Below are 72,089 nucleotides of genomic sequence, written 5' to 3' on the forward strand. Positions count from 1 at the left end.
TACTGAATGTCTGCAGGATTTGTAACATTCAGATATATGCATATATATTTAGATATAAACTATAGTACAACTGTGCCCGTACTGCCAGGGAGGGACTTGTGCGTGGTCCCCCTGTCCCCATACCTGGGAGAGGAGCCCGAGTACGGGAGAGCCATGGGGTGCTCCTGCCAGAGCAGGTAACTGGGGACCAGTACCTCAGGTCACAGACCACAAGGCATTTGTTAGCAGGGTATAGCAGCCAGAAACCTCAGGGGCTGTAAGGCTTGGGATAACAATCCAGTGACTCCTTGGAGAGGCTGGACCCTATTCTGTTCTTTAGGTAAAAAGCTCTATATATCACTAATCAAACCATAATTCACTTAATGTGACCTCACAGTGACATATATGTTTCTTTGAGGCCCTGCAATATTCTATTCACACAAGAGTAATGCAAATCTGGTCAGATCTGAACTATGTAAGTTGTTAAAGCAGAATCTTCTCGCAGCTCTCACAGAAGCTTTCCTGTGTTTGCCTGGTTTTGTCTCATGTTGTGTCTTGGTAAGACCATCACCCTGCTTTCACACAGTGCCTTTCATCTAAAGACTTTAGAAGCATTCACAGAACTATTTTTATCTTCATTACCCCCATGGAAAAATCATGAGGCAGGCAGATGATGAGTGCATGATGATTGGCAGCTGACAGTCAGCTAATGAGTAGCTGACCTGGGTGTGGAGCACAGACCTATGGCTCTTTGCACTGAACAGTCACTTGTGCTTCTGTACACAGAAGGGTGATAACAGCTGATGTCTCCTTCTTCTTCTGGAGGAACAAGGGCTGTACCTAGTATTTCAGAGAAGGAGGAGACCTCAGTTGGCAGCTACCTTGTCATGTGCAGAAGGTGGTAAATCAGGATAGTTGCTTTTTCTCAGGCTTAAGAGAAGAATCTTTGAGCACAGGGTTCCCCATTGCTGCCTCTAAAAACTGCTCAGGCTTCTTCCTTCCTTGACTATGACCATAGCTGCACTGAATAGCTCCCAGTTTGCTGAACTGTGATTGAAGAGTGGTTTCAGCCATGCAAACATCACGTGTGGGGAGTACAGGAGTGTGCTCCTGTTGGATCTGTGATAGATATCCTTCCATGGTGGTTAATGATTATGTTCCTGACTGAATTGGTCATCTGCAAGCAGCTTCTTGCAGGAACTAAGGGCTCCAAACTGTAACTTAAAGTAAATGTTTGGTACTGAACCAGTGAAAAAACAAATCTCATGAAACCATAGAAAAAAGGCAAGTGATTTCTTTTTCCTAACATGGTCCCTTAGCTGAAAACTCAATTATTAGCACAACTGTCTGAATGAATACAACTGGCTAACAATGACCAGCTAACAAGTTTTTCAAGTTGTATGTGATTTAATTGCAAATGGACCTGTTAAAAACTAAGAGATAAATGTCTCTCTGTAAATTACTACTTTTCTAACAGTACCTAATTTCTAGCTTGTTTTCCTACACTATTCTCTACAGTCTAGTCCATATTCCTGGGCTTCTAGTATTCTGCTTACCAGCTGTCAGAAATGAATCAGCTCTTAGTTCCTGGAAACCAAAGCAGGACACAGCAGACACCATGCTGTTCCAGCACTTGATTTAATAGAGTTCTTGGTTGTCTTTATGGTCTCTCAGTGTCCCCGACTGAAGGGCCTTCCCCATTCCTCCTTCTTGGAGTTTGATATCACATCTCAACCTGAAAAACCTGTTGTTGATATCCTTTGTAGACTAATGAAAATACACTCAGCTAGGAAACCTGCTGGTTAACCCTCTTGTGAGATGTTTTTGTTCAGTGCTTTTACGCTCTCAAGTTCATAGAAAATGCTCACTTGGTGATTGGTAATACAAGTTTGTAGCACCGTGAATTCAGGAAAGCACTTAAGCAAATGGTTATATTGATGGCAGGGTGATTGCAGACATGTTTAAATGAAACACATGGCCATATGCTTTGCTGGACCGAGTACTTTCCTGGAACAGTTAAATGAAGATACAAACCTTGGAAAACAGATATACATCAAACAAAACTCCCAGGCCTCCCAAACCATTGAAATCTTCATAATCCATGTGAAACCATTAGTTCTCAATATGCACTCATAAAGCAGCATATTTAGCAATATTGAGAGGGATGTTAGAATTACATTTCCAGAGCTTACTCGCACACATGAGGACATGCGTGATGTTACAATGAAATGGAGAGGGTGGGATAGCTAAATAATAGGCTGCATTTCAAAAACAAAGTCATTGAGAGTGGTGGCATTGATTTGTATAAAGATGGATGGTTACAGGAGAGCCCCAGTGCTCTATATGTGTGATTGATTTTCTTTCTTTTAAGTGCTGACTAAGGAAAAGAGGACCATTCCCTTTGTGCTCAGAGAGGACACATCTCATTCCTGCACTTCACAGTCGGAGGTGAGATATTGAGGAAATTGAATAAATTTGTGAACAGTTCAAAAAATACAAGTGGCAATTCTCAGCTATTTCTACATTACTGAAAAATAACTTGTAAATACTTTAATAGTATGAATTGAAAGCTTTCCTTTGGAAAATAAAGATTTAATGTCAAGATTCTATCTGTCAGTTTGAGAAATAGACAAAACCCAGTTATGTATGAAGGTTTCATATTAAGATTATGATTGAAGCCTCTTCCCTATAAACTCTTGTCCATGTTAATCTTTCATCTTTTTCTTCTGCTTTTGACATTTATTGTTAGTATCCCATGAAATCTGTTTATATTAATATTAAAATTAATATTTTATAATTAATTCCTAAAAAAATTTTAATGGTCATAAATTGGATTCTCTCCTGCAACTATTTTAATAGCTCTTTTCCTCATTTGGGAGCATTTAATGACTTCTTGTGGTGCTTAAAGCAGAAATGATACACAGAGAATGTGAAGGTTCCATAAAGGTTCTAGTAACAAAGATATGGAAAAAGAAGAGAATAAAAACTCATGTTTAGTCATGCAACATGGATAAGCTTATTGGCATTTTATGGCTGCTTTTCTCTCAGCTGCAGAATGTGATGCATCATATTGAACCAAAATGTTATTAATTAACCAGCCATTCCTTGGCTGCAATAATCACAGTAACTATGTTTAGTTCAAAGAGTTTCCGCAATCTGCCTGTAATTATGTATGTACCTGCCATTGGTAGATTGGTTAGCAAATGATGCAGTGACCTGATAACAGCAAAGGATAAAGCCTCGGGGCTGAGCTTTACAATCAAGAGCAGCAGATGAACGAAGCAGAGGGGCTTTAAGGTATGTCATTCCTTCTATTGCCTCCAACTTTGTGGAGACCTTTACTTCACTTCTGAGTACACATCACACAAAAGAACTTACATTCATTCCTGTGGCTGTGGGACTTCCATGAACAGGCGTGCAGGTAGTGTGGTGGGTTATACTTGGAAGAAATAGGAGACAAGAATATACAATAGCCTTAAACTGTTATTTCACAGAAAAAGAAAGAGCTCCTTCTAAAGTATTTTTCGTTCCTTTGGGTCATCACTAAAACATGTAAAAGTGTTTTGCTATATGTCAGAGCAATGCACATGTATTCCCACACTTCCTTGCTTTAAGTAAAAAGAACCAATTTCTCTGTATTTAAGGCTGTTTTATAAGGTTAAATGTTTTTAACCAAATGTTAAATGCAGTAGCAGCTGCCAATGTATATTGATCTGGATGCTGGAGATTAGTTTTAATTAGTTTTATTGCTGGTGTGCAGTTCAATGTTAATGGTACTGTGTTGTTCTTCGCATGGGGCTGAGCAGGTGGCTCTGCAGCCAGCACAGCCCCCTTGGCGCAGTACGCCTTGCTCCACTGTGCCTCACAAAAAAGACAATAATGGGAAAAAGACGACTTTTACATAGCAGTTGAAGGCACTGACTCCATCAACATACGCTGCCTCATTTCAGTTGTGATTTCAGCAGCAACCAGTGTACCATGGGCTTATACACATGACATATTCTTCCACTTTACAAACAAGTAATTTACCCTGTTAACTATGTCTTGCCTTTTCCAAGTGTCACGAGCACGCTGTCAGAGCTCATTAGAGGTTTTGTCAAGTACGCTTTTAACAAATCAACATCCTCCTTTATGAAACAGGATACAGTTTGTGTTTGTTCTAAAGAAGGAAAGAAAACTTGAAAAAAAAAAAAGGAAAAGAAAATGGGAAAAGGGTTTTGTTTGTTTTCTGTTTCAGGAATTTCAGTAAGAAACTCCATAGTTAATCTCAGGAGAAAGTTGTTCTTTGTGTGTGAAGTGGTCTGCAGGGAAGAAAATACATTTCTCCGTGATAGCCCACTAGTGTAATAACGCAGTAACCTGCGCTGTGCGAGTTATCCTGCGTAGGAGATTCATTGCACATAGTCCTTAAGAAGTGTGTTATTTAAACCTTGGGATTAGGGGTGACATGGATTAAAATCTGAATAATTTATAAATTTTGCTAATTTATTAAATTAGTAATGTAATTTATAGAGTTTTCAAAGCTGTTACTTGTGTTTTCCTTTTACCAATGGTGTTTCTCTGGGTCTAGATGGGCAAGAGGAAGTTCAGTGGGCTGGAAATCACCCTGATCGTCCTCTTCTCCCTGGTGGCAATCATAGCCTGTGTCCTCATTGGGCTTTTAGCATCAGGACAATCCGGAGTCAAAACTACAGGCAAGTACTTCCCGTTGCTGCTGTAGGACCAGAGCAAAAACCCTGAGTGGGAACTGCTCAGCTTTGCTTGCTGAGACTGTTGTAAATGCCACAGAGCTTCAGGAACTAATCGTTGGCATCACTTCTGTCACTGTTTGATTCAGGCTTTTCAAGAACATGGGTGTTCAAGTGAGGAAAAAAAAAAATCACTGTAAGCGCTGTAAAAAACCCAATACCACTGTAAAGTACTGACTCTCAGTGTTACTGTTATGTTCTTATCATCACCCAAAGGTGAATCATGGGAAATCCTTCCTACAGATAATATGAGTAAAGTTACCAGTGATGAACATAATAAATAGTGTGACTCAGAATTTATTTTCATGAAAAAAAACTTGTCTCTTCCTCCCAAGACTGGAATTGTTTTATAAACATAGCACTGGTATGATTTCAAAATTTTTAAATATAAAGAAGACAACACTGAAAAAAAGAAAATGGGATCAGGGAGACAATGTGGCAACAGCCAAATTGTGTGGAACATAGACTGTAACCATAAAAACCTATAGTGTTTCCTGTATTGGTACATTAGAAACCACTTGTCTTACAGAGGTGTGATACAGAGCACCCTGTTTTACATACAGTTCCGTTTTGTGTGCGTAATTCTGTTTACACATGGGGATTGAAGCAAAAACTTGGAGGTGAGAATGGCAGTAAAATAAAAATAATTGCTTATCCAAAACAAACACTTTGGTGTTTTGGTAAAACTGCCCATACAGACTAATATCTGCATATTTGCTGCCTGTTTCAGTCTCAAAATGAGTAGGAGTCTGCCTGAGCAAAAAGTACAAGTGCGTATATTGCAGATAATGCAAACAGGCGAGTCTGTGTATTTGTGTGCATCTCAGCCTGAGACAAGACTTCTACACTTCATAGTTCTCATTCCAAACATATGCAGCGTTCCAAAATATATGTAAAGTAGCTTTCAGTGTTGGGAGAAACTGAAAACAACCATCGGGCATCCTTTTGTCAGCTAAAGTTGCCAAGAGGTCACCTTAAATTTGGTCTGACAAACCTGAAATCTAATGGAGCATCTTAATGGAGCTTTAAGGTGCTTTTACCTGATGCTCTAATTCCAGGTCCTGTGGAAGAACAGTATTTCAGGGGAAGGAGCACCTGTGAGAGCAGCAGCACAGTACAATTAAGAAAAAGAAAAGTCCTTCCAGTTCTAATTTGGCACGTATTTTCACAATATTTTCACAATATGCATATTGAGCTACAGGACTTACTGAAAACTGGATTAATGTATACCTTAAGAAATAAAATTATCAATGTCACCCATATGTTCAAAAACTTTAAAGTGAAGTTGTCCTACCTTTATCTGAAATAGTGGTGTGCAACTTTTCAAAGGTAAAAATAAATCACAGTAGCGATAGTTTACACTCATTTGAATCTGTATTAATGGTTAGAGTTTCAAGATGGTGAGAAACAGCCAGCAGAAGCATTTACTGAGTTAAGAAGTAATCAAGTTATTCCTACATTTTGGAAATCCTGGTAATAACCCATTAATTTATTTCCTTAACAGAATTTTCACCAGAATGTCCGAACATATTAATAGCAGAGAGAATTGACTGCATCCCGGATCAAGTAGCAACAAAGGTCTGAAAACATTCTAGAAAAAATTAGAAAATAATCTTTATCCCATAAAGCCTCGGGCTTAATTATAAAAATTTAATTTGTCTCTACTATATCAGTTGTTTTCTTAACCTTTTAAAATCTGTGATTGCCTGAACACTTTGCAGCAAAGTTTAACTCCTTTATAACCCATTTCAGCCCATTGACGGAAGGTCTGATTTTTCTAGCCACTGTAGCATTTTGCTGTCAAAAGTTGAAGACCACTGCCAAAGTACTCCCCAACAGTTTGGTTTTGGGATAGGTGGAAACAAAATGAGTCAGACATCAAGCAGTTAAAAAAAGGCACTCTCTACTTTTAACAACTTTGCCTGAACAGTTTCTTTTTGTCTGATGGTCAAGTACTAGCATTTATAATGGCAGAAATAGCAGGTGAAGATACACTTTAGCCAGGTGCACAAGACTTTTATAATATAAGAGACACGGTCACAATTTCCTTTCAGAACGCATTTGAATCTCAGTGTCTTCCTTTCTTGGTTGTGGTGTCTTTCCTGGGAGAGCGCAGAGTTTAGAAATGACCTTTTGTCTTAAGATTCTGTGAGTTAAGATTCCCAGTGAAAAGTATCATCTTAATTTTTCAGTGCTCTCATATTCAGAACATTTTTGTAGTGGTTGGTCTTGAAAGGCTATTATTGTTATTTTTATCACTATTATTTTTCATCTTTGCAATGGATGTTTACATTTTCTGATGGAAGCTGGTAGATGCCTGGCATCTTTCTTTGGTTCGGGGGCAGCTTAGGAGAAAAAATAGTGAATATATTATGAAGCATGAAGTTTATGTCATTCACAGAGGTATAAAAAATTATTAACCAGCTGTCTTAATCTCTGAGGAAATTCCCAGTCTAATTCCAGAAATGACAGTTGTTAAAGCTTCTGTCATGCCATGGGTTTTGCTATGATATATAGTTCAATAAAGTCCTGTGGGTGAACAGGTTAGTAAAGGCTCAAATCACAACCTATTCCTCTACTCTTTCGGTTCACTCACCCTCCCAGGAGCTAGCACACCACGGTAAGAGCAGTCATGCAGATCACTTCAATCTTTAATTACTACCTTCGAACCAGTCACCCCACATTAAGTGCTGCACTCATCATCCGGTGAGGGAAGTTGTTTTGCTCTGGTTGCAACTGGAAGCCTTATTGTAAGTCTGTCCTTGCTTTTTACCATCACTGATTAGAAAGAATTAAAAATAATCAAATTATAGATACCAGCAGAAAAGTAGGGCAAGATGCAGTTTTGAATGTTGGGGTACCTGCTCTGGAATTAGAGGTAAAATAATGATTCCTGAATCTGTTCTTTCCTTAGTGAAGACCAGGCAGCAGATTTCACAGGATTAGACATAAATATCACCTTTAACCTGTGCCCTGATGAAAGCTGTTAGGTGCCAGAGTCCCACCCCAGTGTGCCCATTCATTCCTGTATAAATTTTCTCCTGGAAGCATTTTGGTTGTCCCTCTTTAGGCTATTCTAATACAGCAGACAGCAGAGCTGTAAAACTACAGGTACCTGCTTAGGATTACATAACTCTTCTGTAATGGTTTCCATTAGTAGTTTTCAGAAAAAACAGCAGCTGGGAAAATTATGATTTGCCTAAGCTCATATAGCAGGTTAGTGTCTGTCTTGATTTCTTTATTCACTGAAGTGTCCTAGATGAAGCCAGAAAATGAGTAGGATTGCAGAGGATAGAAGTATGGAAAGCAAATAGATATTTATTAACCGATCACAGGGTTGACAAAGATAGACATGCTGAAAGACAGTAGATACTTCTTAACTATTCACTGCTGTGGAAAATTGCCATGAAGTTTGATTAGGCAAGAAGAACGCACCAGTAAAAAATGAACTACCACGAGCAGAGCTAGTGTAATCCATTATTGGACTGATACCTCTGAAAGCTTGGGGGAAGGGTGTATTGTTGGGTTTTGTTTTGATTTGTGTGGGTTTTTTCCCAAAATATCCTGCTGGCAGAGGTTTGTTTGGGTGCACATAAGAGAAACATTTTAGTTCAGCACATAGACAAGCTATTCTTTTAATCCTTGGTGTTCAGTTCAATGTTCAGAAGCCATCTCCTAGTGTACCCCAACATAAACTGTTTCCTCGTATCAACGATTATTTCTCTTTGGCTTTATTGGGTATTGGTATCTATTATACTAGTTTTATAGCTCAGATGCTGTGATCGGCTCACATCTTTATTTACACTAAACGAAAGCTTTTATAACAGCCTCTCCAGTGTCTTTGGATGAACTCTGCCCCTTTCCCTGTGTCAGGCATAACCGATCTTGCACTTCTCTATTTACTTCCTTATGCAGCAAGTTCAGTGTACCTCAAAAATACAGAGCTATAGCTTACAAATCCACTAGAATAAGATTTAGCTAGAAGAACATCACTGAACTGTAAAGTAACTGCTGCTGAAAATAGTCAACAAGTATTCATGAGAAGTAGCTGGGGAAAAAGAAAAGCATGCTTACGAAGTTGGGCACGCAGATGCTTGAACTACCAGGCTTTAGGAAAATCTGTTGTTCAAGCTATTCTGCATTGCATGGGATAGTCACTGGTCGAGGAAGGGATAAGAGGATGGAGGTAGCAACTCTTTTCTTAAGTATTTAGGATATTGCCCTGTGTATGAAGGAAATGAAGTAAATTAAGAAAGGGAGCAAAGCTGTGATCTCTGCAGTCTTGGAGGGGATTGGTGCTTCTTCTCATTTAGTCTGAAATAGTTTATACAACGGGAAATAGGGAGCTCTCATGGTGGGCATTGGGAAGGTGGAAAGTGAGCATGGGTTTTTCACAGCCTTAGAAAGTGCATTGATTTGTGGATCGATGTGGAGGAAAATGAGTCACTGTATCTCTCCTCCAACTGTGGTTTTTTGCTTGGAACCTAATGAAATGACAGCAGACATGTTTTCTGATGTGATGAGTCCATGACAGAGAGACAAGCACTTATCTATTTGGTGAATCTGGGTTTTATCTTGGGTGGTTTTGCAGAGATTTCTGGGCTCTGTGCAATCGCTACCGAATAAACGCACTAAGACTTCCCAAGCCGGTGGCTCTGTGAGCTCCTTCTGTGCTTTCCTTCACCACGTGCATGATTTCTGGGCTGGAGCTGGCTTATCTTTGCTCTGTTCAGAGGCTGAGAAAAGCATTTGACCTGCATCAACCAGGCTGGGCTCTATAACCCAGAAACAATTGTCGCCAAGGACAGCAGCAATAGAGATTTTGGACCGTCTCCACCTGTTTCAAGCTGCAGAATGTTTTAAATAAGCATGGCACAAACACCAAAAACATTTGAGCATAATCAGATGAAGGCAGAAAGAGCTTCTGTTAGTAGGCAGGTAGAGGGAAAGGTCTTGAAGATCTGCATGTTGGATTTGGATACCTGAGATCACTTATGGACACTGCCCTTAGCCTTCAGTGAAGCTTGTTGTGTTACTACTGCCCTTTGCCCTAAGTAATAATTTGGGGTTTTGATGTGAGAAAATGTGTGGAAACTTAGTGATGTATTACCCAAATCTTATCTTCAAACATAAAACTCACGCAAACAGTACATGAATAAGTTAATCTCTAACAGCAAAGCAAAGGTACTGTAGTTTATTAGAGTACTGAAAGGTAGTGTAAAGGTTGGTGCTACTACACTGAGATATATGCTTTAAACAATAGGTTTAATTGCTTGGGGTTTTTTGAAAAAAAAGTTGATTTATCTCAATCTGATGTTCTGCAGAAGCAATCTGAATATTTCTGATATTGGAAAATTACGTTAAAATGTAGGTATTATACATGATGATCAATTATGCATATGTAGATTTTTAACCAGATGTTTACCAGATGTTAAGCCAAGTGTAACTTTCACCCTCTCTCCAGTGTGTGATTTTTGGCCAGACTATACTGCATCTGTCACAGCTCAAATATTTCAATAATTCTTTTTAGATGTTCATTTTGCCTGTGGATCTTGTGGTTTTAAGAAAGAATGAATGTCTATTAAGCAAGTTTCTACTCTGATTCCACAAAAAAAATCCTTTCTATTTAGTGTATTCTGTGCCATTGAATTCACTCAATAGAGTTTCAGAGAAGGAGTTGATCTGATTGCAGATATTATTAAGGTTTCCGGTGTTTGGGGTAAAATACACACCATGTGCATTTTAACTGTTTTAGTATAGAGGATTTATTTGTGTGAAATCAGCTCATCTGTGCCTCTCATGTCCTTGAATCAGAGCACCTGCATCCTGCGTGGCTGCTGCTGGAGTCCTGAGAGTGATACCAGTGTGCCCTGGTGTTTTTTCGCTTCAAACCATGGGTACAAAGTGGATGGGTCAACAAGATCAACTCAGGCAGGTAAGCTGCAGGCTGAGCTCCCCAATTTATGTGCGTGCCGGTGTCCGATTCAACACGATAACATTGCAACATGTGTTTTCTTCCCAAGGATTTGAGACTACATTAACAAGGCTGCCATCACCTTCCCTGTTTGGAAATGATATCAACACTGTCCTCCTCACAGGAGAGTATCAGACACCAAATCGCTTCCGGTTCAAGGTTAATCTTGCTGCTGTGCTGCTTTAAGGTTCATGTTCTGTGCAAGATTTTAGGCTGGCTGTTCCTGTGCAGTGAGTTAGGAGGGGTGGATTAATCCCTCATGACTCCCACTGAACTACTTGGCTCCTCCTTTCTTTGTCCTCCCTGCAGTTGCAATGCATCAGGTTAACAAGCATTTAGCACAGTGGGATTTCTGCATGAAAAATTACTGAGACCTTTGAGAAGCTCAGCTTTTATATTACCTACCTTTTTTACTCACCATAGGAAAATTATGGGGATAAATGTATTTACTTACTTTTAATTTATGGCCTGGCCATATCTCTCAATCATTTTGACAGACAACATTAGTTTTTTGAATGATTACTGTTTTCTATGGAAAACTCAACAGTACACACTGTGAATGTAGGGTACTGATGAGTTCTGGGATGGAGCAGGGCTTCTTTTGTGGGAGACCTTCCTCTTCTGGTGGGTTCCTACTAAGCCAGGGAAACACAGGGTCAAGTATTATGAGGGAAATGGCTGAAAATGAGTGATGAAAGTTGGAAATGAAGGCAGAAGAGGAGACTGGAATGGGGGTGGGAATATCCTAAGTCAGAACTGTATGTTTAATGCAGGAAAATGTTTGAATTAGGCATTAGTTTTTAAAAGCCCAACACTTCTGTTGTTAAATATGTGCAGATCACTGATCCTGAAACACCAAGATTTGAAGTCCCTCATGAGCATGTGCGATCTTTCGCTGGATCCGCAGCCTCCAAATTAAACTACAAAGTGGATGTCAAGCAGAACCCCTTTGGCATTGTGGTGACCAGAGTGAGCAACGGTAGAGTGCTGTAAGTAACGTTGGTACTTTTTCTGAATGACACAGATCTCACTGGTTTTCTCTGAAAGCCCATGTTGCCACGCAAGCAATGTATGTCCAAGGTGCCATGTGTGAGGTGCCCCCTTGGACATGTAATCTACTTCTCTTCTTTTGACTGATGGATGTTCTGCAAGGCCTTCTGCGAGGCCTTTGGAAACAGATTCTGGGATATGGAGCGCTCTGTCTAAAAGGTTTTAGGTCTGGCTCTCTGTTCACTTTCCCCCAACACTAGGGAAATCTTTACAGTTACTTTGTTCCATCAATTCGGGGAATTTTTATTATCCGGAGAACTCCTTGCCAGTGCTTCAAATCAAATGGGAATGCTCTTCATTGCATCTTTTATCTCATTTGTCGCAATCGTGGTGAAGCTCTGAATCACCAAAACCAGGTTGCCCTTTAGACCTATGGTATCCAAGAATAGCTGGTGCAAACCACTGATAAGCTGGTCATGTAGTGCTGTGAGTAAAATATTTGACGGACTTGTACATTGAATGCTTTCATCCCATTTAGGTTCTAAAAATAAATAAATAAAACAAACCTATGAACCTAACAGTGTGGCTTTGAGGCCTGTTAGAAGGGGGAAGTGTCAGGATGAACATGCTTATTAAATCAGTCCAAGAATGATTACCTGTCAGAGTGCTAGGTCAGTTGGATTATCAACGCTTCAAGTTTAATTAATTAGCGATTACTTTTGTGCTCTTATTAGTATTGTTTTCTTGCTTAGAATCCTCTATAATGATTGATTTGCAATTATAGAGAGCACAAAAGATGGACTTGGTATTCAGTAGTGCATGACTGATTAAACAGGTATGTGGAGGGGGAATAAGAAACCTAGTCCAATAGAACCATGTTGAAACAGTGCTCTGGAAGATTGTCTGTATTTTCCTTCGTCTTCTGTTTAATTTGATAAAAGCGGTTGCATTTTCTGTCTGTAAAGAAAAAAACCACAATGATGCTTGACTGAGTTTGAGTATCTTCAAGCAAGCTGTTGTTAGCATGAGGTAAGGGCAGCCCCTCACAGATAAATGCTTGATAAATTTGTTTACACAAGATGAGGGCTTTCCGCCAACTCCTAAACAACCACACAAAAGGGAGACCTCTTTGGAGAAGGAAGAGAGGGGACCAATGTGCTATCACAGTTCATGACAAAAATCCTAATTACCCAGATAGTTATAAAACCTATGACCTTCCATCATCATTTGTTACACTTGAGCCCCCCAAAAGAGTTAGAGTTCTGACTGACCTGTTACCATCATCATTTGCAAGACAACCTGAAAGATTGCCATAGTTTCATTGGAAATACAAACTTCTTCCCCCCCCCCCCCCCCCCCAAAAAAGGTAGTTTCAATGCAGTCTTTGAGCAGATGGGCAAGATAGTCCTTGGCATCATTAAAACTGGACAGAAACACATCAGAAGAGGATTTGACCTATGAAGCCTCTGTCAAGTGCCAGTATTTTTAACTTTAAAAAAAAGAAAAAGTAATATGAGCAGATTAAAGTTGTAGTAAGCCCAAACTGCCCTGGTTTTGTCGCTTGTTTGTGCAGTGTTTGTAGTTGCTAATGCACCGTGTATTTATTTAATAGTTTAAGGACCTCTATGCATAAAAGAATTTACTGGTAATTACGTACTCATAGTGATAAATGTAGTTATAGTGTACTAACAAATCTGAAGTGATAAAGTCCCTTAAAATTAACATGGCTGTGTTTACATAAAGTCAAGAGAAAGTTACATTACTCTCCACTATATGAATACCATGACTGTTAAATATCACAAATATCACACAAAAATACAGTTGTAAAATGAGTTTCTAATTAAAACTGCATAAAGTGAGTAGATAAAAGCATATGCCTTTGAAATGTGTGTGATGTTAATGCACGTCATGGTAGATTTTGGTCATTTTCTCTGCTTTTATGAAAATAAGTCATTTTCTCTGCTTTTGGGGAAAGACTGCATTTCTGCAGATCCCTGTAAGCTCTTGGTTTCATGAAGCTGAAGACAACCTTCAAACTCGAGGAACAGCTTCATTGCAATTGCTCTCTGCTTCAAATATGGTTTAACTCACAATTATGTTCTATTTATGGTTGTTTCATTTAAAAAGTGATGACTGATGGAAACTCAAACTGCTTCTGGGTACGGGTCGATTTTGACACATTTACCAATTGGAAATGTTCAAAATCTTAGAGGAATGAAAGAGGAAAATGAACATGATTAAGGTCAAAAGGAATGAAATGTAATGTTTTGATTGATTCCATGAGTTGTGGGAGATCCTTACCCAGGATGATGTTTGGTGTTGCTAAGGAAATGCAAAGCGGTCCAACCATTCCTGTGTGCTTGGCTTCTTAGGGAGATATTTAATCCTATTGCTAAAATAAATGGGACCAAAATCCCAGCATTCTTGTCATGATAGAAAAAGATCCTATTTGGGTGGTGGTGTGGGCACACACCTGCCTGTAGAAGCAGAGCCCTGTGCACAGTTCCCTCCATCCATCAGGAAGGAGGATGCCTAAGATGCTCAGCGAAGCCTTTTTGGCAGCATCGGGGACCGGAGGCGGGGGTCACAACCTGAAATGTTGCTGGTCAAGGGAGTCTAGAGTCTGGTTCACCATTACAGCTGCAGTAGCTCAGCAGAGCTAAAGGAAGGAGAGCGAATCAATGAGTCCATTGCCTTGCAGTGAGCTACTCCTTGGTGCACCCCATGGCAGGAGTCGGGCTGCTTCCCACTGCTCGCTGTCTCAGCACTGCTCAGATTTCCCCAGCATTTCCCGAGTCCTCCCCGTAGAAAGGAGGAGTGAAATTAGGTTTTGCCCAGGTATTTGAAGATCTTGTAACCCTTGTTTGGAACAGGACTTTTTTGTCTGTAATGAAAGGAATGGTAAAATGTGCAAAACTAAAATAACAGAAGAAGCTTTATTGATGGAATTGACTTTTACTGTGTGTTTTGCTAATAGATGTAAAGGAGGAATATTGATCTCCGCCTTGTTCCGTTTGTACAGATATATACAATAGTCTCTGTATCTATGTTCAACACCACCAACTTCACGTTCCTTAAAAAGCTTAGCAGTGGCTTTATGCAGAACTTGCCACAGGAGATGTGATAGCCATCAAATGGGATTTGAGCCATGCTAAGGATCACATTATCACTTCAATCTGTGCTCGTCCACTCTTGGGTTATTCGAGAGCTAGCACAGAGCGGTAGTCTGCCTTTCCCTGTAGTGACTGGCCTAGCAGGACTCAAGAGCGGGTCTTGTTCCTTTTTCCCGGCAAGAAAAAGCTGCAATTGATCTGCAAATTCTGATGGAGTGGATTATTTTTGTGTTTCTGTCCACCCACAGAAATTTTCCATCATCTGCCCCGTTACTGAGAGTGGCCACAGAGAGAGGATTCAGGATTCAGCGCAACAGATGCAGGGTGGGAAGCTTTGGTGGAAGAGGGGAGCGCAAATGTACCCCTGAAAATAGATGGGCCACTTGTATGAGAGGTTTCCATAGGATCAATAGGCACCGCTCATCTCCTCATCTGTGCAAGGGTCGCTCTGCTCCAGCCCTGCACCATCCCACCTCCCTCTCCTTCAGGTGTCTGGATGGAGACCTGAACCTGCTATCCAAGTCTAACTAAAAGGAGTAGAAACAATTATTGCAACAACTCTTGGTAAAATACTTCTTTTCTTTTTTTTTTTTTTTTAAATGGTTTCATCAGGTTTGATACTACCATAGGACCACTGCAGTATGCTGACCAGTTTTTACAGCTATCAATCAAACTACCTAGCAGCAACATCTATGGCGTGGGAGAGCACGTGCATAAGCAGTACCGGCATGATGTTAACTGGAAAACCTGGCCCATGTTCAGCAGGGATATTGGCCCCTCTGGAGTAAGGACTGGTTTTATTCCACCTCATTCTTTGCAGATGACTTCTGTAATCCAAACCCATTATGCAGTAGACACATTAGTAATATTCATTGAGTTTTTCCCCAAGACTTGTCAGGCACTGCGTGTTATTACTAAAAGCTAGATGGTACAGATAAACATTCCCTGATTTCTGATTTTTGTTGATGTGCGGTTGAAAACCAGTTGATAGACATTTATGTATGAGAGTCTTCAGCTTCTACTGATAAAGAAAATAAATAAGAGTATGTCCTAATGCATTGCTGCATGCAGCATTCAGTACAGATGACACATGCTCCTTCAGTTAACATCCTTGTAGCTCAGCAAATGATGGAAAAGTTCTCTTTAACAGCTGTCTCCTTAGGAGATAAAGTATGTCTGTTACCTGTTATTTTTTTCTATAGTTTGTATCGCTGTCTCTCTATGAAATGATTTCCAGGGCACCCATTTTTTGATAATTGTGAGACTATTTATTTGTCGCTATTTACTTCAGTGTCATAAAGCAACAACCCACATGCTTTACTTTGAGAGAGCACTTCAGCGTTTTGCTGAAATAGGAGATATACTAACAGAAACTAGAGGGTGAGACCACTATATGTAATTAATTAATAATTTGGAATTTGTACTGTTCCCTTGAGACACCTCACTATCCTCTCTGGTTTGAAGATAGTTCTTACCTGAATGGCTGTATTGAGTGTAGACTCATTAAACTAAACTAACAGTGAACAGAATCAAGTTACACTAACTTCAAATTGCTCAAGTTCTGTTTCTCGTTAATTTGTTCTGAGTTTTCTTTTGCAGGGGAAGAAGCACAACTATTACAACAATTGTTAAAATTTCTAAGGTTTTTGTTGCAAATAACAATGGAAAAAAACATTAGAAAGGAAATAAAAAAGAAGCAAGGCACTCTCTTATTTCCATAGATTAGACATAAAAATGATTACCTTGCAGGATTAATAGAAATATAGATTAGATGTAAAATCTAATCTATGGTGAAAGGTGATGAAAGCACCCTTCAAGTTCTATTGTTCACTTGATGTGCATATATATTACCCAGAAATAGTACTGCAATATATGCAGACTTGCCTGAAGATCCATCACATCTGCTTGCTTATGTTATCTATATATTTGGGGAAGATTCTTCTTTTAATGGGAAATGTTCTCATAAAGGAGAAGAATGCCAGGAAAGAGAAAACAGAAGTGTAGGAAAGTGTCGGGATTTTTATTTCTGTTGTTTGCTGTACTTTGATAAGTTTCAAGTTCTACCTGTGATATATTTTGAAATATCCCAGAACAGATACTGTTATTAGATTTTAACAGCTTACTTTTTCTTTTTATCCTTTAAGGCAATGCATAACTTATACGGAGTTCAAACTTTCTTCCTGTGTTTGGAAGACAGCACTGGAGCCTCCTTTGGTGTTTTCCTAATGAATAGCAATGCCATGGGTAAGAAAGCTTTCTCTGCAGCTCTGAGCATTGCAGTTAAATATCTTTTTAAATGATCTCTTGGATTGGGATCCTAACTGTAGTGTTTAGCGTATGCGACATAAGCAGTAAGTAGCGCACAGTTATCATGAAGATTGCGCTGGAAACCTGAGGGACAGAAACCTATCATCTAAAGCATGTGTAGCTTTGTGCAGATGTGCAGGACACTGGAATCAGAGACTAAATTTGGAGTTAGCAATACTTGAACTTAAATGCCTTTTATTCTCTTTAGGTAAGCATGCATATATGTATGCTTTACAGAGCTCTTCACACCTCTTGAGGCTGGAAAGTTGTACTAAAAATTTAAAGATAAAAGTTTGAGGCATTGGATTTCTTCTGATTCTCTTCTCTGTAGAATGTAAAGGAATGGAAATATGGACATTGAAAAGAGTCATCTGAATACATATCCTCATCATTGCAAGTTCAATTAATGGGATTGTGTTCCTTAGGTGTATTTGTTTTTTTTTTCCTTAAGTAAATTTTCTTATCATCAATTAGAAAATTACAAAGGTGTTTTAGAATTAGCTGGTATTCAAAATTGGTTTTGTGCGCTCTTGTCCGGCAGAGTTTGTGGTGCAGCCTGCTCCAGCTGTGACCTACAGAACCATTGGTGGGATCCTTGATTTCTATATCTTCTTGGGGAACACTCCAGAGCAAGTAGTCCAGGAGTACCTGGAGGTACCTTTAGCTCCTCCAGGGAGGAGGAGAGATTATGCATTCAACATATTTTTAATAGTGTTTGGGATTTTTTGGTGGGGTTTTTTTTCCGCCTCTTTATTTGACAGTATGTCTTCACTATGTTATCTATTAACTGAAAATATGACTCAGTATATATTTAACTAAGAATAACTGTTAGTATGTCCCTAATGTGACTGCTGTCATTAGCAATAGCTAGCTGGTGTTAAGCTGGGGTGTAGATATTTTTAGTTGGCCTGTTAAGGACAGCTGAAATGTGAGCACTACTCTTGCTGGAGATGCTGGAACAGAGACCATGCAGCAGCTCAAGGCCCATCATCAGTCTGTATGGCCCAACTGATTTACACAGTGGTCATTGGAGCTAGAAATGGTCTACATGGAAAAACTTATGCTTCCTTGCTGGGGCTTACTCTTGTTATAAGGACAAATTCCTGTTCATATGGCAGTATTATAGGGTAGATAATGTGCTTACATGTATGTCATGATTTTATGGTCATAAGATATCACTGGTATCTTCTATGCTTCTTGAGATCTGCTTAGGTTTCATTCTTTAAAGAATGGGGATTGTTCCAAAATATTTGTGTTTCTTAAAATAAAGAAAGAATCATAGAAAAGTATTGCATTTGGGAGTGGGCTGCTCATTTCACACACTCAAGCTTAGTGTATATTATTCAAATAGATTTGGAGAGTATGGATCTAGGGAAACAGGCACCGAGGTGACGCACGCAGACTCCACTGACGATGAGTGGGATTTTTGCTCTCAACTTGCAGCTCGTGGGACTGCCAGAGTTGCCTTCCTACTGGAGCCTGGGCTTCCAGCTCAGCCGCTGGAATTACGGGTCTCTGGATGAGGTGAAGAGAGTTGTGGAGAGGAACAGGGCGATTGGACTCCCTTATGTAAGTATGGGGTTTGAGGAGGGCAGCAACCGCACAAAGGCAGAGCTCTGCAGGAGAAATGACCCAGAGATCCTGACCTTCATGTTCTGCAACTGGTTCATTTCACAACAGTTTAAATTAGTAAATTTCTAACATATAGGCTTCTGGTGTCAAAGGGTTTTGTGCATTATAATGGTAGACCCATTATCAGAATGTGGGACATGGTAGGGCTTAATTACAATACGTTTTATTTGAACACATTATTGTACTGCTTTTTCAGTTATACTTTCCAACTATATCCACTTACCTTCTCATGATACCTAATCCATGTATTATTTTTTTTAATTGTCCTGTGGACAGTTATGGAACTATATATTATTCTTAATCGACAGCCAAAGGTAAAGTACAATTAATTTTTAAAATTAGATTTCAGATTACATTAGCCTGATGGCTTAAATAGAATGAAAATACTCTAACGTTAAGCTAAGAGTTGAGGAAGAACTGTTCAGATTTAAAGGGATAGCTCTTGAAGTCAGGCAACTGCAATGAAATAACCACACGTCCAGGGGCTATTTGAAAGGGTGCCAATATACACTTTAATTTAAATTCTGTTAATGTTGAATGCAGCTCTTCTTAGGCACAAAAGATGTGTCAGTACCATTAATTAAGGCTGTAAGTATGAGATGAGAGGCACATTGCAAGTGGTCCTGACAGCATACTTTCTGCCAGGCTGCAGTAAAGTCCCAACAGTAAATTCACTATAGGACAAACAGGAATTGTCAGAATAAATTGTCTTGGACTAATATACAAAATCTTTACATATCACTTCTCATGTTAGAGCTGAACTCCCTTCCCTTTCAGGATGCTCAGATCACTGATATTGACTATATGGAGGAAAAGAAAGATTTTACTTATGACAAAGTGAAGTTTCGAGATCTCCCTAATTTTGCAGCTTATATGCATGACTATGGACAAAAATATATTATCATATTGGTAAGCATTTAACTATTTCTTTTTCCCATGTAAATACTATCATTAGAACTATTTATTATTATACTTTGCTTATTCTATGCAGTTATTACATTTATTGCCTAACATTCTAGTAGTCTGTAATAATTGATGGAGTGTATCCTGGTTTCTTCCTATTTTTTTGTTTTCTAATTTTTTTTTTTTTAGGATCCTGCTATTAGCATACAAAATCTAGTTGATGGGAGTCCATATGGAAGCTATGTCAGGGGAGAGAGCAAAAAAGTCTGGATTAATGAATCGGATGGAGTAACAGCATTACTTGGGGAGGTAATTGCATTTTCATGCATTTGAACTTGGTCTGTTGTCACTGTTATGGTTTAATTTAGGTCAGGGGGCTGCTTTTAAACTCTCATTTTTCTAAGTTGCTTCTTTCAGTAAAATTACCTGCCAGTGAGAACTAAGTTTATAAGGTCTCACTTAGGATATGATACTTTTCAACCTTTCTTGATTTTTTTTTCATTTTTTTTATGTTAAACAAAAAGGAAAACTAAAGTAGTTTAAGGCTCAGGGACAATTCATCAGCCAGCTCCTCTTTATTTTCAGTAGTGACTGAAGAGCCAGCTCCCACATTACCCCTTTCATTTATAATTTTAACTTCTATTGAGAAATTTTTCTGTTGTGTATTGTTCCTTGTATGACTTAAAAGCAATTGAAAACTCCAAACTTTAGAAACTCATACTCTTTCTGCCTTCCTTCAGCATGCAAGCTATTGTCACTCTAGCAGTTTGTCGTTCAAAATCGTCATCAGATCATTATATTATCACTGCCCTTGATGGCAAACTGGGGGGGTCCTGGTGGACAACAGGCTGAACATGAGTCAGCAGTTTGCCACTGCAGCAATGAAGGCAAATCAGATCCTGGGCTTGACTGAAGGAGTTAGGTCTTTTCTCCCTAGAGAAGAGAAGGCTCACAGGAGACTTCATCACAATATTCCAGTATTTAGAGGGCAGCTACAAAGAGGACAGAGGCTCTCTATTCACAAGGAGCCACATGGAGAATATGAGGGGCAACAGATACAATTTGCACCATAAATTTTTTACAATGATGTGTCATGGTTTAACTCCAGTGGGCAACTAAGCACCACGCAGCCGCTCACTCACTCCCCCCCACCCAGTTGGATCAGGGGGGAGAATCAAAAAAAAGTTAAACTCATGGGTTGAGATAAAGACAGTTTAATAGGACAGAAAAGAAGAAAATAATAATAATAATGATGATGATGATGATGATGATGATGATAATAATAATAATACAATACTAATAATAAAAGGATTGGAATACACAAAACAAGTGATGCACAATGCAATTGATCACCACTCGCTGACTGATGCCCAGTTAGTTCCTGAGCTGCAATCTGCCCCCCAGGCCAACTCCCCCCAGTTTATATACTGGGCATGATGTCATGTTGTATGGAGTATATCCCTTTGGCCAGTTTGGGTCAGCTGCACTGGCTGTGTCCCCTCCCAACTTCTTGTGCCCCTCCAGCCTTCTTGCTGGCTGGGCATGAGAAGCTGAAAAATCCTTGACTTTGTAAAAACACTACTTAGCAACAACTGAAAACATCAGTGTGTTATCAACATTCTTCTCATACTGAACTCAAGACACAACACTATACCATTAAAACATAACACTATACCAGCTACTAGAAAGAAAATTAACTCTATCCCAGCTAAAACCAGGACACAGTGAGAACAATCATTCATTGGAACACCCTCCCCAGGGACACAATAGTCCCCAGCAGTGGAGGTTTTCAGGCTGTGATTGGACAGGGTGCTAGATGATCTCATCTGGGTTCCCTTTCCCATGAAAGATGGGACCAGATGATCTTTCATGGTCCCTTCCAACCTGGGTTGTTCTATGATTCTAGGAACTCTTTTTAATATCATTAAAAGTTTAATTAATTACTTCCCTTCTCATATTGCAGGTGTGGCCAGGGGAATCTGTGTTCCCAGACTTCACCAACCCAGACTGCACTAGCTGGTGGGTGGAAGAATGCAAACTGTTTTATAATGTAGTGCCGTATGATGGGATCTGGATTGTAAGTAATTCAGAACTCTCTTTTTTATTTTTATTTTTAAAAATAGGCAAAGATAGATGTTTATCACAATCAATTTGCATTGAATTTGAAAGGGATGTTTACTATAACTAACCTGAAATCAGTGCAGGATGTGTAAGTCTTCTGGTGCTGAATTTGCAATTCAAATTTGAATTTTTAAATTTTAATTTGAATCATTTATCATGGCATTTAAATGATCAGTGTGCTGGTTTTTGGATGTTCAGTGACACTTTAAAATGCTTCAATTGATGAACTGTTGCTAAAGGCAAATGCCAGCACATTTCTATATTCAGAATGGCAATATTTGGAGACCTGCATACCTGCTTAGTGAATGTGTGCTAAACAGGTCCTGAATACAGGGTATAATATGAATAATCTATGTATCTATGCTCCAAGTAGCTCATGGAATTTCCGGTTAATGAATCTGCAATTGCTACTCCATTTAAGGATTTGGAAAAATCAGGCTCCTTAGACAGGTTCTCCCACAAAAGGACTAAAATACAGTCTGGTGCAGTGGATTTTAGGTACAGGTTTTGGAAATCAGATGAAATTAAGAACCGTTTTGACTGACCAGATTAGTTTTTTAGAGGAATATCCTGTAATAAAGCTTCTAAAAGTGGGTGCCTGAAGGAAATCTGTACTTAAACTTCTCAATCCCTCTCTCAGAGCATTCTTCCTTTTATTCTTTTTGTGTTTTTCCTACTTCCTTTTACTTAAAAATAAAGAAATATTTCAAAAGAAAACAAGAACCTACTGAATATTTTGCCATGCGTTTTAAAAAGCTGTAACAATTTTAAATTAATCTGTATGGCAAAATACAGTCCTTCAGCTGCTATGTGTGTGGTGGGTTGACCCTGGCTGGAGGCCAGGTGCCCACCAAAGCTGCTCTATCACTCCCCTCCTCAGCTGGACAGGGGAGAGAAAATATAACGAAAGGCTCGTGGGTCGAGATAAGGACAGGGAGAGATCACTTGCCAATTACCAGCACTGGCAAAACAGACTCGACTTGGGCAAAAAATCAACCTAATTTATTACCAATCAAACCAGAGTAGGGTAATGAGAAATAAAACCAAATCTTAAAAACACCTTCACCCCACCCCTCCCTCCTTACCGGGCACAGCTTCACTCCCAATTTTCTCTCCCTCCTCCCTCCCAGCAGCGCAGGGGGACAGGGAATGGGGGTTGGGGTCAGTTCATCACACCTTGTCTCTGCCGCTCCTTCCTCCTCAGGGGGAGGACTCCTCACTCTTCCCCTTCTCCAATGTGGGTCCTTCCCACAGGCTGCAGTTCTTCACAAACTGCTCCAGCGTGGGTCCCTCCCCCGGGCTGCAGTCCTTCAGGCACAGCCTGCTCCAGCGTGGGTTCCCTGCGGGGCCACAAGTCCTGCCAGCAAACCTGCTCCAGCGCGGGCTTCCCACGGGGTCCCAGCCTCCTTTGGGCATCCCCCTGCTCCGGCGTGGGCTCCTCCCCGGGCTGCAGGTGGAGATTTGCTCCCCCGTGGACCTCCGCTCCCCCGTGGACCTCCCTGGGCTGCAGGGGGACAGCCTGCCTCACCGGGGTCTTCCCCACGGGCTGCAGGGGAATCTCTGCTCTGGCGCCTGGAGAATCTCCTCCCCTCCTTCTGCACTGACCTGGGGCTCTGCAGGGCTGGGGCTCTCATGTTCTCACTCCTCTCTCCAGCTGCAGTTTCTGTGTCCCAGCAACTTTTTTTTCTTTTTAAATATGTTATCCCAGGGGCACTACTGCTGTCGCTGATGGGCTTGGACTTGGCCGGTGGCGGGTCTATCTCGGAGTCGGCTGGCATTGGCTCTGTCGGACATGGGGGAAGCTTCCAGCAGCTTCTCACAAAAGCCACCCCTGTAGCCCCCTGGTACCAACACCTTGCCATGCAAACCCAATACAATGTGATACAATGAGTTTCTTTCTTATTTTTGCTGACTCTGTGGTTCCATCAAGTGAAGCTATGAAGTGTAAGACTGCACAGCTCTCTTACAGAGAACAAATAGTTTGAGTGAAGGAATTTGACTCCAGTGCCTCCATGATGAATTTGCTCTCTTCTTCCATGCATGCTTGTTCTGCAGCACGTTCAGGGATGCACATAGAAATGCACTTACAGCACTACCAAATAAAATATTCATGGAAGGAGACAGCACAATTTGAAAGTATAATGGTTTGGAAAGTATTATAAAGGAGATGTTTAAGAATATCTAGTCACCTTGTGTATTTTGACAGTAACAATGTACATTTTCTGGTTCTGCATTTCTCTCCAAACACACGCTCCATACCAAAGCCATTTCCTTGAGAGATGTGTGGAGTTGGTCATAGGTAGGGACAATGTATACATGACCACCTCTTGCAGTTTCTTTCTGTGGAGGGATAAGATGTAGCTCTTGCGACATGATGCTCACCTGCATATAGAAGTCTATATTAATACAGGAATGAACCAGACCAGTATCTGAGTTATATCATTCTTGCCTAATTGTATGGTACAAGTTCCAAGTAATTATTCCTTAAAGGATAAGAGAATAGAATGTAAGACTTTGTTGGAAAAATATACTTGAGGAAACTTTATTACATTCTGCATCTTACCGTTTCAGGATATGAATGAAGTATCCAACTTCGTTAAAGGCTCAAAAAAAGGTTGTGCGCAGAATGACTTAAACTATCCTCCTTTCACTCCCAGTAAGTCCATCTACTTTACCCAGAAAGCAAAATAGCAAAAAGTTTATGAATTACTGCACAGTTGGCTACAAGGATGCAAAGTGATTTTAGGGTAGTTCTTATGGGTGGGGTTTGAACATTACTATTGACAGAAAATACCGGTATACTTTGGCCCTTGTCGAAGGCGTGGTTTATATAACTGGCTTTTTTCCCTTTTTAAATTATTACGGAATATTGTTGTTGCCTTAATTATGTCTGATAATCTAATGATCTTCTTTCACTATCAGTAGTTTTCGAGATGTATACAGAACTAAAATGGAGTTCATAGTTTATATTAAGTCATAGGTTTAAGTAACAATTGCCAACGTGTTGTCAGATGATGATTCAGAAATTTAGAGTGTAGTTATCAGTTATTCCTTGAATGGGTGCAAAGCTCAAGAGTAGAAAAGGTCACAGAGCAACAATGAATCAAACCAGCAGCCAAGAGTAGCGTTTTGGTTTTGTAGTAGAAATACTGGCCTTAGTGCAAACATTGAAGAGAAAAAAGGGCTTGAATGTCAGGAATGTGCATTAAAGAAAAGATTGGAAATATTCATAATAAAAACATACTTTAAAAGTGATTTTTGTATTCCTTTATTGAAGGTATTCTTGATAAGCTCATGTTTTCCAAGACACTTTGTATGGATGCAGTGCAGAAGTGGGGGAAACATTATGATGTCCATAGTCTTTATGGATATTCCATGGCCATATCAACACAGAAGTAAGGAACGCATCCTAAAATCTTTACAAAAAGGTTTCAGAACAGTACATGGTCTGCATTTTCCAAAACAGTAAGAGATTTCACTTCTAAAGGAACCCAGTTCCTGGAAAATACTGTATTATATTTAAGCCAATGCAGCTAAGGCAAAATCTACTAACTAAAGTTGGTAGTAAAAGCCACACATTGGTTTTCAAGTGTGTATAGAAAGATTATTTAAAATTAATGTCTTGAACTTCACTAAAATACCCCTGGTTAACTGTAAAGGAGTCCACATCCCTGGGATGAATAATTATTGTAAATCAGTCAGTGTAAATCTGTCATATAAAACTATTGATGTCTCAGTCGTCTTTTTTCCTTTGCATAATTCCAGTCTCATTTCCTTTTAAGAGTCATCAAAGCATTGTTTCCTGGAAAACGAAGCTTCCTTATTTCAAGGTCTACTTTTGTTGGATCAGGAAAGCACACAGGACACTGGCTGGGAGATAATGCAGCAACATGGGATCACTTAAAATGGGCAATACCTGGAATGCTGGACTTTAACCTCTTTGGAATTCCTTACGTATGACATTAGTTTGTGACAGCCTTTCAAAACATATGGATAAACAGTAACTCTGCCTCTGTGATAACAGATATCTAATAATACGCTATCTAGATAACCATCTTAGCTTTTCAGCTCCAAATTAATCCCCTTCAGGAATCTGGATTTAACATTTTTTTCCAATTATTGATTTTTGGTTTAGGCCACTTATTTTGATTACTGTAGCTGTGTGTGTACAGTGAGATGAATGTGGGTAACAAACGTATTATCTTATATATTCCAAGCTACCTGTTACTTCTAGTAATTTTTAAACACTAGTCATCGATGTGAAACACTTTGGTGTTTTCCTTATCATTTCAAATGAAATAGAGACATCCATTTATGAGGGAAATAGCCAAATTCCTTTCCATGATTTGAATTTGTATGTCTCTTGAGCTTTTGTCCTATTATATGCATATTAGCATCAAACAGGAAGGTAAAGGTTTGGAAGAAATAGAATGATGGGCAACGTTAGCTAGTATTCAGTTTAATTTTTTGGACAACTTCGTTGAATTTGAATGAATGAATGTACAAATGTGTTGAATGGCCCAGTCACTCTGGCTAGCAATTAAGGTTGAATTAATGCATCTCTGAAAACTAGAAGTTTTGTGTAGACATTAGACGTGCAGCGTACTGTACATCCAACACATTCTGTTTTATTTTTAAAGATTGGAGCAGATATTTGTGGTTTCTTTGACAACACCACAGAAGAACTTTGCAGACGATGGATGCAAGTAGGAGCATTTTATCCGTTTTCCAGGAATCACAATGCTGAAGGATTCATAGTAAGTTGTGCTTTCTCTTACAAAATGCTCTGTTACCCAACCACATTCCTTTTAATAGTATCACTAGTAATCATTACTATCACTGACAATTATGTAGCTGACCAGTTTGAAAATGGGAGAACCTTAAACTCTCTTTATGAAACCTTAGATCTGAGAGGTTTGCTTCATACAAGTTAATTGAGATTACACTTAATTGGCAACAGTTTCATGACCATCATGTGCCTATCACCAAGGGCAAGCACTCACTGCTCTGTGGCCCATCAGACTGACTCTTGGGAGCCCTTTAGCATGGACCTGAGTGCATCCCAGGATGAAACACAGACTAACCCTGATGTGCCCTCCTTGCAGATGGGCAAGGAGGGACGTGCAGCACAAAACACAGCGAGCCTGAAGGAGCAGGACCTCCAGTCACACCACTCAAAAGACAAACACTGTGCAGCTATGCACCATTGAATTTCTGCCTCTCTGAAACAGCAGCCACTTTTCACAAGTTTGGCAGAGTGTTTTTTTCATGATGAAAATATTAATAATCCGATATTTGTTTTCAGCCTCAGGATCCGGCTGTGTTTGGACCTGATTCAGTCTTGGTGAAAACCTCCAAGTATTACTTGAACATTCGCTACACCTTGCTGCCCTACCTGTATACACTCTTTTATAAAGCTCATACTCAAGGAGACACAGTTGTACGGCCAGTTTTGCATGAGTAAGTTTACTCATCAGCCTTTGTGATAGTTTTATGAGGAATAAAAAAATCTGACACATTAAATGTTGTTAGGGACTTTCTAAACACTGATGTAGTCTGTGAAAATGCACATTGGAATATATATAGACAACTTCTCAATTCATGAAATACCATTTTGGAGTAATCAGAAGAGTAATCAGAAACCATCTGTAATTTCTGCATATACGCATATATTATTATCAGTCACTCTTAGAAGTTGCTATGAGATGTGATTGTCAGCTAATCAAATTATTCTCCACCATCATATATACATATTAGAATAGATGTTTCCTTGCCTGGAAACTCTTGAATAAGCTGTGTCAAGAACACACGCGCACCTATATGTTCACACGTGTGCAGAGAACACTAACTGAACTAGTAAGAACTTACCTTCTCATCTTCAGATTGCCTCAGATCAAAAAAAAAAAAACCAAACCCAAAACCAAAGCAATTTTGATATGACACTCTTCAGTCATGATTCTAGACAATCTGGTTCTAGACAATAGGTACCCTGAAATATTAGGATTGCTGATGGTGGTATAGTTCATAAAAACCCAGTTACTGCTATATCCTTCCCACGTGCCCAGGTTCTACTCTGACGAAGTGACATGGAGTGTGGACAGGCAGTTCCTGTGGGGTCCTGGGCTGCTTGTTTCCCCTGTACTTGACCCGGTAGGTTTGGCTGTTTTGGTATCTCTCTCATAACCACTTCATGGGGCACAGGGCCACGCTGAGTGACCAGTTCCAGCCCTTTTCTCTGGCAGGGGACTGCAGCATTACATCCCCAAGGTACACTATTCCTGTCGCTCCTTTATTGCTCTGATTAGAAACCACCCCCCAGTTCTGAGCCTTTGCTGTTCAGTCTTGTGACAATTCTGTTATTCAGCTTAAAGGTTATAGCTCCTCTACTATATACACATTTCTTGCTGAAATCACACTCCCCCTTGGTTTTTTATGCTGAACAAGCTGCACTGCAAAAATAGGCTCTGCCATTTCCCTGAGGATCCCAGGAAATTTGCTCTGGTCCCATTCTAGTCTGAACTCTTCTGTCTTGACCAGACCTGTAAACTCTATTGGCAAAGCGATTGCAGAGGGCCTTGTTTATTAGCATTAACACAGCTCTATCTCCAGTGCAAACATGGTTTTTTGCTAGATGCTTAGATTATATTTATTTTTTCATGGGTACATCATATTACTGACTTATGGCTGTTGATGGATTCCTAACAAGCCTCGGTTTTGCTTCTTCTTTATTTTCTGTTTTTTTCCCCCTTCATGTATTGCTTCCAGTGAGGGAGCACACAGCATATTTTTATCACTGCCGAAATGGAAAACCTTGCACTTTGTGCTATTAAATCCCACTCCTATTTTCCAGTCCTCTAGGGAGTCAAAGTCATCTGGACTGTTACTCTGGTTCACCTCAACTTTGCATCATGTCTGAATTTCCTTCAGAATCAGCTTGTCTTGCTGCATTTCAGCTTGTCTGTGGTGCAACAAGAAAACAAATAGGTCGTGGCTTATTCTGTGGCAGAATCTTGTAAATAATGATTGTTAATGCCAGTAACACATATGCCGTGAAGAAGCACAAAACGTTTGTTAAATACGTAAAATGAAAGCAAGAACCTGAAAGATGCCAGCCCAGAAAAATGTGAAAATAAAGAAGATGATACAGAGATCCTTGTGGCTATGATCTGAGCCACTGGATTTGAAGCACTGTGACTTTGGGCTGCATGCAACGAGCTGCCGCATTGTAGAGTGGTGATTCAGTGGTCTCCCAGTAGATTTGCAGAAATTGTACTTGGATTGCTCTCTTCCTTTCTGGACATCATCATAAAAACCATTACAGAAAACAGCGAAGAGGCAGTGTGAACTTTAGTTTTATTGGAAAATTTAGTTTATTTGATTAAGTTCCTTTCAAATATGAAAGTCGTTTCTTTGTTCACCTTTCAGGGTGTGGATGTAATTCAAGCATATATTCCCGATGCAGTATGGTATGAGTATGATACGGTGAGTAAATGCAGCAGATACTATGGGGAGATTTTCTAAATGGCTATGTGAGAAAATAAGATTGTCAGCCCTGCTTTGGTGACAGAGACCTGAAGAAAAGCCCGCAGGAAGGAAATGGTGAGACAGGGGATGAAGGTTGGTGGGGTAAGTGCATGAATCAACGCCTCAAGAAAGGACACAGAGGCGTGGAACATAGTGCAGGAGATTGGAAGACAGACTGAGTGCAGACTTTAGCAAAAACTGTATTTGAAATAAAATAAACTACAAATAATTATAATTATAATACACAAGAGTCTGCAATTATTCTTTACTAATCTCATTTCTGCAAATAAGTTTCCCGCCGCTGTGATGATCCTTTTGATGGGTGAAAAAGGACATTGCTCACGTCAGATTCCCATATTCACGTCAGAGTTCCAACAGGACTTGCTCTCTGGGTTGACTGAGCCAAAACGAAATGGTGAGAGATGCTGAATTATGACATTAGATCATATTGACTGGTGCAGTTGTTTCATCTTTATGTGCCCATTGGCACATAGATATTTACATAACTTAAGCCTTTTCTAAAAGGAAGCATTACGATGAAACTCAGGACTTGAGAAAACGTTCCCAGCAGCGAGTAATGCAACATACCCGTTCTCTTTTACATCCCTGTCAATAAGGGGGCAAAAATGTCAGTGAGAAAGCAATGGACCGATATGTACCTGCCAGCAGACAAACTGGGACTCCATTTGAGAGGAGGCTATATTTACCCTACTCAACAACCAGCTAACACAACAGTTGCAAGGTATGCTTCAAATCTGAATGCTTTTATGTTTGGGCTTTCTTTATTTTTTCAAGACTGGGCTCAGGACTTTCAGGTTACAAATCAGTAGCAGCCTGTTGTGTTTAGCATTTTCACCTTGAAATATGGGAATAACAGTGAGCCACACCTCACTTCCACAACCGTTTACATTACAGGTTCAATGGTTAATTACAGGTTTAGTTGCACAGCATTTTGTAAACTTGCCATGTATTTTAATCCATTTACATGAAAATGAAAGGCAACCAAGGGCTAATCTAAGGCAATTCTCAAAGTATTGCAACCCCCTTGAGTGTCACGTTCTTAACATGAACATGAAGGATGTATTAAGACCGTTTAGATCTTTGTTATACATGTAAGACAGAAAGCCTCTCTTTCCACAGCCGCAAGAATCCCATGGGACTTATAATTGCCCTGGATGACAACAACGCTGCTTCTGGGCACTTGTTCTGGGATGATGGAGAATCCACAGGTGAGCGGTTACCAATAGTGAAATAAGTATGATTAACAAAGCATTATTATGTACAAGTTTCAATCTTCCTGCTGATTTCACGGAGCAAGAACAAGAGTTATAAGAATAAGATTTATAGGGTTTTTGTGTTCAGGTTTCACTATAGCCTTAAATATGTAAAGGTTTGGTGCATTAGCATGCTGACTGTTAAACCATGCTGTCAAGATTGATATATATTCTGGTATATATCCAAATTAGTTTCAACGGGTGCAAGAACACACATAATTAGTGTTCGACACTAAGAATTGATAGAAGATGAAAAACTAGCACTGTTATTAAGTCTCTGGGATTACTTAAATTGCTTGTGAAAACAGTAGAAATTTTGTTAACTCAAAAGTGCGGTATTGGAGCCAACGTTTTTTCTGCCATCTGGTTTCCACGGGATACTGGTGCATAAGCACGCGAGGAAGCGTGTACGGGCTATATTTGTCACGTTGCCAACCTCGCCTTTAGTAAAGCTGCCGGAGAACTTGTTTCCCCCTGGGACAGTCACTATGATTATGCCAAGGCCTGTCAACCTCATTGCTTGTGATCAACTGGCGTCAGTACTACTTACCTCACGAGGTTTTCTCTGTCAAACGATTTACAACACACATACCTTTTTGCTTAGTGTAAGATTAAGGTCACAACTTAATTCAACTGAAGTTGAAATTTAAAAACAAACAAACAAACAAACAAACAAGCAACCACAACACAAACTTTTAATATAAGGTTAAATTCATTTTGGCTTTCAGTAAAGTTAATGCTTTTGGAATACGTGCATGTCTAAGGCAAGCAGAGTTCATTCTTGAGCAATGGAAAGAGCGTTTCCACTATATAACCGTAGATATATTCTTCATTTTAATCTGGAGGTGAAGGAAATTTTGAAAAATGAAGTATCTTGAACTGTGGGTTTTTCTGTGGGGTTTCTGAGGATTTAGTTTAGGCATCCTATTTCCATTAAACTAAAAGGGTTTGGGGTACTTAAATCCTTTAGGCTGCTTTTGCAGCCTTTGTCCTTTATTGTATACTTTTTAGAAAAGTCAGCAAGCAGTTCAAAAGGTTATCCTGAAATGATTTTTTGAAGAACTTTTACAAAATACACAGGCTTGTACTAAAATGATTTAAGGACTTGTATTTTGCAGATTTTATTGTTTTATGTGCAACAAACTGTAACGGTCAGAACTAAGGACTTTGGTTTATGGCATATGCCAGTTAATACTGTTGCATTTCAAGCAGACCCGATCTTCTCTAATTCACATCCTACTGTATCTATAGACTGCTGTCAGTGGCAAAAGTGTGAGAGGCTTCTTTAGCTACACTGAAATAAAAAGTAGATTAGAAAATAGGATAATCTGCAACAGTTAAGAATGTACAGATAAGAATGAGGTTGGAGTAGTATTACCATTGAGGTAAAAATAAATAACGCTACAATATTATGTGCATGTTTAATTTATAATCCTGAAAATTAGGTAGAGATCCTGCAGACAGTGATTCATGGCGGTATTTTATACACAATCTTTCTAACTATGCATACATGTTTTCAGGAGACATCTTCATGTGAATTAACCTCACCACTGAAATGGTGCATTTTTACCTCTGCCTTCTGGTACAACTAATCACCTTCTTCTAGATACTTAAGCAGTCCAGTTTCTCTGGTTTATCCTCCAGTTGCTAAAAGCTACCTTTATCCTTAGTCACAATCTATATTTGTTTCATTTGTACAGGGCCCGTGGCTCTGACAACTTCCATGGAACCAAACACCTCTTGAGATTCACCATTGCATCCCCCTTTCCTAATTTCATAGCTACCTTGTCCTCTACATTATGCATTCAACCTGTAGAGCTCCCTTGTGTTATTTTAACTATACCAATCATATTTCCCAGAAAAGTTTTCAAGCCTCTACTTTTTTTAAATTTTGTGGAAGTTTGGGATGCTTTTAAGAAATAGAGCTGTGATTCAGCTGATTATTGCTGCAGTAAATATTGAAGGCCTTGGGAGGTTGCTGATATGACAGCTGTATGTACTCCTTTGTCAAGGCCTAAAATAACGAAGCTATTATTGTTCTTGCTTCTGTTGAGAAACAAAACAATAAAACATCTTATGATTTTATTTCCTGCCCAAAACTTACAGGTTGCAGTCTTTTCAGGGAACCCATTTACAATTTGCTTGCAATGACAGTATTTTTCTTTTCGTACATGGAAAAAAAATGCCAGATTGACTCAACTTTTGTATTTCTTTTTCCCAGTCATGTGTTATTTCCTCTCTTAGAGTTCTGTGGCAGAAAGTATTGTCATTTTTGCATGAAAAGCACTTATTTAGGGTATTTTAAAGGATTAACTTTGAGCCATACATCTACATTTAAGAGAAGCTAAGAAGGAATAACAGTAGAATAAAAAAACTAGTACATTTTAGAAAAGCTGATTTCAATGAATTTTTGGAAAATTTGGAAAATTAGATCTCCTGGGAGACTGGCCTAAAGAAAAAAGAAAAAGAGAAATTTCAGTTCCTTAAAGAAACATTAGTAAATATTTGAGTTGCTCACTGTAGTCTCTGAATGCAGTAATGCTAATAGTTAGCAACTTATTAGTCACTAGCAGTGTACAGTCCTGGTTTCAATGCTGTTCCTTTCTGCACTGCCAGTGTAACTTCTTTCTTTACCTTTTAGGTACAGTTGAGAGTAAAGCCTACATTTACTATGAGTTTACAGTTTCCAATGTAAGTAAGTATTTTGTTTTAAATGATCTTATTTTCATTTTTTATTTTTATCAATAGTATCTTCAAAGGGCATTCTTTTCTCTCTCCTTATTCTCGTATAATATTTACTAAGAAGCAAAATATTTGACAAAGTCAAAGCGTAGTCATGTTCAAAATACTGTAATTTACTGGGGTGAAAATCTGCTATTTGTCTTTTCTTCTCCTAGTTAATGTAAATATCTAAAGAACTCCTATTTCCTTTCATAAATAAACTCAGCAGCAATATTTATTGAATGGGAGAACTATAAAGCATCAGTGGCAGTTAAAACAGAGTCAAAAAGGAGGTGAATGTAGTGTTTGTGATTCTCAAAATAATGGAAATTTGAAAAAAATCTTTGTATACTATAAAAATATATATCTGAATATCTCCAAAGAGTGAGGAAGACCTATGCCTTGTCCGAACCCACAGAATCTACTTCATGACTAAGCTTTAATTTTTTTTTAACTGAAACTGCCTTGGCAGGGTTAATTTATGTCAGGGTGAATTCTGGATAGTATTTCTATTCAATATTGACTGGAGCTATCATATGACAAGGATTCCAAGTAATATAACATAATTTTTTGTATCATAATAATAATATTTGCTAAATGTGTTCTTTTCCTTGCCATGGTGAAACAACAGGGCAGCAACTGAGAGAGAATGCATAGGAAGACAGGAGTGGAAGCAAAGGAATAGAAAGTGGAAGCACATGCATTAGTTTGGGGTTTTTAATCACATGTAATATAATTATTTGTGATAAGAAAGCTTAGTTACTATTGCAGTTTGAAACTCTTGTAGCCAAATCATCAGTTGACCGCGGTGATGTTGAATTAAAAATTAACATAACCTTTCATGTGGTGAGTAATAAGGAAGTTATACACTGGCCTATGTGACAGCCATGGTACAGTTCCGCTGTTTGGACTCTTAATCTAATAATAACTGATGCGATTCAATAGGAACTGGTATTTTTATATGAGGAAAAGTGAATATGAACCTTCGCTTGTTAGAACCCAGCAAGATCACAGTCGAGTAGAGGTTATCATCTGCCCTGTCACAGACATGTGTCAGCCTTTTCTTATTTCCAAAACAAGCAAAAAAAAAAAGAAGCTGAAACACAACTATGAAGCGTATTATGTACATGGTAGAAAAGCATTATTGTGATAACAATAAGCAGGGCAATAATTGGTATGTTAGGGAAAAGGTATTGGCTTACTTTATGCTACAGTATGAAGATGTAATTAGAAAAAAAAAGTTAAATCACAAGGATTTTTGGCAGAATTTCTTTTTTTTATTATGAGAATGTGATCACTATTATATTTCAGAATGTGCTACAAATGACTGCTATAAACAGCAATTATACTGATCCAAACAACTTGAAATTTGAAGAAATCAAGATATTGGGAGCGCTCCAGGAAATAACGGCAGTCACTGTATCTCAGAACAATGTTGTGGAAAGTTCTCTACTTAATATCACCTATTATCCTTCAGAAAAGGTAAAACGATAACAGAAAAATGGGAAGTAAACGTCTTTGAAATTGCATCACCTTTATTTTATATATTGCAAAGGACAGTACTCAGTACTAATGTTGTTTCAACAGAATATCTCATGTATTTTATTACAGAACAAAAGTACAATTGCATTCAACTCAGCTGCATAGAAAGTGCATCTAAGTTTTGCTCTCAAACCCTCAGTGCAAGAGGAAGTTTAGTTATGCAGTTATTCACGTAGCAACATTTAGTTTCTAAGAGGAGGAATAGCGTTGTGATTTTGTTTGATATTGGAGGAGGGTAACAAATACTTATGTTTTAGATGAATATTTATGCATTGATTTTTAAAACAAAATCAAGGACACTGTTTAAACCTCCTTTATCACTTTATACAGAGTTTTGCACAGGATGAATACAGGAAAGCAGCAACACAGTGCATTTATGTGCAAAGTGAGTGAACGTGCTACTGCTAGTGGGAAGCTTTCATGAAAGTGCTTTCCCACACTAAGGATAGTGCTGACATATTGCTTTGAACTTGCATTGTACAGCCTCTTTCCTTATTACAAGCACCTGAGTTACCTGTTATGGTATCTTAGTTACTGAATCAAAATGAAAATATTTTAACTTTTTCTTATCTCTTCATTCATATTTCAAAATGTGAACGAGCTGTGCTATTACCTTTATTCCTCTTTGCTTCCAAGGAAGCTGTGGGATTGACTCAATTTTTTTAGATTAATAATCTTTCAGATTTTATCTGCAAGAAGTTCAGTTGTGTGTGTTTGTAAAAGTGAGACTATATCAAATGTTACAGGACAGGGGGTTTTGTGAGTTGTCATGTAGCAAAATGTATTGATCCCGAGGACTGGCATCTCTGCTGATGGAAGGAAGGATGAATGTGATGTGGGATTTAATAACTGTTTATTGTTTAATATTTATAGGTTGCTCATATAACGGGACTTCAGCTTGAACTGGGAAAATCTTACACAGTAAAATGGACTCAACAGCTGAGTGTCAATGAAAGGTTTAATTGTTATCCCAGTCCTGATCCAACAAAAGAAAAATGTGAACAACTTGGCTGTGTCTGGGAAGTAAGCAAAAATTCTTTCTCTAAACTAATGGCATAGAAACGTTTCCAGAATCATAGCTTTCTCTACATGGTGGTTACAGTGGAAAAAGTAGTCTGGCACATTTGTCAGATTTAAATAAAATGGGGGCACAGACATCAGCTGGCCTGTACTAGCAGATTTTATTTACCTCACTAAAACTAAGGTAGTTGGCAACCATATAAGCTCTTCCAAAGTGTATCAGAAATTGAGGAAAAATGTAGTATTTTTTGAAAGATGGAAAGAAATAATATTAGTTATGAAAAAATAGAATAGGCTTGAGACCTGCATCTTCAGCTACCTCTTCTGCTTCACTGGCACAGTGGCCTGCAAGGCTTATCCCCTTTCTCTTACCTTCATAGTCACTGAAGCACACTTTAAGTCAAACTCATTCCTCTGCATCTCAGTTTGAGAGGAAATGCTTGAATCCCTGGAAATTTTGGTTCATATGTGAACTTAATTGTTTATATCCATGTTGAGGAGGTATTTCCAAATCATAATCTCTGACATGCAGTGCTTTGCCACGTAGTTTTATTTATTAATATCCCATGGCTATAAACATATGGGAGCAGCGTGCTCTGGCAGGGTTGAACTTTAGAGGGTCCCTCCAACTCAATTACTCCATGCTCCTCTAAATCTAAATTTTGCAGCTTGGACATATCTCCTAGGCATGAAGCCCCAAATTCTCTGCTAGCTGCTCTTGGACCCACAACAGCTGAACTGGCTGATGGACAGTCCTGATCTTGTTGCACTCTTAGGAATATTTTTTGTAATTTTGGGCATTTGGAAATGACTTTTCATGTGAAATTGAACTCTGGTCCTGTTATGGACTGGGTATGTTTTGAACGCTTGCTCAAGTTGAAAGGCACAGTGAATGTGGTGATGACAGATGAATAAATATTCATTAGCAATTAAGATGTGTGGCGCAGGCATGGTTTCATTTGAACAACTAGGCAGGATTGATGGTAAGTATCCGGAGGTGAAAGGCTAATGCATTAACCTACATCAGCTCATCTAACCTCAGACTACCTAGTTTGAGTGTTTATGTTCAACTGTAGCAGGCAACTGCAAGTAATTTTGATCTTGCTGTCAGGAGATCTTGGATAAATAGGATGTAATTCTCAGTGGATGTTTTAAGGATAATTTGTGTGAATAAAGCCAATGGAAAGCTCTCATCTGATGTTGCCTGAATATCTAATAGGTTTTGGGCACATCCCCTTGAAGGCAGCCAAAGACCAGAGAGCAATGGGATTAAAAGGGAGGAAGCTTTAGGAATTTCAACAGGCCAGGACTAAGCCATGTTATGGGATTGAACTGAAGATCACAGATACAGGGAAATTAAATCCACCTTCATTGTACAAGGATTCAGTTTCCTGACTGAACCATTTCTACAGCCTTGACTGGATTGTTTGATTATATCTGATTTAGTGTAGAGATCAATGGGTTCTGTATTACATCTTTATTGTTCACTAGTTGCATTAACTTTTTCCCCATATTCTACATTTGACAGATATCTGAAAAAAATGGGAGCTTTGCATTCCGTGCTAATAACTAACAAAAAATACAGCAGGCCAGCATAGCTCACTAACCTGTAAGTTATTTCTGTTTGCAGCAGGTAACATCAAACTCGGACATTCCACCTTGCTATTACAGCTCCGACAATGCTTACTCTGTAGACAAAGTAGAATATACCTCGTCAGGTTTCACAGCCAACCTCACCTTAAACAATGCCAAGACCAGAGCTAATGAGAATTTCACTACACCGATTAGTACACTATGCTTGGAGGTGAAATATCACCTCAACCACATGCTGCAATTTAAGGTAATGTCATTCCAGAATTTCTATAAGTATGTAATGTCCCATTGTTAAAAATAGTCTTATTTATGGAAATTATAAGGGCTTTTTGTGGTCGATTTTATATTACACAGACAGTAGCACCCTTGCCTAAATAGGTTTCTCCTTCTGAGCAATTAGTTGTTATTGCTCTTAGCTTACATCTTTTTTTGTCCTAGAACTTTGTATTCAGTTTTACAATGAAATTATATGAATCAAAGTTATAATAATGTATATGTGTAATGTCAACCAGAAACTATGGAACTGAAGACAGTTTACTAATATACAGGTAAATTTATCCGTAAACATTACTGTGACTGTACAATTTATTTTTACATTAATCATTCTACTTCTGAAATCTTTAATACACAATTGTTTAGACTATAACTTATTACTGTGCATTTAATAATACTGAAATAAGTATGATGCCTTAAAATGGTCAGGCATCAAAAACTAACTTCTGTCAGCTTTCAGAATACAGAAAACTTTAAAAAGAATCCCTAAGTTGACTAAAAGATGAATCAGAAAGATATTTACCATACATATATATATATATATATATATCCCCCTATATTTTAAATATAGGTATATACTTTAAATTCATATAAATAATTAGACAAGCCATTCCTGATCCAAAATAAATCCTTAAGGTTTGGTGGGTTTTTTTCCCCAAACCAAATGCTGTGAAAGAATTGGTTACAGAATAAGTATTGAAAGAAAATACTCATCTCAGCAAGTGTTTTCAACAATTTTCTATCATCAGATTCAGATTTCTATCACTACAGGTAAGATTTCAAACAACTCATTCACTGAAATTAATTGATTTTTACTTCATAGATTTATGATTACCAAAATGCACGATATGAGGTTCCAGTACCACTAAATCTCCCGAGCTCCCCAACAAGCACAGACAAGGAACGACTCTATGAAGTATCAGTTCAGAAAAAACCATTTGGCATACAAGTTCGGCGCAAAAGCACAAGAACACTTATGTAAGCCATAGTCATTTTATTTCACTTGGTTTTGTTAGATCTTTTCAAGCCAAATAATTTTCTTGTGTACTACTTTTTAAATACCTTAAGACTGGCTTTTGTATCCTTCCCCTGAGCCAAATGCCAGATGCTGCTCCACCACTGCCTTGTATGAGAGCACTGACCAGGTGGAGGACGGAGAAGGTGCCCTGAGCAATATCCTATCTTTTCTCACCATTATCTAAGGTTTCTCCCCTGTCACTTCATAGTCTGACACTTGCTAAAAGTCCTCTACAACATGTTGAAGTGCGGAACATAGACAACTCCAAAGGCCATTTCTTGTGTATTTCCCAAGTCCCTGGGAGGGACAACAATTTTCTGTGCTTCCTAAAATTTTCCCCAGGTGACCACAGCACTGATCATTAAGGACTGATCATTTGGTTCTGTTTTGGGGAATGGTTAGGAAAAAAAAAAAAGAAGAAAGTAGTGTCTCAACTATCTTGCAGATGGATTTTGGTAACATGACAGCTAATAAGTCTGATGGGAGCTTCATTTCTTCCCTTGATAAAGCTTAAGTCACAGCTAGAAAACAGAGAGCAATGATGTTAGCAGTTGCATGTCTTATGTTTTTTATTTAAAAAAAATCTTATGTTATTGTTTAAAGTACTCAAAGCTTAATTGCAAGCTGAGTTACTTTTTGCCAGCCAGAGTAATCATTCAAACTGCAGTTCAGTCTCCCAGAATGATGTAATTCTTTGGCAGAGCACCATCAAGTTGCAGTTTGGTTTCCAACTGTAAAGATGCTGATTTACAAGAAATGACACCTATGAATACAGTTTCAGTGTAATCTACACAAAAAGTCCAGTGAACTATAAAAAGCACCTTATTTACTGTATTCCATGAGGCACCAAGGATCAGTCTGGGAGGAAAATATGATCACACTCTCCTGAAACACATTTTCTCACTAAATTGCCAAAATATGATGCAACTTGCCGTGCATGATGCCTGTGCATAATATATATCTCTCTGAGAGACACAGAGGACTTTGTGTCTCTAAACTGTGTATCAAATTCTTAGACATCCCCATTTCATGTGCTTTAAGTTTTCTCGATAACCATAACAGTTTTATTCCACCTTTACTGAAGAGTGAGATTTTCAGAGAAAAAGAGTAGCCTACAAAAAGTGTCTACCAGCTAAAGACAGCACTGAAGACACTATATTCTTGGTTTTATTTTCCTCTTTCCATTTTAGCTGGGATTCGCAGCTGCCCACCTTCACGTTCAGTGACATGTTCATTCAGATTTCTACCCGCTTAGCATCCCAGTATATATATGGATTTGGAGAAACTGAGCACACCATGTTTCGACGTAACATGAGCTGGCATACCTGGGGAATGTTCACAAGGGACCAGCCTCCTACTGTAAGTAGAAATAAACGTGGCTTTTGGACCAATGAGCCTAATGTGCGGAGGTGTTCAGCAGGACTTTAATGTCCAGTGGATGTCTGCTGGTACTGGACACACCTATTGGCTTTGATCATATTTCTCGTGGCTTATAATTTGGACGGTGTCTCAATGGCAATGGTCTTCTCTAAACCTATTCTTTGTGACCAGCAAGACCAATGTGTGGAGCTCAGGCCCTGAGTCAGATGATGGAAGACAACAAATGGCTTAGAAATAGCAGCACATTCCTCCTTTTTTTATTCTTCTCAGCTAATTATTCTGAAAGCCAGACATGAGTCAGGACAACTCCTACTACTTTGGGATTAGTTTAGTACTTAGAGAGGTAAATCAGAAATCTTATGTGTATGTGTATACTTGTGTTATTTCTTATGAGATGATAGCACAATGTTTGCAATTTGCAGGGAATGATCAATGAAATAGTGTTGGTTAGTTATAACTCTAATTTCCAGTTCAGGTTTGAATATATTTTTGAGTAAATGAAAGATAACAGAATGTCACCAGCATCTCCTGATCATATAGACACCTGCTACTGTTTGAAAAGAAGGGAGAGTTTTGTCCTGGGAAAGCACTTTCTCATTAGTGAATTTTAAAGGCAGTAATAACTCTGCTTTCCTTCCTGCCTGGTCAGTCTGAACAAGACTGACTCAAATTGTGAAGTTGAAAATGATCTTCTGTGGGTATGTTTTGCAGATATGTAGGGTTTAAGTATGTAATTTTGGAGTTTATTTGTTGCATGTTTGGCAGTTGTGTGTCTGGTCTTATTAAATTTATTAATAAATGTAAATAAGTGAATGCTTATGATGTTTCCCCAGTAAAATGTATTTTATTTTGTTTGCAGTACAAGTTGAATTCCTATGGTTATCAGCCATTTTACATGGCTCTTGAAGAAGACGGCAATGCCCATGGAGTTCTCTTGCTTAACAGCAATGCAATGGGTAAGAAAACCTTCACTTTATTTTCTCAATGTGTTTTATTTTCATGGTCAGTGTTTTGCAATAGTGGTGAATCCAGGCATACTTTTTCATTTCACTTCCTCTATTTCCAGATGTGACGTTCCAGCCAACCCCTGCCCTGACGTACCGCACCACTGGAGGAATTCTTGACTTCTACATGGTTTTGGGTCCAACGCCAGAGCTTGTTGTTCAGGAATACACTGCAGTAGGATTCTTAAAAACTAATGCTGGTTTTTGGTTGGTTGGTTGGTTGGTTTTGTTTTCACCTACTCACCACAAATATTCTTTCTTATTTTTAGCTGATTGGACGACCAGTCATGCCACCCTACTGGTCTTTGGGATTCCAGTTGTGCCGCTATGGATACAGGAACGACTTGGAAATCACCCAGCTGGTGGAAGGCATGAAGGCAGCTGGGATTCCCTATGTACGCTGGCAGCACTTAACATTTGAGCTCATGCCTGAACTTTTGGCTTCATAGTATTAACTAAGATTAGTTAAACACAAACTCAAAAACCAACAAAAAAACCCACCACCATGGCAGAGTAGAGCAGACTATGTTTTATGCCAGAGCTGAACATCTCTGCACATTCTGGGCCATGTTAAATGTAGGCCTTCACCTGCTTTATCTTCTTTACCATTCATACCAAAGAAACACCCAGGTGCCTTAGTCAGTCATGGGCTTTTGCCGTGCTGGCTATGAATGAAGAAAAACAAGCAGGAAAGAAAATGAAGCAGCATCATTTCAATGGTATATTGCTCTGTGTCAAGTCAGCTATGATTTGACACAGGTTGTTGTTGGGAAAGTTGGAACAGCACATAGATCTAACAAAATTATACTGTAAATTGAGTGTGACTCTTCATTTTAAATGTAATTAACACCACTATTTTGTTACAGAACGACCGTTTCCACTGTTTCCTTATAGATATGGTACCATATGTGCAGTTTCTGTGTACATACAGCTATGTACAAATCCAGGACTTTTTTCTCTATCATGTATTAATTTCTACCCTCAGACTAGATGCAGTAGTGAAAGGTTTATTTTGTATTGGACTTGCTGATAGGTTGTATAATATTCATTAATAGCTTTAGCTTAAAGTTACAGCTGCTTCCAATATTACAGTTCAAACATTTAGTAGCTTACTTATTTTGGCAGATTTTCAATAAATATGTATTTGGCAAAAAAAAGAAAAAAATTCATTTTACATTAATTGTTCTTGTGAACTGCAGGATGTCCAATATGCAGATATTGACCATATGGAAAGGCAACTGGACTTCACCATTGGCACACACTTTGCTGGATTACCAGCTCTGATTAACAGAATAAAAGAAGAGGGAATGAGATTTATCATTATCCTGGTCAGTTTTGAATACTGCTTTTAAATTTCAATATACCATTGCAGAATGCAGAATATATTCAACAGCATTTCTAAACTTGTTTTCTGAGCATAAGGGTTAACAGTGTTTTTAATTGTAGGATCCAGCCATCTCTGCAAATGAAACCAATTATCCTACCTATTCAAGAGGTGTGCAGGACGATGTCTTCATAAAATGGCCCAATACCAATGACATCATATATTCCAAGGTACTCTTCTTAAAAAGTTGAGGACAGTAGAGGCGTGCTGTATCCAAGTGAGCATCATGTCAGCCTAGACTTCAGTGCTGTCCATAGGGGGAAAGTCTGCTAATGGTATATTCATGCCTGGCTGTAAATGACACATTGAATAAATACTACAAAGTGAATTGTCTTCAGTTTGTGTTGTCATTCATACAGGTATCAGGGAAGAATGGTTATATCTGTCTGTTGCTGATGCTCACTTTATATTCAGTGCGGTTTAATTATTTTTAAATGTCCTTTGTCCTATTAGGTCTGGCCATTTCTTCCCAATGTTCAAGTCAATGAGTCACTGCCTGAGCAAACCCAAATACAGGTAAATGTTGGTATGGCTTGGTTATGGACTCAAATGTAGACGGAGTAGCACATTAATTAAGGAAAATAGGAGCAAACTAGCTGATAAATCCAGTGGGAGGAATAAGGTGCAGAAACTGGCTAGCCTTCCTAACAGAGCCAAAGTTGTTAGTGAACAACTAATTTTTTTTTTTTTAATTTTTTTTTACATTAATTTTATTTTAAACAAATTCCAACATTTTAACAGTGAGATGCTTTCAATCCTGTATCTGTTTTGTTTTCCTACTATTTGTACAGATCTATGGAGCACATGCTGCTTTCCCAGACTTCTTCCGCAATTCCACAGTGGGGTGGTGGAAGAGAGAAATCCTGGAGTTCTACAACAATCCCACCAACGCCTCGAGAAGCATCAAGTTTGATGGCCTGTGGATTGTAAGTGTAGAAATGCATTCGATTTCTGGGTTTTTTTTTCTCTGCCAGACACGAGCAGAGAGGGCCACATTTCACAGTATATGTACTGCTGTTGAAGCTCAGAGGGTATCTGGCATTAAATTGCCATTAAGTAAAATAAAAAACATAGGTGGGAGGGAAAACAAGCAGAGCACCGGGCAGAACCTGAGCCCCCAGCCAAAGGCACCACTTTGGCTCTAGGTTCTACGCTTGCACTGCCTCGGTATATCGTGACTTTCTTCCTCCACTGCGACACTATTTGCAAAGGAGAAACAGAGCCCCGACTCACCGTTCTTCCCTCGAAACACTTTGTGGCTCCCCATCCCTGCAGCGTGCCACATGTGAATGTGTCAAGAAAACATGGAATGGCAGACGGAGACTGCAGCTGCAAGGGCTCCTGAGGACTGCTACAAGGCTGCTTGTTTGTACTTTAGAATTTAGTGTGGTTTGTAGGTTTGAAGCAAATACAATCAGGTTTTCCTTTATGTTTTTAGGACATGAATGAACCAGCAGCTTTTCTGAATGGTGCCATTGACGGTTGTAGAAATGACCTCCTAAATATGCCACCATATATACCTTGTAAGTCTGATCACTCCTTAAAACAGTTTTAGATCATTCTGGTTACTACATAAGTTCTTATATGGTATATGTGGCATAAATGCCTAAAGTTAGGTATATAAAACCACAACTCCTAACTGAAAGTGGACCTTTTTTTCTGGGATTATGGGCACACTTCAACCCCATCTATTTCCGTGGGAGCAGTAACTGCATGGCATTTTTTAAAAATAGAGTTATTTTCAACTACTTGCATATGGATTTTGATACCTATTTTATATCTAGGTGCTTTGCTTTAGGCATGGTAGAGAAAGTAGTTCTCTGTTTTGCAGTTTTCTCAGATGAATACTGCAATTAATTAAAAATTTAGAAAATATCCTTCTGTCTCCTCTCATTACCATTTGTGTATACAGTCAAATACTTGAAATACTTAGCTTTCTTAGCTTGGCTTTACTTAAGTACTGCTGTAAAGTGGTACTAATTAGCAATTATTTATTAATGGTTTATTAGCATACTCCTGTTGCTTACTGTTGACTTCAGTTATTATGAAGAGTTTCTCAGGAATTCTCAGGAAGTTAATATTCAGACACAGACCATACCCCCCACCACACCCTTTTTTCTATTTATGTGGATGATATGACAGTGTTTACAAAGATTTGCAATATCTGTTGAATTTGGATATATTCTGTTTACTCTGAGCCTCTTCAGTAAGAGCATCTGTAACTAAGCTATTAAAACACTTACGGACCCAGATGCCTACATGTGAATATTAGAAATATTCCATTTTGGAAATGCTATTTATATAATTTTAAATAAATAAATAACAGTATACATGCCTGAAAGAGACTGAACACCTAAGAGATTATGAAAATTAAGAAAAAGAAATCAAATCATTATTGAATGTTCATCATTCAAAAAGAAATATTTTTGTTCCCTTTCCATCAGATTTGGGATACCGGTCAGATGGATTAACTGTCAAAACTCTGTGCATGGAAGGTCAGCAATATCTTCCAGATGGTACCCCAGTTAGACACTACGATGTCCACAGTCTTTATGGATGGTCACAAACAAAACCTACCCTTGAGTAAGTGAAGTTTGAACACTTTCTTGTTGTCTCCAAAATATGTTACAAAGGAATGTTCTGTGTCTACATTCTTATGGCCAAAACCTTCATCAGTTTATTTAACATTCCTGAGAAATCTTTCTTCTCATTCTAATACCTTCAATTCTTCAGTTCAGCTAGAAGTGGAGTTTGATGTTCAAAAGTTTGAGCAGCAGTGCTATAGCTCTTGCAGTTGGTATTATTTCAGGCACGTTACTGCTCAGTCAGTTAGCGCAGTGATCCCGCCAGTGCTGCAAGCCGGGTGGAATGAACCTGAGCTGCTGGAAAGGATGTGCAGGAGAAGGTGAGGTGGGACTGCGCAGGTCTGAGCTGAAGCTGTGCTTCCACGGTTTCACTGCAATAAATACCGCCTGCAGTTGGAGCCAGCTACGAGAGAAAAAACACACCCGCTCGTGCATGTCCACGCCTGCGGCTGCATCACTGACTGTCTCAGGACAAGCAGGCAAAGTCTTTATTTTGAGTTTAGCAGCTTTGAAATCACTGACCCTGAGCAGACACAATTTTCAAGGTACGTTTTAAAGACACTTTCCCCAAGCCTGGTACTAAAGGAACTTACTGCTCACCTAGCTGGGGAGCAATTCTTGGTATACCAGTTCTGAGGACTTCATCCATATAAATGTTATGTTGTGCAAGCTTAATTGCTGACCTGAATTATGAAATAAGATGGCAGTAACAGTAATTAATGTGCTGCTCTGTCTATATTTGAGTCCGTAACAAAGACAGTGTGATTTCTGACGTAGTTTAATTTGGATGCAATTACTCACCATCGAGCATTTCCTTGTCCCAACACATTCAAACACAACATGTTGCCTTTCCAGCAGAGGTTTCTATTATGAGACAGCCACCAAGGCCATCGCGGGGCGATGCTCTGCATTGTAAACGGGAGCAGTCAATCCAAAGATACCGCTCGGGTATTCATTCACAAGGCAGAACGGAGAACAGGTCTGAATATTTGGATCGGCTGTTGGGAACAGTAATTACTCAATGATAGCCTCACATAATTACTGTAATTAAAATATAAAATACTTTTTGTTTCTAGGTTTTGCTAGGATAGCCTGGTTTACTCCAGGGTCGATATTGGGTTTGCCATAGACTCTACATCCAGTGAGGGAAAATGAATATCGTTTTTTAACAATGTTAATTTAAGAAGGGCTCGATTATGTCCTCTATTTAAAACAAATGGAGTAGTAGCAAAAAGGGGAAACGGTGACTTTTAAAATGCAAACTGTGTGCATAAAGCTTTACTTTTAAGAATTTATTTTCTCAGTTCCAAGGCAAACATCGTTATCTGTTCCTTTCCGAATAGCACCCCAGCCTGCTTTAGATAACGTCTGATCTAATGATAATATATCTGTGCTGTTTCATTTCCAATTCAATAAGTAAGCAAGGAACAGTGTTTCTTTATAGGTCTTAACGACCTTAAAGCCCTTGGTAACTTTGATATTACCATAAAGAAAGAAAATATCAAGGCTGCTTGAATTTTTGACTGAGTGGATGTTATATTAGGCAGCGTGCCATCGCAGCGCTGCCAGTCAAGGCAGGAGTGAAATTGCTGACAGGACAGGAAGGAATGTCCGACACCTCTGCTGTCAGCCAAATCACATGTGATTTGGGCATTGTAAGTAGACAACAATTTAACACTGAGAGAATAGTACCATTGTTTCTGTGTATTAAGTATGAACTGAAATGTAGTGATATATTTCCTTCTCTTTTGAGAGGTGCCGTAACAGAAATGACTATGATAAATTACACAGCTTATACAGATATCCTCAGACTTGAAATTTACTAGAAAAATGTGAGTATAGAAAAAAAAAATACATATATGTATGTACATATATACATCTCAGCTCCCAATTTATTCTTTGGTACTAACTGAAGGATTACTTGTGCAACTGAAGACATGTTGTAATAATAAGTTATTCTAGTAGTAAACCATCTAAACAGGAAGATCGTATGCACGCAAAACTCACAAAAGCCTGTAACTTAAGAGTGAACAGCAATTTTTTATATAACTTGATGTAATTTTGGTTCTCCATCGGTTAGACAGAGAGAGCTTCTGGGTATTGGTTTAACGCTATTGTTTCGTAATGAGGCTTTTGCATAGACTTGAGAAGTAGAGAATGTGAACAGAGTAACCATTTGGAGGTAAGTTTGGGCTTTGTGACATGAGTAATCGCTTTTCACGGATGCAGCTTTGGCTCAGTCCTGGAGCAGAGAGCTGGCACCTCGAGTCGGCAAAACACTTGGGCCGTGCTCATCCTTGAGCAGTTCTACATGCACCATTCTCTTTCTTTACATTTGAAATTTTAGCTGCAATTTCCAAAGCATTGTTGAAGTAGAGTAAACCAAGCAGAGGCTGAAAATGTTTGGTAGTATGTTACAAAGACAGAAAAGATACTAGAAAACTTACTGTTTGTCCTGGAAGAAATAATTACAGCACATTAGTCTAGTTTAATTACTACGATAATTTAAGTGGCTTGTGTATTTTTGCTGTAATTATAGTGTCACTAAAGCTGCAAATCCTGTAGAAAAATAAATAAATAGTGCCATTGCCTTATTGAAGCAGCTGTTTAGGCAATTATTGTGGAGCTAGCACTGGAGAGCCGTGCGATTTAATCAGTGTAGCTTTCTAACTAGTATTGTGGTTTAGTATTTTGCTGTAAAGATTCACAGTACATGTGCATGACTGCAAAGGAATTCTTCTAAGTGGAGCAGTAATGCGTCCACGCCAGTCACATGGCATAGACCAACAGCATATGCTGCAAAGGTGCTCATATCCTTGGTGGTGCAACTAGGAAGCATAAATTCCCCTGAACTCAGCAATTTTTTTTTTTTTCCCTAAAGCTTACTTGGTTGCCTTTGCAAGTACTTTGTGGCAATGGCCAAGTCTTTATTTAAGAAAATGAATTTTTTTTTTAAATTATTTGAGGAATGGGGTTAATTGGTAAATCGGGTCTGCATGCCACTCATTCACAGTCATACCTCTGGGCCCTCAGGACCTCTTCGGAGTCATTGGCAAACCACAGTCTCCCCTCCCAGTACCAATGATGCTGAGCAAGGTCATAGGGTTTTAGAGCCAGAGCATCCTGAAACATCCATGACAGTCCTTGCCTGGCGCTAGCTCTTCCCTTCTGTACCTCAAACCCAAGCACCTGTATGTTTCCCGCCCTGTAGGTTTTTGCCTCTAATTTAGAAAAGAGAAGTCCCACCATCCTCAAAGGTTACTAACCTCTGGTCGAAATCTTTTCTGCTTATGAGGAAGCCAAATGTGATCAGACCAAGAGCTCAGCTAATGCCAAGTGAGTCACACACATTGGTAGTCACTCCTTAGCTGTAAGGCCTGTTACCTGCCCTGAGCAGAAAACAGCTGGTTTAATGTGTTTGGTTCTAGACAAATCCATGTTAGTCATTTCATATGGATATCATGTCATCTTGGTGTTTCGGAAGTGACTATAGATCCATGACTTACTTTTTTGTTCCCGTACCTTTTTTGAAACTAGAGTTATACTGACAGGTCCAATGTTCCTGGCACCTCTATTTTCCCCCTTATGATCTTTGTTGTATGAGTTTTACTAAATCATTTTCAACAGTTGCTGCAAGTTTTCAGGTACTTCAAGAAAGCAATGATGTGCCCTGGAACACATCATGGGGCCCATATAAAATGTGCAAGTTGGGCTACATTTGTATTTTCCCACACAGTAATTAGCCTGAGCTGGAAATCTGTATTTTAGCACCTCCTTGATGGCAGTTGTCTTTCCAGCTACAGGTCGGCTGACACTGCCAAGTTTCTGCGTACGTCTGAATCATAGTGAATTACCATAAAAAGCACATCTGGATTGGATGTACGCATATTCATGCATACAACAATGCTGCCCTTCGCTATGAAAATATAAGCCCTTATGTTTACTTTCAGAGGATCTTATGTGATAAATTCTTATGTACTATTTCTCGTGTAATTTGGTTTTCTTGTCTATTTTCAACGTCAGCGCTTTGCAGAGTGCCACCAAGGAGCGTGGGATCGTTATCACCCGTTCCACATATCCCAGTAGTGGAAGATGGGCAGGACACTGGCTCGGTGATAACACTGCAGCTTGGGATCAGCTAGCTAAATCTGTTATTGGTATGTAGAAGGAAAAGGATCTGTATTCAATTTACTGTGGGCAGTTATTCCTTTTCCTTCATCTACTTGCTTTTCGTATTCATGTGGTTTTAGCTGAAATGAGCACTTTAGTTCAGGAACCAGAATTCGTGGTCAATTCCTTTTTTACTTCATGTTCTTTGTGTCTGCACCAGGTGCTGGGAGCTCTTTTATTCCCTTGGGAGCAGCCCCCTTCATGCCCTGTGTCCTGCCACTCATTTCTTTCTTTGCTCCTTACTGACCAGCTCCCATCTCTTTCTGTAGCAGAAAAACATGACATATTAGAGAAATCGTGGGGTTTGTGTCTGTTTTTTTTTTCTTCTCATTCAGCATTACAGTATGTATTATCTATGTAACCATTAGCATACCAAAGGGGGGGGGGAAACCAGCTGGTAATGTTGAATTGTTTTTCCTTTCAGGTATGATGGAGTTCAGTCTCTTTGGAATATCTTATGTGAGCTAATGAATTATTACCTTACATTTAATTATCTTGATGCTGTACATGATTTTCTAGTATTCCAATCGGATCATTTTAAAAATTTCAGACAGGAGCCGATATCTGTGGCTTCTTCAAAGACTCCGAGTATGAGCTGTGTCTTCGCTGGATGCAGCTGGGTGCATTTTACCCATATTCGAGGAATCACAATCAGAAAGGAACAAGGGTGAGTCGCAATTTTTTAACAGGGCCTTTGCAACACACATGTAGAGACCAGCCAGAACATCACACAAGCTGGCCTGCCTCCAAATAGCACATTCCAAGCAAAACAGACAAGAAAAGAACATGTTTGGCTCTTTATCAGATAAAAATTGTCTTTATTTATACGCTAGGTCTGCTCTAAGCCTCCCCCTCCCCTGGGAGGTTTTATGCCCACAGAAGGGCTGCTCTGGGATTTGGAGCACTTGAAGGAAGCATGCCCTCAGTTTGCTTTGACAGAGTCAAACTCCTACATATTTTTCCTTGTGTGCTATTTTTATTTAAATGCATTACACTGGCAAGACTGAAATAGAGCGCTTTTATGGCAAACGCACTTAAAGGAGCAAAACTGACCTTGGTGCTCTCAGCCCTAATTGTCCATAATTATACAACAAACAAGAAAATGGAACAGTGTAATAAGATTCTGGAGTAAGACTCGGCAATTTCAGTACTTTGCACATTTGCCACCGTCAGATATTGTATTTCTTTTAAGAGTAAAGGAAATAATTGCCTAAATGTAGGTCTGTGCTGGCTAAGGACTATATTGTAGAAAGCTGTAAAACAAGATAACTGGAAAAATAAAAAAAAATGGAAACAGCACTTCTATTCCAGTTAAAGCTTCAGGTCTAGCAGAGTAGAGCTATTTATACGGCATATATCTAATGGATTAAAGTCTCCTTTTCAAAAACTGTGGGCTTTATCTTGCAGCGGCACACCTTTCGATAGGACTTTTAAAGCCTTTAAAAATGCAGATTCAGGGTTATCATGTTGCTTCCAGTCTCACCCAATTTGCCAAGGTATTGTTCAATACATTTAATAAAGATTGGAAGTGCTCCCTGACATCAGTCATTAGTGCTTCAGTCTCTTCTTGCAAGTCCCGAGTGCTGCCCTGCAGAAAAGAGGGACAATAAATTATGTACATTGGGATGTGTCATGCCTTCAGGACACTTTGCATCAAACATTTTTTACAGTACTCCTCCTCAGGTTTTTCTCACCTTCCCTCTTTCTAGTTCCCCTCTCAGGGCTGACAGTGTCAGTTTTTACTGTCACTTCTTACTCCTTAATTGAAGAATAAATAAATGAAGGTGTTCTATTTCAGAGGAACTCCTTGGCTTTGTCTTGCTATGTTGATTTTTCTTTTTAAGCTTTTCTGAAGAAAACAATCCAGCTTGACTAACAATGATCTGTTCTCTTTCAGAGGCAAGACCCTGCTTCCTGGAACTCAACATTTGAGGAGATTTCCAGGAACGTGCTGAATATAAGATACACCCTGTTACCCTATCTCTACACATTAATGTATGATGCCCATGCCCATGGCAGCACTGTGATCCGCCCCATGCTCCATGAGTAAGTGCGACTCCTTTGCTCTACTTATCAGGAATTTCCACTAAAACTTCTGTCATTACGACCCTCCTAACAATAGAGTTTTCTCTTAGTTACAGCATTTTTTATTTAAGAAAAAAAAAGCATGAGATTGAGAATATGAGCTTTCCATATCAAGTCTCACTTGAACAGCACTAGTTCTCCATTTTTCATTATGCAAAATCGAACATTTTCTTCTCTAGGATTAATATTTAAATTTTAAAGCTCACCTTTAACCTCTTTAGAGGCAAGGAACAAAATGCTGGGCATATGTAGAATCAAAAAAACAAATGTTGCAAAAAAAGCTGGACAAAAACTTTAAGCAAAAAAAGAGGGAATTCTGCCACAAATCATGAGAGTTTTGCAGGGAAAAATGGTGCTTTTTTGTGCATGTCCAAGCTAAAATAGCAGGTTTTTTAAAAAAAAGTTATTAAACACATAAAGCCGCCTTTGTTCCTTGTCAGGCGGGGTAGTACCTGCAAAACCTTTAACTTCTGCTGTGGAGTTAGATGACGTCTAGTATCTACGTGCATGTCTTGGCTGAGGTACACTGAGTTGTTTGCATGTAATGACTTGCTTTTTTTCAAAGCAACTGTCTAAGAAAAAAGTGGCACAAATTAGAAAGTGGTTCCTAGTCTGTCTACTACCTAATCTTATTTTTGCTAATACCGGCCAAGCACAACAGACCTTCTGAGTGTTGTGATCTAAATATACTGAAAAGCAAATGCAAAGAAATGGCAAAAAAAAAAAAAGCTAAGTAGTAGCTCTAATAACCCTAATGAGTTTCACATTAGGATCTTTATGTATCCTGGCAAGCATTAATTGACCTATGAATTATTAACACTAGGATAAAGATGAGGAAATAGTAGATACTAGGAACAGTAGATTCAATTACTGACCAAAAAGAAACACTTTGGAAAAGTTCAGCACCCAATGTCTAATCCTTATTCTGTTACCTTGCAGGTTCGTGGAAGACAGAACAACCTGGGAAATATATGAGCAGTTCCTCTGGGGACCTGCACTACTCATCAGCCCTGTGATGCAACAGGTACGTTTTTAAGCACTTAGGAAAATATTAAAGTCATTATAGCTAAACTTCACTTTTTGATTTAAGGTACCTAAAACATGTATGTTTAATTCCAGAATGCTGTAACAGTGCACGCTTACTTACCCAATGCCCGCTGGTATGATTACTACACAGTAAGTCATTTTAAAAATTATATTTCACATGTCTTCTTCACGGTGCTGTTCAGACAGCATCAGGGTGTGCTGAGGTATGAACCTTCTCTCTCCCTTTTATAAACCTGCATTCAGTATCAGTTCTTAGCAATATAACATCTACTTAGCTGGTAGAAAAATCCTTGATTCCTGTATAACAATAACACAACCATAGTTAGGATGAATTAAAAGGTGAAATAATACCTTTAATTTTAAGTCCTTCTATTGACTTTTTTAACCCCCAAATGATATACATAATGTCCTTGTAAGGAATGCTGGAATGGAGAAAGACAAAACAGGTTTAGCCACATCATCTTTCACAGAAAATAAGAAAAGATTTGGTAATACGAAGAGCAGGCATCAAAAATCACTTCATTAATCACAAGTTTGTATTTCACCTGACTGGCCCCTTTGGTTCAGCTGCTGTCACCTATGGTCAAGCCAGTCTTTTATGGATCCAGAATTTCAGAGTTTCTCTTAAAAGCACAGGGTAGTTACTCCAGCAGTAACAACTACTACTTAATCTGTCTAGCAAAAAATTATCATTTCACTCTGAACAATCCCTGTAAAGTGAGAGCAGTTCAGTAGAAGACTTTTTATTTTTTCGTACATAGGATGAAGATATTGGCTTTAGGGGACAATTCAAACTTTTACCAGCTCCTTTGGAACGTATCAACCTGCACATCCGAGGCGGATACATCCTCGCTTGGCAAAGACCTGCTAATACAACTTTTTACAGGTAAGATGAACTGAAAATTTAAAATTTAGTTTTGCACAATTACATATAAATACTACCAGGCCTCAGAGAAACTGCAAACTACGGGAGCCTTATGGCTGGTTTTTCTTTTTGGTTTCCTCCTACTGGTCTCCTTTAAATTTAATAGTCTGGGCTTAGGAAGATGAGTATGGGAGATCAACTGAGTGGCATGCAATATTTCTTTAAAATTTCTAACATTTGATACATATGAAATGTGATTAGCTGAGGAAATTGAGGAAAAATTATTGTGTTTTCCATAGCCGAAAAAACCCCATGGGACTCACTGTGGCTTTGAATGACACTCTGTTTGCAGACGGACAGCTTTATTGGGATGATGGGGTTCGCATTGGTATGTATGGTGCTCCTTGCCTTCATCAAACCCTTTTTTTGCTGTGAGGATGGTCGAACACTGCAACAAGTTGCCCAGAGAGGCTGTGGAGCCTCCACCCTTGGAGATATTCAAAGCCCAAATTAAACCAGACAAAACAAAACCCAAGGATATGAACTGGGGAGAGGTGAAACAAATTACAGCAGCCCTTGGAAAGCAAATAATGCTCAGTAGCTGACTTAGGCCTTTTTTGTCTGCAGTTTTTAACAGTAATGCAGTTGTCAAAGTGGCAACTCCGTGCTGTAAGATACTGCATCGTTTAGCCATTGCTTTGGAAAAGAAGTGCTGGTGGTTGCTTCTGCCTTAGAAGTCCTCAGTGTGGCGAGGGGTGTTCGAGGAGGAGCTTTAGGAGCAGATGGAAATGATGGACTCTGGCCAAAGCAATCACATTTCTGGAGGGCGTATCTGAACATGCCTTCAGAGAAAAAAAATGAATTTAAACCTTCAGATTTAGCATTATAGTAAAATGATTCTTCCTGATTTAAACCGCATAATGCTATGTTTTATAGAGTTAATATGTTGTATAAATGAAATTGTGCCCTGGACGAAAGGCAACACAGATAACAAAGATTTGTCCTCAAACCTATGGGAACCATAACCATGGATTATGTGGGAAGCTTTAACTAATTTCCTCAACATATTACTAAATTTAAATCATCTTCAGATAAGAGATACTTAAATGTCATTGATCCTTTCCATCCAGAGTGTATTACCCTTGTAATAACAATAAGCTATCGCCCAACATTACTGCAAGTAATGCAGAAAATGGTGTTATTTTGCATAACGATGTGTAGGGAAGTTTGCAGGATGCTGTTAGTGTATTTTGAGGTGCTTCACCTACATACACCACTGCCTGCTAGCACTGGAATTCAGAAATGATGGCTATGTTTATGGAAGTCTGATGATAAATGAAATTAGCATAGAGTACAAGGTGTGTCTCACCAGGATGCCTGTGATCTGTTTTCAGTAGTGTAGAAAGGCAAGAACCTACAATGCCCATGATTATCAGCACTACTTGGAGTGCATTTAGTGCTGAATAATAGGATTGATAAAATATACGACAGCGATTTCTATCACGGTCACGTGTAATTGAACAGTGAATAGAGGTGGATGTGGGAAACAACTCCCATGTTGTCTTCAGTGGGAAACATTTTTCTCTTGCTGGTTTTAGCACCCTTGATCTTCCTAATGCTGTTTGTTTGTCTTCTTTTGTATCATCTCACCTCTAAAAGGTTCTTATTTCATCCTCATTTAAATAGCACACAGTCCTATAATGAAAGTATTTTCCGTCTAAAAGCATATGTCTTCTGGAAATACAGAAATTTTCTTTAGTTATGTATAGATAGACATACCATATATTTGTGTATAGTATATGGACACAATTTTTTAACTAAAATTTTGGTGTGTTAAATAAGGTGAATAGTGAATACATTTTATTTTATTCTTTCTTTTTAACAGATGCATATGAAGACGGTGTATATCTGCTAACATCATTTACTGCTAATCAGGTAAGTAACGTTAGCTTACATTTTTTGAATAATCATTTTAGGTGATTATTATTATTATATTTTAACTATAGGTATTTTAATTTGGGACTTCATAATGTCTAGATATCCCACCCTAACATTAAGTTGTGCTCATGATCTAATCGACTACAAGTAATATGATTAAACTGTCAAGAACAAATTTAAGAATGATTCTGAAGTTATCAATTATAGTGTATTGTTAAACAAGATGTACATTTATCGCACTGTAATTCCTGATATAATTCTGAAAGTACAAGTTTATTTCATGTTTTCTAAAAAGTGAAAGCACATAGCAAAGCAGAATATCTGGAGCACGTAGATGGGTCAGAACAGCCATGCCAGGAAAAGCAGCCCTTGCTGGTGAGAAGGGAGATGGAGGCTGCGAACAGGAAGCTTTAAGGACAAAAGGCTTTGACCTTGGCTTAGAGCTACAGAGAAATACCTCTGCCTAGCAAAGAACTCGGGTTTCTTCTCAAGAATGGGCACCTAAAATTGCTCCTAATCCATTTTGCAAGTTCAGGGTCCTCCTTGCTGTTATCTGTCTTGTTGTTCAAGCTATGTTGCTGCTCCAAAGCATCTTTTTTTTAGTGTACTTGCCCATTCACTGTAGAATGAATTTATTGTGTGCAATCTTAGTTCTGGACGGAAACAGCAGAATCCACAGTCATTGGCAACCACAAAATAAATCACTCTAAAATGGCAATGAGGGGGGAACAGGACCTGCCCCGTTCATGAGTCCTACTCATGCCCTCCCATCGATGACAGACCAGAGATGTGTTTGTGCTTATGAGTCGTAACCCCCAGTCCCAGTTCTCCAGGCATCCTAGGATGTGTGCATTGACCCCATTCTACAGAAACATCTCAGCATCCCGTAGGAGATGGTGCATTTTGCTGCTGTGGCCATACCACTTTGCGAGAGCAGCCTGATGGGAGAGCCGAAAAAGCGGCTGAGTCCCAGCCACAGCTTTGCACAGCGGCTGGTGCAGAGTCACTGCGTCAGTTCAGGATTGCTTTTTCTCTTTGTTCTTCAACACAGAAAAATCTGGCATGCATTCCTGGGTAACGAAGTCAATCAACAGGAGTGTTTAAGTACTGGCATTTCTAGGATGCTGGGTTTCAATTTTTATCATAACCGGTTGAATATCTGGAATTAAATTAAGACTGCAATTATATGGATTTTTGGTTTAAAAGAAATGCTTTTTCTATTGTAATAGAAAATACACTTTGTTATTTCATTAGTTTTCCAGGGTGCCAGAATGTCTTCTAATTTTATCCACACTATTCTTTCTTCTTATTTAATTCTGTCTTTGTCAAAAAATTGGATGTTAATTGCTAAGGAAGAGAAGTTTGGTTTGCTAATATTCTGTATTTCCAGTTGCAAGGCCATTATAAAATGAATGCACCTTTTCCTGCTCTTACAAAAAGTTGGCAAAGAAAAGCCTAATTAAAGAGGTCTTGAATCAACCAACAGCGAAAAATACTCCCACTAAAAGTAATGCCTAAGCACTAAATATGCAGAATCATATCATAGCACTTTTTTTCACTTGAGCTGTGAACCAGCAGGCACCATCTTTGGGCTACTTAACATGGCATTTGCTCTCTGGAGACCTACTGGAGCTGGGTACAGCCTAAAGAAACCGTGTGCCCATAATCTACTTAAAAATCACAGCAGCTGGAAATGAGAGAGGACCTGTGAGTGCTGAAGGAGATGATGGGGGTGGAAGAGCTGTTCTGGGAGGGCATAAAGCAGGGAGAGCAGAGCCTGGATCAGGCCTCGTAGAAGCTAGCAGATGAGGCTGCGACAGTGGAGGAGGGGTTTGTCCATGCAGCACTTGCTGCTCACGTCAGGGGTTTAAGAGCATCTCGTCGCTTCGCTCCTCACATCTATCAGCCGAGCGGCAATTAAAGACGCAGCAGAGCCCAGGATCTAACCAGATTAACAGTGTGAAGAAAACCGAAGCCTTCAACATTTGGAAAACAAATAACAACATACAGGTATTTAAGAACAACAACAACAAAAAATTAAATAGGAAGAGAGGAAAGCAAGTGAAAAGCTGAAGTGGACTTGTACCAGTCTAATGACAATCTCTGATGATAGTTTTTTTTCCTTTTCCTTTCAGAATGTTTTAGATATCACAGTTTTGCATCATGGTTACACTGATCCAAACAACTTAATGTTTACTGAAATTAAAGTCCTGGGGGTGCCCACCAGCGTTAAGCAGGTGACCGTATTGCAGAACGGCGTGACAATCGCATCCTCTCACACCATGGACTACAATAACACCAAGAAGGTGAGATGCCATTGGCAGGGTAATGCCACCTTCACAACTGCCTATGTGCTCTTAAACCTTTGGAGATTCAGCTGTAATAATACCATATTTAAAATATATTTCAGCAAGATACATAAGCTACCTTCAGGTAATGACTATATAATACACTGTTTAATATATAGTAAATATTGTGCAGTAAGTGTGGTAAAGGTTTTAAGCATAGAAATTACTGTTGAGGAATGCAAACTGCTTCTGACAGTGGAAAAGTGGTGGATTTTGGTTTGTGCTTGGTTTCCACTCTTCTTAATAGCTTACTTGCAACCTGTGAGATCTGAAGGAAGGAAAAGCAACTACAAGTATTTTCATAGTCTCTACATGACCCTGTTGTTGTCAGTCTTGTCCGACAACATTTTCATTTCCCAGCCGTTTGCCTACCACCATTTCTTATTCCGTCATGTCAGATTTCGGCTGTAGGCATTGCAGCACAGGGTTCCTACATGAACAAGTCAAATTCCACTTCTTCTAAAGTTCTCGGCATACCTTCCGGCAACTTCAGAGCACTGAGGTTTCCATCTGCATGGGTTGTGCCTGTGCAGGGCATTACCCCCTCCCGCCTGCCCCAGCAATAAATTGAAGCACTCCTAAAGGCAGCTGCACTAGATGTGTGTAACTGTAGAGCTGCTCGAGATGGCACTCCTATGGAGCACCTTTCAAATATGAACAGAACTGCTGAGGCATTCAGTCTTGCCAGTTTTCCGACAGAAAGAGGCTGCCTCACCTCTTCTGTTACTGGGATCTTACCACCCTTCCTTTGAAATTCAGTATTCTGTTAAGTCTTAGTTCTTTCTCTCTTTCATGGAAAGCCAGAACTATGTAAGTTTTGTACCTAACCAAAAAGATGACTTAAAAACGTAAAAGGGAATGGAAGTGTTCCGTTCTGCTGTTGACTTTTGGATGGAAAAAAAGGGAATTCATATGCACAGTTGAATTACAGTATGCTCCAAGATTTGCTGCTTTTTAAAAATTCCTTCCTTTTTTTTTTTTAAAAGAACAGGAACCTCAGTTCTAAAAGGGCCTCTGAATGAAGGGAAAGGATCAGAGCCTCACGATCAGACTTCCCAAACCTATGCTGGTTAAACTATGTTTATAGGAAGAGGAATAAATTCTTGTGACCTAAATTGAGAAGCCACTTTCTCTACTGAACACAGAAAAAGCAGTGGATCTTCAGGGCAGAGTTACTAATTGTTCGTTTTGTCTGTTTTATTCACAGCTCCTGATGATCACCAAGCTTCAGCTTGAATTGGGCAAAGACTACACTGTGCAATGGAGCTAAAATGCCTGCAAAGTAACATCGGCCACACCACTGAATTTTCTCATTGTTTTAAAACTATCTTTCAATTTTTCAATTTTCAAAAAGTGCCTCTTTTTGTCATCTGTGAATACTTTTAACTATAAAAACATACTAGTTACAGTCAGTTCATCTTAAGGTATTATGCGTATAAAGCAGTCACATTTCTGTATTGTTGAAGGCTAACTACGATGTCTCCATGGGATGCAAAATCTGTATTTTAAACAGTACAGCACTTCAGTGTAACTTCATCTTTCAAAACTGAGAACTGAAAGTAAAACTCGGTGTTTTCTCAGAACTGAATTTCTGGCTGACTTCATGTGTGCCAAATTTTGTAAAAAAGATACTGTTGGTGGTGTTACCTGCATGGACTTGGGGCCATAATTCCACCTATATTTAACTTTCATCTTGATTTTAATTATGCCTATGCAAGTCACTACTATGACATATTTAAGGCCAGATGAAGTAAATGTTTTCCAATTACTGATTTAGCATGAAGCGATGTTTCAAGTTGTTGATCTATAAAATACTAAGACACTTGCAAGTCATTTGAAGGTTTTTTTGTGTGACTTTAGCCAGACGTTTGTGTTCCCCAGTGTTTTGATCTCAAGTTGTAAAATTAGACCTGAAGTTTCAAGGTTAACTAATGAACGTTGGTCTCCTCTGAGTGTTTATTTCACTGAAGGAAATGTTGTTGTATGTTTACTATAATAGTAATTCATGTTAAAGACTCTTTGTATCCCAAGAGTGCAGCATATGATCTAAACAGATTGGTAAACCATGTTTACAATTAAATTTGATGGGAATAAACTGCTGTCAGAGGTAGTAGTAATCTCTAGTGACTGTGCTTAAGATTCATTTAAAGGATTCCTCTCTGCTTTAAAATTCTGTGGTAAAAACAGCTAAGTAGCCAACATCTCAGAGGTGGATCAGTGTAATTATAGGGCTGAATGTATTGAAACTTCCCTGTAAAGAAATTGGCAATCCAGAGAAAATGATCATTTAGGACTGAAGTCACCATTTTGACAAATATTTTTGTCTGAAGGAACGAACTACGCCGTTTCTCCAGAGCGAGCGATGACCAGCTGTGTAAGTAAGCAGACACAAGGACACGTCCCACCGCTGCGGAGGGGAGGTGCAGGTTACTGAGCCTCCCACCCATTCTCTCTCACGCTGCACCCTACTACTTCGTACCCACCCGACCGACGCGTGAAACACTAGGTACAGCCAAAGGCTTCCAAGAGCTTATTTTTATTATTAGTTTTATTTGGGGAACCTCATTGCTCTGTTTTCTCAGCTTTGAGAGGCTCAGCATGTCAGCTGAACTACCTGCGTTTCGGCCACAGGGGAAGGCTTCTACTGAGTCCCCAAGATAATAATTCATGAGGAATCGCGGCTTCAAACACGCGTCGGCCACCTTAGGCAGATGCTCCCTGCTGTGTCTCTTCCATCCCGCATCCCCTCCCGTGGTTTGCACAAGCCCGTGCAGCCCAGCAGAGCCTGGCCCACAGCTCCCTTCTGAAATACCTGCGCAGCATCACTGTCCTTAGCTGGAGACCAAAGAAACTACACGCTGAACTCGGGGGCATTTTTTTTTTTTTGCAGGTCGATAGTAGCTCTTCATGCAGTGCTCCTCTTTGGGTCAGACACGTGCACGTGTTGTGAAACATCTGCTGCAGCAAGTCCCGTTAATGTCCATGGGCCGTGCTGAGTAGTGGGATAGTTTTCAACAGAATTAAGTGAGCGGCAGCAAACATACTACTTGTGTTGAGGACAGGATTTTTTTACTATAGCTCTCTGCGTAGTTTGAATTTCTAGCACTTAAAAAAATTACTCATAAAACAGTGTAATACCACCCGGAGGTTTGATGCAATCCTGCTGCCCATTGCACCAGGAAATTCTCACCGAAGGCACAGTATTTTCCCTGAAAGCCATAAAGTTCTGTTTTCAACATCCTTTTTCTGAACTTTATTGGCTGCTGTCCTGGGCATTCTTAAAAAACTAAATCCAAAGAAAACAGTACATGAGGGAAGTCATAAATTTGTTTGGTATATTAAAATTTTCGGCTAAATTTTCCCGTATTAAAATACCAGAGTTACATTATGAATAGCATATTGTTGTAGGTTAGCCCCGGTAGGCAGCTAAATAGTGTCAAAGACCCAACAGACTGCTGAAATGAGGAGGGCGTATTGAAAACACCGCCCCGCATGCGTCCTGGTCTGAAACTGGTACTGAGCGTGGCCAGAGGCAGGATACTGGGGGAGAGCAGCTCTTGGCACTGAGCCGGTCCCTGTTTTGCATCTGTGTCACCGTTTGGGTGGGTGAACAAAAGGAAAGCCCAATTCTTAGGAAGACGTCTTGAATTTTTAATTCCTTAACAAACTGGAAGTTTAACCTCAACCACTTTCAGCAGGGTTCTTCGTGTCATCGGTACAGCTGAAATCTGCCTCGTAGACAGACAGAGATATATAGAGAGAGAGAGTGTGTATTTATACATAGGTATGTATATATATATGAGCATTTTATATACATATATATACACACACACATCATTGTATATATGCATACACACATAGGTATACACGCATTTATTTATCCATGATATATATAGACCTAAACATAATATATGGATACACACACACGTATATATATGCATCTATATCCACGTGTAAATACATGTGTTTTATTTAATCATTAATAAGTGGGGTTCCTCTTTACTGAGTCTATTTTAAAATTTTAATAATGTTCAGGTTTCAGGGGAAATACACCAGACGACAGCCAGATGCAAACAGGACCTTAGGAGTGTACGTTTTTTCCTTGAAAAAAATGTTCAAGTTTTACACAGCTCATCCCAGAGCTGATCCAAGCCTCATGGGAATCAATGAGTTCCTTTCTGTGGGCTTTGGATCGACTCCTGAAAGATTAGGTCTGTTTTTTAAAACCTGCGTCTCCTGCCCCTGGCATGGGTCCCGGCACGGGTACAGCTTCATTCACCAGAGCAAAAATGGCCTTTGAATCCGTTGTTGCAGACCAAAAACACAGGCTGGAGATTAAATCAAGGTCAAGTAACAGGTTAATGAACTTCATAAAACTGTCTCGCCTAGCTGTGTAATTAGGAGTTGTAATCAAACAAAAACTTTGGCATTCCAGTTGCTTTAACCTTGGCACGCAAAGAACTTGGGTAACGTAGCAACGTACAGCAACTGCACTTAAAAGCTACTGGTGGTTGCGCAGATCCCTCCAGTTTTGGCTAACATGCTTCTGCAAGACGAACAAATCTGTTATCGCTGTACGAGAGCAGCAGATACAGAGAAAATGCCCAGTGGATCCCCCTCCAGATGACAGCTTTTCAGGTACTAGCCGATAATCCCGACTGGTTTAAAGAATATAAAATATTTCTTTATGCACATAACGAACGGTTAACGTTGTGGTTATTTATCGCTGCACCAGTGAAGGTGCCGTACAAGCCCGAGCTGTGCTCCAGCTCCCCAAATTAACCTGAGCGCAAGGCCACCGGCCAGCCAGTGCCGGGACTGCTAGAGTCCAGGTCCATAACTCCACCACAAATCGAGAAGAAATTACATTTCCAATGACAGGCAGCACGACCTTCAATACCTCGCAGTACAGAAGAATTTCCTATCCCATTATTTTTAATTCATCAGCCGGCCCGGCAACCAGCGCGTCTGCCCTCGTGCACTGAGCCCACGCAGCCGACCCGAAGGAGAACGCGTTCTGACCAAACGTGGCACGTCGGCTTGCAAGGCCAAGGTGGGTTTTTCGGGTGAATTCCCACCTGGCCTCTGTGTCCTCTGCTAAGAAAGCTCTGCTTTTGGTCTTAAAGAGAGAGAAAGCAGAAAAACTGCCAAATTGGGTTTTCATTTCACTCCTTTTCCTTCCTATTTCTCAAACAGCAAGTGTATCAGACCTCTCTGCAGGCTCCTGCACCATTTAGTAGTTTATCTTTGTATTTTAAAGAGGGTTACATGGCTGTAGCAATGTGTAGTAGTCAGATCTAATTACCTTTCTCGTGCCTGGAAAGTGGAAGGATCCAAGAATCCTTCAATAATACAACACATGAAGCGCCAGCCTGGAAATAGCTGGGAGCTTTCTTTCTAGCAACCGTAACGTGATGAGCGCTATCGAGGTGACAGTTCTGTAAATTACATCCTTGCCAGATGAGTAGCTGGAGGACATTTTCAGAGGAACGCCCTGTAATAACCAGAGGGTGACTTACCTTAAACAGATTCTGACTCCAAACCTATGGAAACAATAATGAAATACCGGTGTTTCCAGGATGCTTTTTGGTCCGAGCCCAGGTCTCCAGGCTGCAGGGATAATTCCTGCGGTATCACACCTGATCTTACTGCTATCTGGGAAGATGACAGAAGATACAGATTTCAGTGGTGGGTTTGTTATAGCATATGCTACATAAATAGTGGATTTTATAATATTTCTGGTTCTCACGGACTAAAAAGGAGTCGGGATGCTCTCATTTTTTGCCTTTTGGAAGATGCTGTGGTGTGATTGTCCTTCCTCCCATCTCATATTGCGGCTGAAGGAGATTAGCACCGAGCTGTTCAATACAAGATCTCCTCCCTTAGCTTCGATCTTCCTCCATGAAACTACTGCATTTTGAAAGAGCTCTTTCACTGCTAAAAAGAAGTGCCCGCTTATGCCAACTTACGGGAAAACCGCCACTAATTGGTGTGGGAAGGAAGTTTCAAAGAATCATCTCACGATTGTCTTCAGTGTGACTCCAAGGGATTTCCAAATGATGCACGCACTTACTCTGAAGGACTTATCTCGGGTACAACGTATACGAGTGAGTGGATGGGCTGTCTCGGGGTGGAGTATCTCTGTTGAACAGGAGCAGATATCCTTGCGCTAAAGAGACATTGATGACCCCGAAATTACTATTCCACTAATGTAAAAGACAAAACCGTGTCACACTTGGCTGTGCTTGTTCTAATGAAGCTGCCACACGCACGCAGTTAATTGGATTTTTTTCCTTGGAGCTTGGAAGTAGCAGCTGGATGGCAACATCTGGCACACGGCGGGAGCGTGGTCTGGCTTGTGAAAAGTCAGCGGTATTTCACCATTCCGGATAGCACGGGGAGGGTGTGAAGTTTTCAAATGTCTTCACTGCTCCGGCGCAAGGAGCTCACCTCTACCTCCCCTTCGGGACGAGGAGTTCTTTCTTGCCGACATTTTATTTATCTCGAGGTGGTGAGCAAATTAGCACGGTCACAGGTTTTAAAGCTTGTCCCCACTCCAGTGGTAGGCGCTAAGACTAATATTTTAATTCTATTTTATAAAAAATGCAAGGTTTTTTGGTATTATCAGGTGATGAACTTTTTGCCTTTCCTTTTGCTAAACCAGGAAATTTTGGTAGGAAGCTACACCAGTAATGAAGAGTTTGTACATTCCTCTCTACATTTGCTGAAAATACGAATCTCATAGTGTTCTGAGGATTAAGTCAAGCTTGATGGTGTTTTCACTGCTATTAGTAATATGAATATACTGCAATATGAGTTTTTGAATGATGATGAATTGAAACTGAGATGTTAAAAATTAATCTAATGCAACATAACACTTCAAATTATCCTATGTGGGAAGGTTAAAAGTGTCTAAACACACATTTGGCATATGCTACATATATATCTAATTCGTAAGTGTGTGTATAAGTGTATACGCTTAAACACACACACACTATATATTCTTTAAATTATTAATATTTTAAATTCTATTATGTAAAATAAGGGTATTTTTACTTATTATATGGTTATTCTCAAATTCAGAGTAATTTCAGTTGCATGTTTAATGCATATGAGGCATTATGCCCGTTATAATAATTATGTAATAAGCAATTTAGAAATGCTCCCTGACCAGTGGTTCCCTTTTAATAATCTCAGGAGACCTTTCAGGCGGATATAGTGCACCATTTACTCCCACTGATATAAACCCTATATTCAGGGTCAGGCCATAAAGCAGCTGATACTAATATATTCCAGCTATTTTTAAAAATTGAGACAATTTGCATTCAGCACTCGGTGCAGGAAAGGCAAATAAAAGTGACATTCAGGCGGGATGGCAAAAAGTATTTGTTAAAAACATTATTTGCCATAAATTGCCTCTTAAAAATACCATGGGGTTGGAGAAGAGCAAGAATCTGGTCTAGATGAGTCCCTCCGGGTCCGTGGCTTTCTCTGCTGGCATGGGAAGAGCTGTGCTGGAGGATCTACTGTGTAACATAGAAAATGTTCAACTTCTATGCTGATCTGAACATCCAAACCTGGGGCTCGTCAGGACACAGCCCGGGAGTTGGAATTAAAGCAGATGTGTACAGGAGTTGATGCGAGAGCCTTCCAATTCCCTATATTTGTGGATTGTTCCTGTACGAGGTGTCACGAGGACAGCTGAATTCACTTTGAAAAAGCCGGTTAAAAAAATAACCTCGTTCTGCTTTTGATATTTGGATAAAAGTCTAGGACTGAGGAGTACAATCTGATGTTTTGAATCCAGAAGAGCTGCTGCCTAAAAATTACAGAACTTTGATGGCTTGTGTTACTTCCTCATGAATACGAATGTAATGGAGAGTAACACACTGTGACTTGCAATTTTAATGTTTGAAATGAAGCCAGCAAATGGAAATTGGAGAGAGAGTTGGGCTCTTTCTCAAGCCTGACCATTTTGCTTCATTCATTTTGTTATTGCTTTCACTAATGTATTTAATTCTATTGGTTATTATTTTTTTTAACAGATTCATGAGAAAATAGTATTTCTTAACAATATTTACACTGTCACATATATAAATGTTATCTGTAAATGACACTTTCTGCCTCCTCTGAAAGGACTACACAACTCAGTACATTCATTTAAAATAACAGCTGCAACATCTCTTGCCTCCTCTCCGTTGTCTCCTATTTGATCTACACAATTCCTCGCAACACCCCGACACCTGTATCTTATCATTTGTGCTGGGACGTTTCGATTAGAACAGACAGAAAAAAAAAAAAGCTCCGGGCGGATCTGTCCTGTTAGGAAACCCAGTTGGGTTTGCTGTTTAATGGTGACACTGGTACCCACCGCGCTGGGATTAATGCGCTCCGCTCCCTCCCCGTCACCACTTGCTGGGGATGAGCGATGCCAAGGAGGGACCTGGCCGGCATTAGCTGACCCAGACACTGCCAAAGGGTAAAGCTAATCACAGCCAGGTAAAGGGAAAGGTTTTCCTCCTGCGTTAATATCTCTAAATAATATCTCCTTGGGTGATAACGTTATAACAATGTTTGCAAATCCTAGGAGAAATAGTAGCCCTCATTAAAATGATTTGCTAGCAACTTGCAGCCAGTTCAGAAACTGCTTTTGATGCGCTCATTTTTTTGCCATTTCTCGCGCCTTATCGCTGTGGTACAGGAAAGGGCGCGTGCCTGGGGCACTCCTGTTTTCTTCTGCGTCTTGGCTTAGGACAGTTTCTGGTTGTTGGTTTCAGACGGCAGCGGACTCTGAACTCCTCAAAGCCACGACTTAGGGCTGCGGAGTTGGATATTTTTCTGTCGCCTACCGACCTTTTAAAAAAGGAAAGCAATCCGTGGGTCACTCTACCCGGAGACCCTTGGCTGGCGAGCAATGGGAGAGCTTTCCCCTCTCCTCCTCCTCCGCCGTCTCACCCTTGCCAACTCTCCTTTCCAATTCCCGGTGGTCTCCCCCGGCTCCCCCCACCGCTGCAGAGACCGAGAGGGTGAAACGCCGGCTCGGCAGATGCCTCGTGTTTGGATTCACCGGGCAGCCCCGTCCTTGGGTGGGCAGCAGCCCCGGCGTCCGCAGGCTGAAGGCTTTCTTACAGCAGCCCGTCAGTCCAAGGTCTTTCTGAGGTCTCGAAATGATCCGTTTCCCTCACATTAAATAATGAATGAAAAGAAAATAGAATTTCCTGCACTGCATATACAAGCTCTCAGATTAATTTGTTGCTATCCAATATTCCCGGATTCATTTTCCGTTGCAGCAGGCAGTGACGCTCAGGAAGCATGTTTTGTTATTTTTCATACCAGGCAGCTCTTGCTTCCTCTACAAGTTTCCATCTGATTCCTTTAATGAAATACCTCTCACAATTGAGCTAATCTCCCCCCTCGGCAGCTCCTCTTTTTCTCATTTTCACTGCCAGCCTTTGCCTCCTGTTCAGCACTCTGTGCTGCTATCGGGCTTGAGAAAATGCTTTTACGGGTTCTACCTATTCCATCTCTAACTTTAGAAAACGAAATATTTTCATGCCACCTCTACACACTGCAATTTTAAACGGATCTAATCGGTTCTGCCCTCTACCTTTTATAACTAGAAACATTTTCAAACGAAAATTGAGATATCCCATCCTTCAGTGATAGCCTAATCTCTCACTCTCTTTCCATATAACACTTCAAGCCAGGAAAAAAGTTTGCCTGACTTTGAGAACTTACCCACAGCACAAAAGCCTTTTTCCAAGAGTTTTAATTGAAGCTAAACATCTATTTAGGTTACAATGTCCTGTCTTTAACTTGAATAGAATAATTCCTTTTCTTGTATTTAACCTTTGATCAGCTACCTACCTTTGAACTCTTGGATAACTAACCCCTTCTTGTTATCCTTGTCCCATTTCTCCTGTAACGCTTGTGTAACTGCACCCTAGAAATCAAAATAGAATTCCTTTAGGTGAAATAATAACTTTTTTTTTTTTTTCACAGGGACAGTTTCAGTCACTTTGTCCTTTTGTTTCCGAGTATAACCACTATAGAGGTCTGGGATATAATACTGTAGGATGTTTGTACATTTTAAAGTCAGTGTTGAAAAAAAAACCCCAACGAACTAAACCTGAATCTAGTATCGATATTCCAGAATACGTCTGAAGAGTCAACTTCTCTATGACGGACTTTGCCCAGCCTACTCCATGGTCACTTACTGGATTCACCTCCCTCCTCCACCCCCCCATCGCCCTCGGAGATCAACCACAACCGGAATGTCACCCCCTCCCCGGGCAGGACTCTGGGCAGGGGACGAGGGATCGATCGCTCTCTCCAGTGAGATCGACCGCTCTCTCCCATTTTTCAGAATTACACCTGCTTACGTCTCTTTTTTTCCGCCTCCCTCCGATCACGCAAGCGGTCCCGGGTGATGCAGGAGGGCAGTGAGTGACAAGCGGGTTGTTTTTGGGGTTGCAGCAGCCTTTATGTACAAAGCTGAAGTGGGTTTCTCCTACACAACCGACTCGATGACTGCTGTTGCAGTGAGGGGGAAAACCAGCTCTCAAATTGCAGAGACGGAACTGTTGGAGTAAGGCAGCAGGCAACTCGTTTTGTCACTTCGTCATCTAACTTTTGATGTAGGTACCAACCCTAAACTACCCGTGTCTAGCACTTACAGAGAGCTGGAGTTAAAAAATTTTAAATATTCCATTTCGGAATATATATACTTGCACATATATCATCAAATCCGCCCAAGTTAATAGTATCACCCAAAAGAACATGTGGTTACACAAGTGATTTTTTCAAAATTAACATAAAAATTAACATGTCAAAAATTGTGGCATGGTCTGAATTTTTTTAATATCAGTAGTGTATAGCTTAGAATGTTCTAAACTAGTAATCACTTTGTTTCAAGTGCTTGCATTAAACGATTTCTTGCTTCAGGATAGACACAGGTAACAATCTTTCTTATTAATACTTGTCTCCAAATGAATTCAGAACAGAGAATTTAATTTCTGTATTCATAATGCATGGATTAGTAAACAGTTATCAATCCCCTTTTCCCAAATAGTTTCAAACTACACAGCTCTAAGTGATTTATAATTCATATGGCACTTGCAGACTTGGCGCACATACAAAGGTGGGTTTTTTCTTTTCCTTTTGAAATGTCCTTTTTCATCACACATCCCACCCTTTTTTTCACTATCACATCCCAAATGAAGAATAAATGTTTTCTTAACTAGTGTGCACATAAAAAAAAATAAAAAGCTGATTATAAAATTACTCATGGATCCTTCCACGTTGGGAATGGTGTCTCAGCAAATCAGCGAGTAGAACTGCACGTAAGGGCAAGATACCTGGGAGGATGAAATGAAGTGGAATGAAACTACTGACTAGAGTTTCGGAACATGGTGTTTTCTGACACAGAATTTATTACAGGCAAAGCTAAATATTTAATTTCAGGAGGTACGCTGCATACAGCTACAGGCACCACCATTCTCTCCGTGCCTATCTTCCTTTTCCCCCCAACACGTGAATGTGTATCATCAGCCTCTGAAACACTGCCAAGGACAATTTATTCCCTGTGCACGTCTTCGTTAATGCAGCACTAACACACAGAGGCTTACTTCAAAGTTTCCAAACTTTGAAACAGGAACGTGGAGAAGTTCTGCTACTGAAATAACCCAACACTCTCGTTCATTTTGAGAACTGTTCCTCCATAGATTAACCTTATTTTCCCTCTCTTGAGTGGCAAGTTCACAAGGAAACCATAACATTAATGAACGGTGGTGACAGACCTGGCATGAAATTGCGGTTATTTGCCATCAAGGAAAGCTATGCTCGTTCCTCACGGTCAGGGTTCCTGAGGATGCTCAGCTTCTTGCAGGCTCTTTCCACCTCAGCACGTTCTGCACGGCAGCACCTAGTGAACGAAGCAAAAAGAAATGGTTTTAATAAAATAATCTGAAATTAAATTATTTCTGAAACTAAAGGACATTACCAAGATGACCACAAAGAAGGATCATCTTATTGAAACTAAAAATACGTGATAAATAATACTGCTAAGAGGGTAACTGAGGCGAGACTCGGGAGAGTCTGGGACTGCAAAGTTCAATTAAATCCTTTTTTTGAGCATCTTTATGCTGGTTCTATTGTGCATCAAAAACTCAAGAGACTACTAGTTCACGTGCCTTATTTCACTGGGGCAACACCTCTGTGCTCAGGCAACAATTTATAGTGTGCTTTAAATATGAATCAAGTATACTAAGGCTGCTCAAGTATGGTAGTGCTGGGTGGCATTTCACTCAGAAAAACCTGCCTATACAACTGAAGGCCGTAAAAAGCACGTGAGACTGTGAGGAATGTTGATTTGCTGTTATAAAAATATCCATAGTTAAAATATTTTACCTGACCCTGTGATTTTTATACCTGCAGACACGCTTGTAAACATGATTTAGCCAGGCTCATTTTAAACAAAAGTTATGTGCTAAGGTGAAGCAGGCTGTGCGTCCCTGCCTATTATTTTACAAGAGGGAGCTTGAAGAATACCTGAGATTTTTTTTTCTTTATTCTCTAAGATGAAAAATAGGCTATTTAACGCTTTTTCTCCCAACTATGTGAATGCTCCAGGAACAGGACAGGACAAGCAGGTTGATAAGCGGCATCTCCTTTACGTTTGCATCCCAAGCGCGTGCTGGTACGTGGAGGGTGATGGCCCTGCCCGGGCGGTGGGTCACCTATTACGGACGCATTTGACAGATGCTCGCGGGAGCTGGAGGTACCAGCGCCGTGATGTGCGCCAGGAGCCGGCCGCAGAGCATCACGTACGGCTCCTTCTGGTACGAGGCAGCCAAACTAGTAAAGACGTCGATGAGTCTGGTGGGGATCCTCTGCCCATGGATAACTAACCCCCAAATAAATGGCACAGAGACATTCAACATATTAGAATAATTTATAGCACTGGATATTATGTCCAGGAGAGAAAACAAACATCTGCGTAGTTCAAACTAATGAGACAATCTAAGTCTCAGTGTTTTTTATTTTGCTTTGATGGTTCCATTAAAAAACTAATTTGCAAATAATTTAAAAATATTATGCATATGTATACATACGCACACACACATATCCCACACTGCTATACAAATATACCAGTATTATTACTCCACACAAGTATTACACAACTGCGCTGATGCGACATTATATACCTGTTGCCATGGTAAATGACTGAATATTTTGGAAATGGGTTTCCTTTCCTTCCCTGCACTGGCGGAGGTGGAGGCAGAGCCCCGGGGTGCGGTGCTGCTCAGCACTGGCGTTGCAAAGAGGAATTCAGAAAGGTTGGTGGGAAAAGGCAGCTAACGTTCACCAAAAGCGATTCCCCGAAGCCTCAGCAAGTTACGTTTCTCTGGCATTAATACGAGACCAGCTAAACGCGTGGTTTTCACGGGATCAGTAAAAATATCACTGTATTTTCTCAGCATTTTTTGGACTTGGATCTTCTCATAGGGTGTAAGTCAGGTAGGACTTCACTGAAATCTCTGGAATTACCCTGAAAAAACCTAGCAGAAGAAGATGCCCATGTCTTTTCTAGCAGTGGACTATTCTGACTGCTTCTCGAAGTTTGTTGTTTCTCCTTTGTACACTGAAAACATTTTTCAGATCGGCATTCCCTTTACTGGATGTATCTTATGCCCTGTTGTACTGACTTCCAACAAGCTTAAGTTCTTGATGCTTCTTCAGACATTTTTATGCTTTTATGACTTTCAAAAAATGAATATTGCCATCAGCCAGTGCAGGCTTTCGCTGGCAGCGCCACATGCATGACCAGAGTGATTATTTAAATACTCTCTCAGTACCTAGAAAATAGAACCATTCATTAATATCTTATGAGAAGAACTTTGGGTCAGGCTTTTTGCCTCTTCATAATGCATTTTAATGCATTTCTTATTGAGTCTTCCATTACAGGTCTGGCGAGGTAATTCATACTTTCCTTCTATTCAATATTTCCTTGCAAGAGAAGAACAAAAGCTGGAACTCTCTACCTACTGCTAGATAATTCCTGTGAGATTTTTTTATTTATTACTAATAGATGTTAGATAGGGAATAGACTTTCCACCATACCATAAAGCATATTTAGGAGAATACAGATACATATATGGGTCAAAAAGGAAATTATTTTTTCCTTAAATAAAGGGGGAGCAAACCCCAAAGAAGCTTTTTTTTTAATGACTATGCATGGAAAATGTCAAACTTTGAGGCTATGTATTTCCAACATACATTGATTCAAAGTTCCTTTACATATTGGGTAATGAATCATAATATTCTTTTTGTTGTTGCTGCTGTGTAGAAACAACATCCTGGAGAGGAAATATTTTCAGCTGCTAGAAATGTGGCTTTCACATTCATGTATAGCATATAGCTATATAGAATGTGTCTGTTATGATAAATATTTACACACACAGACACGCACCTACATATTCCGCAGAACTGATTATGTCAACAGGAAAATACTTAAGTTACTTGACAAAAGATACCATTTTTCTCTTTTTTA

The 72,089-nt window shown here is 39.5% G+C and overlaps 1 protein-coding gene across 1 annotated transcript; it reads left to right on the forward strand.

Moving 5' to 3' along the window:
• Positions 1–4,549: 4,549 nt before the first annotated feature.
• SI (sucrase-isomaltase) lies at positions 4,550–58,832 on the forward strand. Its single transcript, XM_052804828.1, has 47 exons — positions 4,550–4,673; positions 6,232–6,305; positions 10,542–10,662; positions 10,751–10,860; positions 11,539–11,690; positions 15,417–15,588; positions 16,949–17,048; positions 17,653–17,765; positions 18,555–18,680; positions 19,521–19,652; positions 19,836–19,955; positions 21,610–21,723; positions 24,339–24,423; positions 25,045–25,162; positions 25,550–25,721; positions 26,408–26,524; positions 27,073–27,227; positions 27,833–27,917; positions 29,193–29,249; positions 29,909–30,033; positions 30,432–30,520; positions 33,207–33,256; positions 34,598–34,768; positions 35,702–35,851; positions 37,482–37,688; positions 38,538–38,692; positions 39,923–40,091; positions 40,972–41,068; positions 41,179–41,291; positions 41,386–41,511; positions 42,316–42,444; positions 42,563–42,670; positions 42,954–43,016; positions 43,292–43,426; positions 43,939–44,023; positions 44,945–45,083; positions 49,109–49,242; positions 49,680–49,714; positions 49,806–49,922; positions 51,153–51,301; positions 52,280–52,364; positions 52,460–52,516; positions 53,149–53,273; positions 53,552–53,640; positions 55,138–55,187; positions 57,326–57,496; positions 58,746–58,832. The coding sequence occupies exons 1-47, from the start codon at positions 4,550–4,552 to the stop codon at positions 58,806–58,808; spliced, it is 5,433 nt and encodes a 1,810-aa protein (XP_052660788.1). The 3' UTR covers positions 58,809–58,832.
• Positions 58,833–72,089: the final 13,257 nt, after the last annotated feature.

Source organism: Harpia harpyja, chromosome 12 (assembly GCF_026419915.1).
Source record: "Harpia harpyja isolate bHarHar1 chromosome 12, bHarHar1 primary haplotype, whole genome shotgun sequence".
Taxonomy (NCBI): domain Eukaryota; kingdom Metazoa; phylum Chordata; class Aves; order Accipitriformes; family Accipitridae; genus Harpia; species Harpia harpyja.

Bases quoted from the DNA above. Each gene is read 5' to 3' on its own strand.
- SI (XM_052804828.1), top strand. From the start codon at position 4,550: ATGGGCAAGAGGAAGTTCAGTGGGCTGGAAATCACCCTGATCGTCCTC. The intron at 49,243-49,679 runs GTATGTAGAAGG...TTTTCCTTTCAG, and splicing joins GCTAGCTAAATCTGTTATTG to GTATGATGGAGTTCAGTCTC. The intron at 52,365-52,459 runs GTACGTTTTTAA...GTTTAATTCCAG, and splicing joins TCAGCCCTGTGATGCAACAG to AATGCTGTAACAGTGCACGC.